This window comes from Euprymna scolopes, chromosome 4, assembly GCF_053919585.1.
Source record: "Euprymna scolopes isolate OS-2025 chromosome 4, ASM5391958v1, whole genome shotgun sequence".
Taxonomy (NCBI): domain Eukaryota; kingdom Metazoa; phylum Mollusca; class Cephalopoda; order Sepiida; family Sepiolidae; genus Euprymna; species Euprymna scolopes.
The window spans coordinates 29,161,669-29,233,757 of NC_136485.1; positions in this window are offsets into that span (position 1 = coordinate 29,161,669).

Consider the following 72,089-nt stretch of genomic DNA (forward strand, 5'->3'; position numbering starts at 1 on the left):
GCTTATTATACACAATAATTCTGCATTAATTAAAATATGGTATTCATGCATATTTAAAGACCAGGTAACGCCGGGCGACCTGCTAGTATAAAATCAAATCATTTTTCTAAAAAAAAAAAAAAAATCATACTACATGTATATAGTGTCTGGATACAAAGGAAAGAATAGAGATAGACAGAAAAATATAATAAAAGCACAGATGAAAATATATAGGGTGAAATATATTAAGATGATAGAGATACATAAATTTCAAAATGAAAATAAAAATAAAATAACAATAAAAACAAAAAAATGTAGTTCAAATTAAAAATATGGTTAGGTTCGAAAGCTTCTCCGGAAAGTCATGTGAAAATCAAATAATCTCCAGCCCAGATCAAAAAATCTAAGATGAAGTATGGGTTATAGAATCTATAAAATATTGCAGGAAAGTAATCCAGCTTTCTGAAGAGTATTTGCATATAAATTCCAAGAAAATATGAAGATAAAAACAAATAACCGAGAAGAGTAAATATTTCGAATATTGATCAGCGCAGAATACAAACTATTTAAAAATGAAGGTGATGAAATTGCGGTTGCACGTCACTCTAACATAACAGTATTTACAAAATAGAAATTATCCTAAAGGCAGTAAAATATTATAAAATTTAAGATCTCCAGGGATAACTCAAGATAAAATATTTTTCCCTTTCTTCGGACAAACCTGATTAATATTAATAGAAAGACGGGAAAAGGCGCGTTAATAATTACCAGTTATTAATTTTTATAGATGAACAAAAATATACTCGTCCAGGATGGGTATAAATGATTCAACTTGCATAATGTTTGTATCATATTTATGCTTACTTACGAAGAAGAAAATAAAGATACAAAGTTACTACGCCGTATCTCTGGAGTCCTTATTAAAATTACTGCCAATAATCACTTAATTATTTGGACTCTAAAAACAAATTTTCCTTACAATGCTCAGGATTACAGAGTCTTAAAATAGAAATTTAAGAGTCAAGGAATCTTGCTTAATAAATTATTAATGAATCAAATTAAATGCAAATCACAGATATAAAACTTTAAAAATGTGAGCTTATGCCGATATTATATTGAATTAATAAATACAATAAAATAAATTAGAAAGTAAATAAAAATGCGCATGGCATGGCATATATATATATATATATATATATATATATATACTCGGTTTTTTTTATTAAAAAGTAATGGACTAGTGAATTCAACGAGGTTGTTAGATAGTGCTCAATAAAAAGAGCTGATAATACTTGTTTATTGTTATATAAACATGCTCACATCCCGCTGCAATAAACACCCACTTGTTTCAATCAAACAACAGATATCATCAGGCAGCGACTTGACTATTCAAATGTTCATTGAATAAGATTATTAAATGAAAATTTGAATAGTCAAGTCGCTGCCTGATGATATCTGTTGTTTGATCAAAACAAGTGGCTGTTTGTAGCAGCGGGATGTGAGCATGTTTATATAACAATAAACAAGTATATATATATGTTGTTCTTGTTTTTTAATGATAAATACGGTTAAACAGTGGCTTCTTCTTGAAGCTCATTTCATTTGGAGATATATAACACATTATTTATTTTAAATATTGTTAAAACAGCAATCTACGTACATGCATGCTTCAAGCTTAGCTTGACTGTTACTAGGATTCCTAGAAACAGTCAAGCTAGGCTGACAAGAGGTAGTTACCTTGAAACATGCATGTACGTAGATTACTGTTTTAAAAATAATAAAACTAAATAATATGTATCCCCCCCACATATATATATATATATATATATATATATATATATATATATATATAATTCAAACACTTAACGGTTGAAAACCAAGCAAGTACTAAATCTCTTTTAATAAATAAGCATATTTCTTTCATAAAATCTAAATCTTTATTCCGATTCATAACAGACTATTCATCAAGAAAATGTTTTATTTTAACGTGTCATGAGAATGTTAATGCTTCGCACGTCTTCTTAAAGACGTTTTATGTGTTAAATAATATAAAGTACACTGTTTATAGTAAGCACTGTTTATATACAATACAAAATTTAAAACAAAAACTGTTTAAAGCCAAACAAGTGTTCTCCTTCAATAAAAAAGCTTATTTATTTATTAAAATTAAATTCGATATTTCGATTCAAAATAGAACCTACTCCGAAACAGTGCCTCTTCTCTCCTGATGACCTGACATTATCTGGAAACCGTAGGTTAATAGCCTACAATTTAAAACAACCCACAACAAATTTAAGATAGAATAACTGGGGAAATAGTGAATTGTAAATATAGACCGTTTTATCCCCATTCAAAATATTGCTACAAAATCTTATCAGCCAACAGTGGTTCTTTCCAGAATGTGCTGCAGCCATTGCGTCCGGAAATAACGATTTCCATTGCATTCAACTTAAATATGTACTGAGACTGAAACCGGTTTAAGGATTGTCAGTACTCACTGTAAAAAAATTAATAAAGAATGCGAGAGAGTTGTAGGCTGAGTTCGTCAAGTGCAAAGTAGCTGAGCAGCGGCTTGGTTCCCATGAACTTTGGCAAATCACAACGGGGCCATGAATAGAAGTGCGTGCTCTATCCAACCCATCATCAATGTACCTGAGGTACTCTTGTCAGCATCAGACAAAGCCAAACTCTTTGCCTAAAACATTGCAGCTAATTCTACCCTATGTGATCAGGCCCCTCTCCATATTTCCTCCTGTGTCTGAAAACACGTTATGCGAGATACAAATATATGTGCGTGGTGTTGCCAAGCTAATCAAAAACCTCGATTCCAGTAAAGTTACTGACCTGACGGCATCCTATTATAGTGTTCAAAAACCTTCAACCAGATCTAGCTCCCATAATTACAAAGCTTTTTAACGTTGTCTTAAGGAGAATTGCTTCCCATAAAAACCCTGGAAAACCTCAACAGTTTGTCCCGTATTTAAAAAAATCAGATGATCGGTCATCTATCTTTCAGCACAAACTAATCACTCTCCTGTGCATCATGAGTAAGTTACTGGAATATGTGTTAAATAGAGAAGTAGTCAACCACATCGATAAAATTAACCTCCTCGGTGACATGCAATATATTTTCTATTCTGCTAGATCGACAGCAGATGTGCTAACAGTTATATCTCATACGATGAGCGAATCTCTTGACGAAGGCTTCCTTTTTAATGCAATTGCTCTTGATATATAAAATGCTTTTGATAGGGTGTGGCATAAAGGTCTACTCACAAGAAATCCAGCTAGGGTATAACTATACATGTCTTCTCAATTATTAAAGCCTTTCTCTCTGATAGGTTCATAAGATTAGTGATTGATCGGCAGAAACCTGAAGCTGACGGTATTAATGCTGGAGCTACTCAGCCGTCTGTCTTGGGCTCAGTTCTTTTCCTGATCTTCATCAATGATCTCCCAAATCACATACTAAGATCATTTATTTGACATTTATACTGACGACACTACACTATATGGCACCACTTCAAAGGCCCTAAAAGACCAAGCTCTCTTTCTCTCTCTCTCTCTCTCTCTACACACACACACACACACACACACACACACACACACACACACACACACACACACACATATATATATATATATATATATATATATATATATATGGCTATGCTCTTTTTGTAAACAAATCGATCTTAGGTATTTCGGACGATGTCAAAAACATCGTTAAACTCACGACTCGCACAGCAGCCACCGATTAGCGTAATGGTTAGGAACCTTGATTGTCGTACAGGTTGTCGAGGTTCAATCCTGGCTAGATTCAAGGTTATGTTTAAGAAGTTTACACATTTATGCTTTGGGTCTATTGTTATACCTAGGTTCAGCTCATTGAAGAATTGTTTAATTTTTGTTTTCAAATAAACTATTTGTGGAGTTCATGTAAAACAATGCATCATCACAGTATAGTCCTCCTTTAAGTCCTGGAATTTTTTTATGTAGTTCATTTAATGTGTAAAATCCAACAAGGTCCGTTACTTGTACAGAGTCCGTCCCCCATTGTGACGTCAAAGTTGTTTTTCCTCGTCCATAATTTGTTATCATGTTTTATCAGAGTTATTCTTGCTAATGGTATTATGTCTAATTCTAATTTTGTTATCCTTGTTAGTTTTCTGGCTAGTTCTAATGTTTCGTCAAAGAGACTGGCTGAAATGGGGGGGGGAGGTAAGAGATATCTATGTCAAACATAAGGATTTGTCTATTTTTGCCTTGGGGTATCCAATTACCTCTTCGGATAATTTCCATAGGTCATGGTGAATTGTGGACTTTAAGTTAGGTAAGATTTCGTCTTATATTTTTGGTAATGTTTACCAGATCTGAAATACATGGAGAAATAAGTCGAATGCTATGATTATTATTGAATTCTGGTTTATGATCTCTAAGGGCAAAACGTGGGCACTGTGGTTTGTACCTCTCTATCTTATCCTGTATGTTCATTTTTATTTTACTTATTTGTAAGGTTTAGGAGTTTATATTGTTCAGTTCTTCATTACTTGCTACTCTGTAGATTTTATTGAGTTCATTCATAATTAGGTTGTTGTAGGTTGTTGTAGGTTGTTGTAGGTTTCAAGATCCATGTTGTATAGATTCATGTCTGCCGGAATCATTAAGTTTGTATTATTTTTAATTTTTTTAAAGTCTTATTGATTTCTTTAATCGTTGCGTTCATGTATTTGTGTTTCTTCTTGATTTTTAGTTTTTTTATCCATTTTAAATTGCCTAATTCAAAGGCCTCCAAGGCAGAAATTACTGGTGGTCATTTCCTGGATTGAATTTTATATTTTCTATCATAAGGAATTTCTGTGTTTTCATATTCAGTTGTTGTTGTGTTGATTTGTGTTTTCCCATCAGTACCGTTTTCCTCTGTACTTTTGTGGTGGAAGATCCTCCAGGAAATTATTTCAATAAAAGAATTCACAGCCTGTACCATGTTCATCATGTACGTGTTATGTTTTAGGGGATGAACGTTATTTCTTACTTAGTAAACATTATACGCGGTATAATGTAACAGCTCAATTCGAGGAGCAGGAAAATTTTCTTGTACTAAATTCGTTTTGAATGTATTACTTTTTTACATTTTATCACTATATTCTAGGGTGTTTACCTACACTGCAATCGGTAATTGTATCCGATACAATTCCCGATTCCGATAAAATATCCGTTTCCAATTCCGATTCTTTATAAAACTCTCTATATTTAACTATAGAGTTGTTATTTCCCCTTTTTACAGTAAAAAGACATGTTAAATAGGCAGATATTTTCTCGAAGGTAAAAACACACTTGCGAAGCATGATCTATAGATTTTAGATTTACTGGTCGTTTAAAATCAATAACTATTTATCATATTATTATTACTACCAGCAGTGAACTTTTTGTTTTAAACAAAAACAATTTAAAAAAAAAGATAATTTAAAGAATCGTTCTTTGCATCGGAAAACAGACATTTTTCCGATTCCAATACCGATTCTCATACACAAAAATGTTCCAATGTTTCCGACTATTATTCCGATTAATCGACTCAACCCTAATATATATATATATATATATATATATATATATATATATATATATATATATATATATATATATATATATATATATATATTTGGCTTGGGGTATCCAATTACCTCTTCGGATAATTTCCATAGGTCATGGTGAATTGTTGACTTTAAGTTAGGTAAGATTTCGTCTTATATTTTTGGTAATGTTTACCAGATCTGAAATACATGGAGAAATAAGTCGAATGCTATGATTATTATTGAATTCTGGTTTAATAAGCATTAAAAACAAAAATGAAAAGCTAGACCATAAAAAACCGAAAGAGATGTAAAAAAGAAAAATAGAAAGAACCGAGGTTTAACTCACCGTTCGGCCACCACCTAAAAAATAACATCCTGAGGGAATTCTACCAAATTATAGACAAAAAATTTCCCCATGATAGTAAATTAAGTAAGATAATTAATAAAAACACTTTAAAGTTATCCTTCTCAATATCTGATAACTTAACAAATACCATAATTGGTTCCAACAAATTTATGAAAAATAGAGACAAGGCCAGGAATTCCTTTTCCTCAAACAAACGCACCAGGATTATCATATACAAAATATCTTTTTGTTGGTAACATTGAATGTTAATCAAATCTGACGAGTTGTTGAGAAAGGAGATTTTTATGAAAACATAAATTCATAAAATTGCCACCCGATTAACGAAACTGCTGTAATGAAGAGATCCAGGATGAAATAAACAAGAGTTATAATAAAGAAAAACCGTAAGTCTATGAATTTCAATAAAGTTTTGTACTAATATATATATATATATATATATATATATATATGTATATATATATATATATATATATATTCAATCTTCACCCCAAACAAGGCAAGTGCCACCTTGAAGTAGGGGGCTAATATCGGGAACATATGTAGGGGGCGTTATGAAGGGAGATGAGTAAAAAGATGTTTGTTCACATTACACTTGAACATATCAGTACAGTTGGGAAAGCAGTGTCCCGGAAAGGATTTCTAAAGACTTGCAGTTCTGGGGAAGAAACTATTGGAGTAAAAGGCTTTCTTACACCTAGGGATCTCTAGTGTAAAGGGGTGGGACGTAGTTGCTTGTCGGGTTTGTCGGGGGTAGTCATGTCGAGGAGGTACAAGTGCTTACAGTTCGTCAGAGCAGCCACCATTAAAGTATTTATAGAACAAACAAAGGGATGACACATTGTGTGTAATATATCCGGGGTGTTTACAAGAGATATGATGCAACATCATCTAAGTTATTTCTAAGCCCGCGGATATTCGTAAATGCAAGCCTCAAGGGAGGAGGCAGGTTGCTTTTCTTTGAGATTGGTCCTGGTTTAAACGTATCTTTTGCTTGATATATATATATATATATATATATATATAGTAAGTTAGAACATATATATAGCGATTAAGCTACACTGAATATTCCGCGTTTCATCCACTCTAGGACTCTTCAGGCTTATGCACGAATTCTGTGGTTGTTTGTCGTTTTTATATGCGCATCTTCTATTGAGATTTTAGTTAGCCAATCAGCTTTCTAGTATCCATCGCGCCCTTCCTATCAGCCAATGAGCATGCACTTATCAAACAAAGGCCTATTTGACCTCTGGTTGACCTGTTCTTTTGTGTCTGCTCTATTTAGCTTGGATATTAAGTTTCTTGATCTGTTTTAAATCTAGGTTAGTGTTTTTTTTTGCACCAATCTAATATATATATATGTATATATATATATATATATATATATATATATATATATATATATATATTAGGTTGGTGCAAACATAATATCGTTTTTTATCAGATATATACGCCAAAAACGATATTACTTTTGCACCAACTTTATATATGCGTGTTGTATGTGTATGTGTAATAAAAATCGGAAGATATATATACATTTTAGAAAATAGCTAGACAACAATGTATACGATTTACCTAGACAGACGCGGGGCGATTAAAATACCAGACGTATTTGTTACTGGAAAAATATTTTCGCATCTCACTGATATTTAAATGGACTTACAATTTAATATGATTTTCTTAATCAAACATGAAATTCATTAATAAAACAGATTAAAGAATAAATATAGGTCTGCCTGATTATGAAACGATTACATCAATGAAATAAATACTGATTTTGTTTACTATTGAATAAAGGTCTGTTTTTTTTATATGTGAAGCCACTGTGAGATCGTATCATTTTATTTATTTCTTGAACATTATTCCGCATTTACTTTCTATGTTTATAAGGTTTAGACGAGGTAACTCGGGAATTTCCTCAGTTCAATAACTAATAGAATATAAGCCACTCGAACAATTGTTTTTTCCGTGTAGATTAAGGAGCCAAATGTCCTCTGCATCTATACGAAGTCTACTCTCCAAGGATTCGGTTTCGAATCTTTCGAGTGGTGTAATTTGATTGATTACTCTCTAAGAGCATGTACCGGGGAATGTCAATTAGGCTGCCAGGTAATTTTTAATGAGTCAGGATGCTCCTACTACATGCTTGACTCTCACTCACTTTTTTTGACCTTGAGTCACATTTATCTGCACTGGGAAAGAAAGTAATAACATTCCCGAACTTCATTCAGATTAATATTATTGAACTTAGGAATTATTTATGTAAAACCGAGGGAATATACACGACATTTCGAGTCTCTCTTTAATTAACGGAGGTATAGTTTTTCGTTCTGACCGGGTAGGACGATTAAGTAATAAATATATTAAATAAAAATACGCCTTCTGCGTGTCAAAAGTTATATCTGTACTGCAGGCTATACTAATAAAGAATAGCTTAAAAATTAATTAACATTCAAAAGACAAAATTAAACTCTTTTATAAACACTAAAAAATTGCCAACATTCTCTTTGCTCTCTCCAAAATTCAACTGCGAACACAGGTTTTTTTTAGTTCACTAGAAAACGGGTGCGAACACGTGAAACATCATACACACCTTGAAGTGGATAAGCCTTCATTTTCTCCTTCACTGTTACAATAAGCAAGATTTTATCGCTTATACGTTTCAAACTACAGATTTCATTGATCAGGAAAAATCATTTTGCGTTACATTACATCGTGAAGCGATAAAATCGCCACATTTCACGATCTCTATCCACAGTTTACGCGTCGATGCCGCGCCATTTCGATTCCATTTATGTTCAGTGTAAATATTTTTTTGCCTACATGAATCACGCACTTAATAATGCCGCACCTTTCATCAAGTTTAGGGCATAGAACTCTAGTGACCACGCCTATTCTTCACCTTACGCTGTACATCGCGTATTCGTTTTTTTTTAAAAAGTATATGCTTGATGGAGCAAAATTCCGAAATCTAATAGATAAAAGACTGTATGTCCGTCTGTCTCCATATTTTCAAACTCTATCTCCCTGAAACAAAAGTCGCAAATGATTGGATTTTTTACGGGCCGCTTTTATGTGTCTTTAACCGGTTAACATTGTTTTTAAGGGTCAATATTTAAAAAATCGTTAAACATTTAGTACATTCATCTTTAATTTTAATTTGTTCATATGCGTCCCACGTTGGCACAATGGCAACGTCATCGGCTTTGGGTTCTTCGGTATACATTTTGCCTCATAGCACCTAAACACTTTTTTTAATTAGTTTTGAAATCACAAATCTATAATAATAAATACGAAATCTAGACAAATTAAAATATAATATTTAAGCGTATTTTACAACCAGCAAGCCCCCTCCTGCTTGTAATATATATATTACAAGCTTAGATATACCGTATCAATTGAAGGGAGTCTTGAAAAATAGATATTTATTAAATAGATATTTTATTATAACGATCCACAAACCCTTTAATACTGGAACAAAAATATTAGAAACAATACTAGTTGGCAACAATGTCTAAATTTAAATACGGATTTTTTTTTTAAATTCCGATACATTTAAAATGTATAATTTTGTTTAATATGTTATTGTGCGTTTGTTTCGTTCTAATTTACTGACACACTTTTATATTCTTGACGTAATTTTGAAAATAATTCAACTCTCTAAATATCGGCTGCGATATAAGTACTAAAGAATATAATTTTGCAGAGATGCTAACGCCCATGATTCAAGTAAATTCACATGTTTACACACGCTGAAAAACTACTTCACTTCAAATATCATCTATGATACCACTTCTGTTACTATTACAAGTGATACTACTGATAATAAAAATGATACTACTACTATTCGTAAGAATAATAATTTAAGCATTCTTTCGAAAACATCCTTAACCTTATGATGGCAGGTGACGTTAATCCAGACTGACGACCTGGGTGTTCTAAGTTCGAATCCAGTTGATTCCAAAACAAAACCACATTTACTTATGATGACTACCTTCTCCTGATTCCTCCCGTAAATATCCGATGTCTTTATAGAAATAAATCTGAATAGGAAAATATCAGGGAAACCAATGCTAACAATGTGATCATCGGATACTAACGATACTATGATGATGAATTCGAAACATCGAAACACACTTAAATTTGAATATCGATTAATGCTCCACTTTTACTACTACTTATACAAAAAACGATAATTATAACACCCACTACCCATTTAACCAATCAAGTTATTTTAATAATTAGTTTATATTAGTACCAATTGCTAATAGACAATTGTTAATTAATATAATAAACTATTTTTACACAAAAGTCATTTATTTTACTCGTATGCTTTTATTAGATTTTGCAAACTTCGAATTCTTTACGTGGTTTAGGAACTAAATAATTCGTAAGTAACCTATAAGCAAAAAAGCATACAGACAAAGGTTAACTACTTACAAAGATTGAGTATTATTCGCATAAATGCAGATTCTTTATAGGTTTCTATAATCCTCCATTTAAGGCACAAGTAAATATGTGTATATTTCTTCGTAGGAAGACATTTTCCCGCGTACTACTCTTGCTTTCAAATAGCGGATGTTAAATGGTAGCTAGCCTTATACCTACCTAAAATATGGAGATTGGTTCATGCTTCTCAGCAGAGGATATCAGCATGCTGACCTTGACATTTGTTTTTACTTGATACAGTGTGCTCCTAATTTTCGGAGTTTGGTTCTCAGGTTAAACAAAATTTGTTTCAGTTCTACACATTTGCAGAGCACCAGGTGAATATTGGTCAATTTCCATTGCGTTTTTAACGGAAGAAAAATAATTGAATCTAAATATTGTGCCATGTTAAAACGTGTTGTATTTTCTCTGAGAAGATTATAAGACCAGGCAGTACGCATCCATTTGCGGTACCGAATGAGTAACCCTAGATCGTGTCATGCTTTAAGAGAGCGGTTAGTTTTTACTCTGTCGCCTAACTTCAGCATGCTGTCAAGTCAGATCAAGTTGTCCACAGTCTCCTAAAAAAGCGCATGCTACTGAAAGTTTTTCATTGTGTTTGCGAGTACACTTTGCAATGGAATCTTGTATATTTTCTCAGATGGACTAAATGATGCATTTTTTCCCTAAATGTAGAACCAAACTAACATTTGGATTTATATTACAATAGATAGCATAAAAAGTAATATGGCTAAGCCTAAACATGGAAAAGTAAATAATTAGTTGTTGCAACTAGAAAAGAAAAGGACAATATATTCTAGTAAAAAATATAATAAATTTATAACTTAAAATATTGCAGCATTATATCTTGTCATTTTTCTTTTCCAGTTTTAACAACTAGTCCTTTACTTTTCCATGTTTAAGCTTAACCATATTACTTTTCATGCTCGCATTTTTCTATTGCAATCCATGATCTTTCCAGGCTTCCAGTAAATTCACTTGTTCTTTCTTTAATTTCAGCCTTATTTCTTTGCCCCATAAACATACCATACACATATGTAATAACAATGTACGGCACTCTTCTGCTTTTAATAAAATCTTCCAATTATTTCCCTTTCATTCCTCTCTTCTCTCTATTTCACGTATTACTTCTCTTTTCGCGTGAGCGGTAAATTGGTAGCAACAGTCGTCGCTGAAGCGACGTGGTTGCTGTGTAAACCAATCATAAAAACGTCGCTAACCTCCTTACGTTTTTATGATTTTGAACACCTGTAAATTAATCATAACTATTGTTTTACTGAACAAAAATTGAAAAAAAATTCTTAATATAGCTGAGAAGGTAATCTATAAACTCTAACAATTATTTGAAATTTGGTCGAAAATAAGTGAGCGGTGAAGCTTTAAAGCAGTTCCAAATGACTAAAACTGCCATTAACCATATATTCAAACATGATAGTGTTTTTATGATATTACTTTAATGTTTTGTAGTTTTTATTATTTCTTTCGTATTTAACTTATGCACAATCACAGCTAGTATTGAGACAGCTTATTTTAAAATGTTATGTTAATGTTTATGTTAATGGGGGAAATTATTGATAGCCGTTTCAATTAGACGAGTGTTTTTCGTGAAAGTCATGCCAGGAGGGTCCATAGATTGGAGCTCAGATGATCACTTGCCATGAAAATAACGATAAAGACTTGCGACGTCTCTTCTGCGGGTAATGAAATAAAAGTCGCTATGATTCGTAATTGTATTTTTAGTATAACCTGCCCTTAAGAGTTAACATTCAACCTCGAGAAGACTGATATTTATAGTATTGATTACATAACACTTATGTTACACCACAGACGCTTATTGTGGAATAAAAACGGTTCTGTTAAAGGTTTCGTATAAGTTTACAAGGTTTCATAAAAGACACTTGGAGGTCGTGTGTTACTCTGCCCGAAACGTTGTACAAATTACATCAAAGATGAAAACATTAGTCAAATTAATTGAAAGTATGAATTATTATTTTGCAAACTTTTTAAACATAACGATCCGATCGATTTCAGTAAGATTAATAGCTGATAAAAAGGCAACTATTTTAAAATATATTTCGATACGCGAACAAGCTGTAGAGAGAAATCCCCCCAAAACGGTGCGTATTTTCTCATGATGACCCAATATTATTTGTAAGATGAAATGCCCCCAAAACATGATTATATAAATTTTACAAAAAAAAAGAAAACTAAGATATGCAATTAAATATCCCTCTCAAAAAAGCACCACCTTATAAAAATTACATGAGGAATACCCAAGAAAGCCGCTATTTCTCTCTTGACATTAACTTTATCCGAAAAGAAAACAGCTAATAAACAGCAGTATATACAAGCCTATAAGGTAAGCTGTTTCTCGCAAATACAGCATCTTCTGTTATTCGCTTGCTCCATAGCGAGTTTCTGCTACTGTTCCGGTAGTAATTTTTATCCACCTTTTCAGCTTACTGGATACGACGAGAGTGTCGTCAGCGATTGGAGACACATTAAAATGTTGAAAGGAAATACTGTTAAAAGGTTTCTTCGGATAAAAAAGAGGTCAAGACTTTCAGCGGGAAATCTGGTTTCTCAGTATACTGGTTGATCTTCCTTCTATATTTACAAATTCAGTAGAATTGTAGCGCCAACTTAGATGGTTAGGTCGAGTAGTTCCTTTTTTTTTAATAATAGTTGGTTGCAGCCTTTGTATAAGATTCATTCAATGTCGAATTCAAAGTTTGCATTATCGATTTGGGAATTCACTACAAAAAGCAGATAAAACAGACCGTGAAGTGTGTGTGTGTGTGTGTATGCATGTGTGTGTGAAACAACACTAATCCTATTTGAGTTTAAAGGAGGAATTTCCATGATAGTATGAAATACACAAGCGGTCCCCAGTCCCATGTATATCCCCGTTAAGGGAGATGACAACGTTTAGTTTCGGCAACACTTGCAGGGAGGTGTTGAAATCCTCCTACATACAACGTCTGGAATTCCCAAATTGATCACCCATTTTAGTAATTACCAAACTCAACGTTGCTTAACTTCGGTGATCTGACGGGAAACGGTGTGTCAACGTGATTATGTCGTGTAGAGAACTAAGAGAAACACCAGTGACAGCGAAAAGCATCTCACTAACACACAAGTGCCCTTGTTATGGACAAAAGTAAGTTTAAGTAACAAATCAACAGAAATTGCGAATATCATCTACTTGTTCTTAACCTCAGAGAAATCCACATTCAAAAGGTGATGAAGTCGAACATAAATAGAAAATAAAGGTACTATCTTATACAATGCTACTGTTAAACTGTATTTAGCCCAGGACAAATACAAAAGATGTGAGTGAAAATATGTCTGTAAGTTAGGTAGTAAAGGTTTTTTTTTTTTTTTAAATATTTAGAAACCGACTTTCATTCAAATTTTTTTTCAAATTTTAAAAGTAACCTGAAAAGAAAAGTTACATATTTTGCATGATTTCGATTCCTAATGCTTCTCATCAGAAGAACAGAGAAGATGCTAGGTAATATAATAAGGATGCGACGTCCAGCGATAGTTACATTAGGAGTTAAATAAATTTTTGAGGCTGTTTGGGGGAACTATATTTATCTGTGTGATAAAGGAGGAGTGTAGGTTGTATTGCATAATGTAAGTAGGTGTATCTGTCATCTTTCATTTATTGAGTACGATAGAGGATAAATCAATGTCATATAAAGGGGTTAAAAATCCATGCATTATATAATACAAACTATACTCCTCTTATATCACATAGATCAATGTAGTTCCTCCAAACTGTCTCAATAATTTATTTCGCTTCTAATGTAACTATCGCTAGACGTCGCACCCCTATTATATTACCTAGCGTATTCTTTACTCTTCTGAGGAAAAGCATTAGGCTTCGAAATAGCATCGTATAAAGAGTCTTCACTTACTCAACACTCCTAATTGATGTATACCCTTATTAAATAAATGAAAAGGCCTATATATATTAGTGTATTGTTTTTATATCTTTATTTTCTCTCTTTATTGACCTATATATATGTGTGTGTGTCTTTCATTGTTTATATATATATATATATATATATATATATTTAGGTAGTTATTTTTGTGTATATCCGTTACAAGCGTTGAGTGAAATTCGAAGAATACAACATGTATAAATACATTTCAAGCCAAAACTGCAACGCGAATTTTTTTATAAAATAAACATGTGTTTATTTTGAAAAATAACTACCCAGATTTTCAAAATGCGCGACTACGTGTCACCTATCCGGCTTCATAAAAACCCCGCAGTTAACAACATCACGTGGACTCTTCATCGAACTATCTTCCACTACATCATGTCGAGGGAGAAGAGGAAAAAAAAGATTGATAAAGGAGTCTTAGTCCTAAATATATTTATTTAAAAATAAACAGTCGTTTATTTCATAAAAAATTTCGCGTTGCAGTTTTGGCTTCAAATGTATTTATATATGTTGTATATATATATATATATATATATATATATATATATATATATATATATATATATATGGAGAATAAACACACTGTTTGTCCTTAAATGCATTATTGTGAAAATATGATGTGCGAAAAAAGACACAGAATGATACTTCGACAGTGCTTAATAAAAGCCTAGCAATGGGCAATTCAATTGAAATATACTTATTTCAATAAACGTACAATTATTTTTTTCTTTGATTATTAATGGAGCATGAAATTGCAATTTTCACGAGAAGTCTTAAACAGAAGCAACTTCTTTATATTATGTATGCTTTGGATACAATTACGATTTAACATTTTAATAAAGTTATTAATAAATAAAAAAAGTATATAAATCCAATACATGATTGCATGTAACATTCTAAGCCTAATATTTTACGCAACATTCACGCATAATGCAAGATGTATGAGTTGATCGCCTCGAAAAATCCTAAGGCGAATAAAAGGAGTGACAAAGGAAAAGCTACAAAACCGTTAAATTCGATTACTAAAAGAAATCTATGTTTCGAAATGTTGCACAAATATATATAGAATAATTTCAAAGTAAAATTAAATAAACGGGAAAAAGTTAAAAACAAATGCCAATAAATGTAGATTTTTAAGTTAAATCGGTTCGAATTACTTCGGATTTCTATTGTGGATATGATGTTTGTAGAATAAATCCCTGCGCCATTGTAGGGTGTTCATAATATGATCATAATTGGAAGGTAAAGCACCCCGCATCGTTCGTGGAATATGAGGGATGATTGAAAATAGTAACTGATTACTTGGGAAAATTAGAGAGTTATTAGGTTGTAATTCAGTTACGATGCATGAATAAATTGAATCCTTGACACTACAATCATTCAGTGGGCATTCTTGTTTATTTTCGCTATTGCAATTGAATCAGGCATTTGGTGGAGAGGATTAATTCATCTGCTTTAATTTTATCATAATTCAGTGCGATTATTGTTAAGGCTTAATTCGGTATTGATAATATGATATTTTAAACGAGTATTTTTTATTTAAGATAATACTATATTAATGTTAATATTTAAAAGGTTTTTTCGCAGCTTTAAAGAATTCATTCAGGATATTGGTTTAGTCGTTTTAACGTTTGAACAAGATATTTTTATTCTACATTCTGCACTTGCGTGTATTAGAGATAAATGGTTTATTCAGCGGTTACTTGTTACTGTCGAAATACATCTTCATCCGTAAATTTAAAGTTAAATATCGTTTATTGATATATATATATATATATATATATATATATATATATATATATATATATATATATATATATATATATATAAACATGTATATATATATATAAACAATTTATTAAAAAAGAAAATCTCTCTTTTGGCTTATAACATCTGTAAAAATTTCTCAAAAATACCCGTTTACGTAACTGTTATTTTTGTCCAACTCCTAAAATTCTAATTTATTCTAAGCCAACCATTTCCAGTATCATCTTATTTTTCCTAGATCATTTCAATTCTAATGTATATAGCTAATAATGACTACGCGTCCGGATAAAAATCCCACGAAAAAAAAACGACCAAAAATAATCTTCAACCGTTTCGAAAATTAGAATAAATATCGACTGAACCGTTGACTCTTCCGAAACTTAAGAACTAGTTGACCCCTTATTCAACTCAGTAGTCTGTCTTTTTTTATTTCTTACACTGCTTAAATCTTATTTCTTTCTCCTTTTCCCAATTTTATTATTATTATTACTCCTACCATTATTACTTAATTAACAACATGTTCTTACTTTTTAAATTTTACATTATTTCAATAAACCCACAAGGCAAATATTCACTCCTCCTCCATTCTGCGAAAAAATACATGTCAGGAACAAGAAAATCACGCACAATACCGATTCGAGAAAACATCAATTATATAAAAAATAAAAATGAAAAAAATCTTATAAGCATTCACAAAGTCTCATCTCACCAAAAATAATACTTCAAATAACAAAACACAGTTTCGTGGAAACCCAATTTTGTCCACGTCATCAATTCTGAGCTCAGCTACATCATCTATACCACCTCACAGAATATCAAAAATAAAAAAAATAAAAAATCACAGTCGTTTACAAAAAATACACAGAAATTTGCAATTAGTCGTTTCCAAAAAAAAAAGCGACACACTAATAAACTTCCAGAAAATCCTTCACAAAACAAAAGTTCAAATCGATGGAAACTAAAATTGTCCACGTCACTCAACTCTAGAAGTTTTTTTAAAGAAAAAATAAAAAAATCACATTTTACTTATCCAAGTAATTTTTTATTATGGCCTCTTCTGCCATTTCCTAAAAAAACATACATTTTAACATTTCATAGAACAATTTACAGCGATTTACATACAATTTCCACACCAGAAAAATACATAAGAAAAAAAAAGTACAATTAGAAAGAAAAAGAATTCTCACATTAGCAGCATGTCCATTGTTTCTTGACAAAAGACACCGAGTTTTACAGTCTAAAATTGCATCATTTTAAATGTATATGATTGTGGAACTTCTAACTCATAACAAATATTTTTGATTGATATCTCTCTGGTAATTGTGAAAGGTGATTTTACTGAACTAAGTTCTATTTCTATTTCTTTTTTTCTTTCTGCTTTACACGTTGCTGTATACTCAAAATCAACAATTTATTATCAGTATGTCGATCTATATATCTGTGTTTTTCAATTTCTCCTGTTTATTTTTCTACACCGTAACGTTAATATTTTTCTTTCTGTGTTTTCAATTTTCATGTTCAAAATCAAAGATTCGTTATTTGTATGTCGATCGAGCTATCTGTTTTTCTCTTATTTTTTCTTAATTTACAGTATAAATTAATCTATACATAATTTTAATGTGTCTATTTTTCTTCTTTTTTATCGTTGCGTCTATATTTTATTTTTTCACCGCGGTTCTTTTTTTAATGAACCCTACGTTGTTTTCTTATTAATTTCTTTATCTTTTCATCTTTTAGTCTAATGTACAATATTTTTTTCATTGTGTCTATATTTTTTTATACTGACAACCAGGTTCGATTTTTTTTCACACTGTTGTATGAGTTCACTGGCACCAAATTGAGCGTTCTGGTTCACTGGCACCAAAATAAGTGCTTGTTGCGTTATATCATAAAGGGGATCGTGTGTGATATATTTAATCAGCCTTAATGTCGTGTGTGATCGTCTAGTCAGAATTAACATCATATGATCGTCTAGTGGTCCAGTCTATTAAATAATATGTTCATATGCCTTTGTGTGTGTGTGTGTGTGTGTGTGTGTGTGTGTGTGTGGTACATGTATTTGTCAACATACCTTCTGCGTCTTTGATGTTGTGTGTGTGTGTGTATGGTACATGTATTTTTCAACATACCTTCTGCGCCTTTGATGTTGGTCTATCTGGAACATCTATTCTTGGAGGGGAGACTGGTACTTGTCTTAGACGAATATGCATTCACTCCAACACGATGAATTGGTTTTATAGTTCTTATTTCACTTTCCAGATGTCTCGCAGAATGATAGAAGGTAAATCTGGCCTGTTTCTTGGTCTCGTTCATACACACGTTGGCGCCCCCCCCAGTGAAGGAGAGGAGACAACGGTAAAGCCGTCCGTCCTCTTCTACGCCCAAACCAAATCTCCACAATTCAGCTAACCTGATCACGTGACTCACACAATCCGATCAGCTGACTTCCGGTCAACGTGTCTACGATATAATTTACACACCTCCCCCCTCTCTCTCTCTTGATACATTCTCTTATATATATATATATATATTCATCCACATACAGTACTGTTTTGCCGTTTTACCGCTCATCATTGGTAATTTGTATATCACTTTCCAAATGCTCAACCTAAAATAGAGAGCATTATAGTCATCTACCTAAAGGACACCGAATTGAAGCAGTCGTAAATAATTCTTCGAATCTGTTAGGAAATTCTACTACTCCCCTCCTCAATCCACGGTAATTTAAAATAAACCGGGCATTTCAAGGGTCCAAACTTTTTAGGGGATTTAAAATCCGTAACCTTTTTGAAAATACAGTCATCAATAAGGTCAACAGGATAACCATTTATTATCGGTGTCCTTGCGTTTGGTACATACTACGAGACCTGCTTTTCCGTCTTTTCGCAAGGATAGTTTGCCTTACATCCAAAATAGTAATATTGTATATCAGTTTGGATGCCAGTGCGATGCTGGTTATGTTGTGCGAACATCCTTGCACCTTTTGACTCGTATAAACCAGCATGTTCCATCGAAGATCAGACAAGGGAGGATGGGGGCTGGTGGTCTCCTTCCTTCTGCAGCCTTGGACTCTGCTATTGGCCAGCATTTGGTTGACAACCCGTGCTGTGCCGATAGATATAAAATAGATTGGTTCGAGGTGCTACATAGAGCGGACTCCAAAAACCATTTAAAGATTTTGGAGGCCGTCTCTATCGCGGTGCGTCAACTTTCTTTGTGCCGGCAAAAAGAAACATCAAACGCATTGTTTCTCTTCGGGGAACTTTGAATTTTTCTTCTCCCGCTTTTTTTTTCTCCCTCGTTGTGCCAATATTTTAATCGTTTTTTAAACGTAAATACATTTAATTAGTGTCCCCATACGTTTGGCACATTTAATAAGTTCCCCATTAGAACTCTTTATTTTCGACACAATATTATTTAGGTTGCTATCGATTTTCTCCTGACGAGATAATAGCCGAAAGAGCTCTCGAGAAACTTCCGCCTATTTCTTTTTTTAAAACTATATATAAATTCTGTACCTCTAAACATTTATATATATATATATATATATATATATATATATATATATATATATATATATATATATATATATATATAGTAACCACATACGGTTTCGGTGTATACGTTGTTTATATAATCAGTTCTTTTCCATATACGGATTTATATTTTCTTTCTGGAAACATTTCTTACTCCATTACTCACGTAGTATCAAACATTAACCTGAGCCATTCTTGTATCTATTCATGTCGATTTCGTGACATTCATAAAAATGAGACAATAATGACGGTCAAAATCTATGTGTACTGAATCACCGGATGAGGTCAGGCATTTTTTTTTATTGATGCTAGCTTCTTTGTTAGCAGTCTTTTCAATTGTAAGGCTTGTAAACAATTCTATGTTTCAAATATTTATAAAATATTTAGTATAATATCCCCATACACACATTATATATATATATATATATATATATATATATATATATATAAATATATATATATATATATATATATATATATACGTATATATAGTACGATCAATTGAAATCTTAATCGTAATTGAAGAAAATCGGAAATGTTGGTTGCATCTGAATCGATATCAGTAATATTGTGTCTTTTATCTGATGCCGAATATGATATTTTATCGTTTGTTTTGTATGTTCCAGTTTTTATTTTAATCTTTCATTGTTGGCAGTAATGATTACATTATAAATATTTGTTGGTTTTAAAAAACCATTGCAACTAAAAACTTATAGAACTAACTCCTTACAAGTTATTTTTATGTTTACCAACAAATATATAGCATGGTAATCCAAAAATAAAATAAAAGACAACAACAGCCGTGTAGCTAAATCTTAAGAGGTTTTTCAAGAATCGGAAATGAAATCAGTAAACTATCGGATTTCGCAATTTAAAAAAATGGAATCGGTAATTGCATCGAATTTGTGAAAATAATTGGAATCACCCCATCTTTAATATATATATATATATATATATATATATATGTGTGTGTGTGTGTGTGTGTGTGTGTGTGTGTGTGTGTGTGTGTGTGTGTACATATATGTTTCTGTCGGGGTTGCTCCCCTAGCCTTATCCATTTCCATCGCTCTCACAAGGCAGTGAGGCCATTTGACCCATGGCTGGGATAGAGATTGGTAATGTGTCAGGGCATGTCCACACGTCGGTGGGCCGTAGCACAGTCCCTCTGGGACTCCCTACTGTTCCGAGATCCTCTACTGATTCAGCCTGGAGTCGCATGACAACCAGTTACCGTGTGTGACTACGAGGAGGCACAGCAGAGGTCTTGATGATGGAGAGGCTGTGTACTGACAGGAGAAGACTTACGCACTCGGCTTCTCGTTTCGCGCAAGGCTAGCCAGTGGTGGTTGCTGAGAGCGAGATGGTGCGTAAGCCAAGACGCTAACTTATAGCTAACACACTTGCGCATCACATCACCCTGTGTGCATTGTATATATATATACACACACACACAGCCACCGCGGGATATCCCTTCTTTCCATCGCCGGGAAAATCCTGGCCCGCGCCCTTCTCAAACGCCTGCTTGTGCACCTTGAAGATGGTCGTCTTCCCGAGAGGCAGTGTGGCTTTCGAGCGGGCCGCGGGACGACTGATATGATCTTTGCTGCACGCCAACTGCAGGAGAAGTGTGTCGAGCAGCACCGGGGCTTCTACACCACGTTCGTCGACCTGACCAAGGCCTTCGACACTGTTTGCCGAAATAGCCTCTGGCGGATCATGAAAAAATTTGGTTGTCCAGACAGGTTCATCGCCATTGTCAGGCAGTTCCATGAGGGCATGACCGCTCGTGTCCTGGATGACGGCGACCCCTCAGGGCCCTTTCCTGTGACCAACGGGGTCAAGCAGGGCTGTATCTTAGCCCCGACGCTCTTCAGCATGATTTTCTCTGCCATGCTCCAGGACGCTTTCAAAGACAGTCACTCTAGCATTGTCATCAAGTACAGATGTGACGGGGAATTGTTTAACATCAGGCGAATGCAGGCAGTCACGAAAGTGAGGGAAACCATCATCAGATACCTTCTCTTTGCCGATGACTGTGCCCTTAATGCCCCAAATGAGATAGAGATGAAACGTCAAATGGACGGATTTTCCACCAGTTGTGACAAAGAAGACATCAGTACAAAGAAGACAGAAGTTATGTACCAACCCGCCCCAGGAGATGCATACCATGAACCCGACATCACTGTCAAAGGGCAGAAGATCCATGCTGTGGAGCAATTCACCTACCTTGGCAGCACCCTCTCCTGCACCGCCAACATTGACATTGAGGTTAACCATAGGATCTCCACAGCGAGCAGTGCATTTGGAAGACTTAGAGACAATGTGTGGAAGAGGAGAGGCATTACACTCGCAACCAAACTGAAAGTATACCGAGCGGTCGTCCTGACAACCCTACTCTACGCGTGCGAAACTTGGACGCCATAAGTCTTGAAGCGCGCGGGGCTCCATACCATCACCACCATAATCCGCAAAACCCAGCTCCGGTGGGCAGGCCATGTCTATCGCATGCACGACAGCCGAATCCCCAAACAACTTTTCTATGGGGAACTCAGCCAGGGAAAGCGGAATGCAGGGGGCCAAAAGAAACGATATAAAGACTGTCTGAGAACGTCCCTAAAAGACTTTGACATCAGCCCCCAGTCTTGGGAGAGTCGCGCTGCTAAACGTTCGGCCTAGCGTTGCGTCATTAGCCTAGGAGCCGACAGGGCAGAGAATCAACGCATGACACACGACCAGCAGAAGCGCAAGAGGAGGAAGGAGAGAGCTGCCGGTTCACAGCCTGCCGATACCGCCTTCACGTCTCCAGAGTGTGGAAGAGTCTGCCGAGCACAGATTGGCCTCATCAGCCATCTCAGGACCCACAAACTCCTGACGCCGAACTGATTGATACCTTGGTCATCGTCGACTTCGACGGACGAGCAAGAAGAAGAACATATATGTTTATATATGTATATACATACGTATATATATATATATATATATATATATATATATATATATAAATAAATTTGAGTATCTAACACTTTTATCTCGTCTAAAATTCAAATCGAATTTGTTTCACATGTCTGCGTAGTTTATGTACACAATATCAAGTCAGTTGACCCAGAATTAACGAAGTAATTTGGCAGAGACATTTTCGCATACACTAAGACAATGTTATTTATATATTATTTTCCCATAAACATATATATTTTACGCATATAATATTTTCCCCAAACATCAAAAAGAGCGCATACGGCGCCTTGTATTCACAAATGTGTACCCTCTCATACTGGGTAGACTCATTGTTTTTTAACGTCAGTTACTTATTGAAAACCGGTATATTAACATCATTGTGCCTTATACTAATAATACTCATACGTAAAACTACCGCTTATAAAATGTTAAAAAAACTTGTTTTTAAATAACGATAAATGTGCATTATATAAAGATGATTTTACAATGTCAATATCACACGTAAACTTCTGCTTCATTAACCTCGAATGTAACCATATTCCATGTATTATTTTCCATTGTGATTATCGAAACACAATGTTAATGATTAGTGAGGAAAAACAACAACGGTGACATCAAAACAAAGATTATATTATGACCTGGGCAACGTTGGATGTCCCAGGAAGAGCGTTGACTAACCGACATTTGAACTGATGGCAATGTTATGTAAATATCAAAGTGTTTCGATAACGGAAGAATTCTTTGAAATAAGATTGGAATTGAATGTAGAAATAATTAAGCGAGAAATATGTAAAATGATAAAACATTTAGAAGAATGTTTAATAATATCGGATTGGAACGTTTGTTGTTAATAAACAAGGATATGTGACAAAAATCAGGCAAGGATTTTGGTCACGTATATACAGGGCGTAACATGCTTAGAGACACCTGAGAAAGTTAGTTGAGTCTGTAACGGCGGCTGGAAAGACAGTCGACAGACAAGATGGCACCAAGCAGGGGCAAGATCGCTAATTAAGATATAGACAGATATGTGTCAGTGTTCAACCTTTCCAAGATGGGAACAACATTTGGAATAAAGGTTGCCAAAATAAACTCGATACCTGTTGTACGTGGTAGAATTCTCGTTGCAGTTTCCACCCGACAAGATCAAAGATGGCCGTGTTCCCTAATTGACTGAATGTTGTAACCCCATGGATCGGTATTCGTCTCTTTTGTGAAGCTGTGCCTTCCTTTATCTATATTTTGTATAGATATTTTATTCTGTTCTTTATTTGTCTTTACATGCTAACAGACAGCAGATAAGTTGTTTTGGACATTTAGAAAACTAGGCGATCACATGTAAATACATGTAAGAACAGACGACATCCAATAAGGCACTCGTTACATATATGTGTGTATATATACGGAATATATACACACCTCCCCGACAATGCAATATATAACCGTTTGGTGCCGTTTCAAACCCCCTCTATATTACATATACCCGTTTTGATACCCGCTATCTTACACAAACAAGGCTAGGATCAACGAAATTTTTAAAAAATACAAAAAACGACAAAAAAGACGGGGAAATTAACACGCCACGAAATGGAAGAGAATAATTAGGTTCCTTATCTGAAGTAAACTTGAGAACTGGATGAATACTGTTATTGGGGTTCTTATTAAGTTTGTAAAATTTTGTTTGACAAAAAAACTACAACTCACTTGTTAATTATTTTCGCATAAAACATTACAAGAATAAAACAGAAATTTTTACGGTGGATCGTTGTTTCTTTTTATTTTCGTTATATTTGTATTTTTCTAGTGATTTTATTACATTTAAGTGTTTTTTAGTATTTTCCATTGTTGCACTTTTTCCGAATTTAATTTAGTAACAGCCAAATTAGACGTATGTAAATTCATCTTTTAACCATATAAAAGACTGTATTTTGACAGACAAAAAGATCCCCTTTTGTCGAACCTTAAAGGTTCTAGTAACAGTTCAGGAGAGAGAAAGAATAGAATTAAACGATAAGAAAAGATTAAGAAAGAAGCAAAACTTACTTTGAAGGTAAGGATAGTTATGTTAGAAGCAAGGATAAGTTATACGGGACTTTTATAAAGAGAAGAATTGTCATTCCTGCTGGAGCATAAATATAAAAAATATGTCTCGTTAGATTTTCTTATTTTATCAAATAAATCTGCGTCTTTTTCAGCTATCTATATATGTCGGCTTTTACTTGGGGGAAAATATTACCTGACCTGATGTAGTTTCGACAGCTTAGTCCAACGAAAACTTTTCTATTAGAGAAGTCTCTTCTTGCTGCACCATTGAAGATTATACACTTTCCTTTTCACTTTGAATATTTCCTGAGTAACAAGAAAATTGTTGTTTGCAACGTCACTTTTTTTTACTCGTCTGAGGTTAACTTTTGCACTTATTTCTCTTCCTCTGGACAAGACTTTTGACTTGATTTTTAAGACTTTTCTGTCTGAACTTTGCCGGCATCTTTCTCTTCATTTTCGTCACCTAGACGAGCATGTAACTGACGAAATAGGACGTTGAACTAGAGCTTCCTGATGTCTTACCACGATGGATTACTACACCCAGGTCCGACATTTTTAAACAACGACTATTCACTCCCAAAGACCTAGGCATTAACTGCGTTTTTTCACTTCCACGCTTTCGCTTAAATCGGCGAGAAAAAAAATCACTCGACCAATCGTCAACAAAGAAACAGTCACAACCTTTCAGTAGCAGTCTACAACTACTTGCATAGAGTTGTGGGTTAAAGATAGAAGAAAAGAGAGAAAGAAGGTAGATGGAAGCATCCAATTCTGACAACTTTAATAATCGGCTATGATCGACGAGATACCGGAGGTTGACGTCATGCCGAACGACCAGTTAGTTACGTCTAGTTCAAATTCTACACAAGTAGCCAAATTTTAAAAAAAATTACCAACACGTTTTGAAGTGTTTCTACGTAGTTTTAATATGTTTTGAACTTATGAACTCCACGCATCCCATGTTTTTCCCCTTCTTTTCCGCAACCAATCTTGAAAATTGTTACCGATAACATGTCTCATGACCAAGAAGTGGGTGCTAATTTTACCTTAAATCTATATGAGAAAGTGATCTCTCACTCTAAAATGTTAAATATGTATTACGTTGAAAGAAATTCCTTCTTTTATATTATTTTTAAAGGCCGGTGAAATGTATAAGCCCAAAAAGTAGATTTGTTTTGTTAGGGGGTTAACTACGCTTGGTTAGGGCTTATAAAATAGCTAATATTAAAAGAACATGTCAATTGATCAATAGTTTTTTCTTTTGTTTATTTTACAGTAGAAAAACATTTGTTTCGTTTTTATTCTTTGAAAAGGATTTGAACTTGCAATGATAATGAAACCGAAATAATCATTCTAAGTCTAATCAAAAGTATTCGTGAACAATATTTATGAAAAAATTATCTATATATTGTTTAAAATTAAAAATAAAATTATATTGTGTAACATTATAAATACTTCCTGTTTATACTGTTTCAACGACTGGATTTTAGTAATTTCTTCGCCTTTAAACTGTCAATTAAAGAATATATATAAAAATATATTAAATCGTAAATATTTGTTTTTTTTAAACCATTCTAATTTGTAATGAAAAATGCAAATAAAATTTGTAAAATGCCGATGAATAAACGTAAAAACAAAAGGAGTTTACAGTTTTCTTTTTATTTGCATATTTTAAACGCGAAAATTGAGAAATAGCTGCCATGGCTTTGTTTTTATGTTATTAGGCATGCGCAGAACTTTTCAAAATGGAAGATGTACGCCCGTTAATGCGGTTTACATGCCCAAGCAAGACGATTTGAGTTTTATAATATAATGGATATATATGGATAGTGCCATCAACTATATATACATATATATATATATATATATATATATATATATATATATATATATATATATATATATCCACAGCCAAAGAACGTCGCGACTCTCAACAAACTGGAAGTCCAAGACACCATTTTTGCCCTCATTTAGGTTTATCAATCAGACATATCCAAACTCGGAATTCGAAACCTGAGCCGTTTAAGTTTAGTAATTCTCATCCATATCATTATCTTCTTGATTAGTTACCTTCCAGGTCACGAGGACTTGGTGACGAAAGACTGAAATTCACAAAAAGGAATATACACAGCTTGACGACGAGAAACTTGAATTCACAAAGATGATACTGACAGCAACTTGGTAACCAGAACTAAAATTTCAGAAAGTACCACCACCCACAAAATTCGTTTCGAATAAAAAAGAAAAACGATAGTTTACATTAGTAATTACTAGGGCTATTACAACAGAATATTGTTTTCATTGTTTTAACTCTCGAGTATATATCCGACACAGTTAGACACAGTTAATCAACCGAGAACCACATTACTCTATATAAAAGCATATAATATATCAATAGATACACACTCGAGAGTCACAACAATGAATAGAATATGCTGCTATGTCCTAACCCTACTAATTACGCACTAAAATTACCAAACAAGGATATAGCATTCTCAATAAATTTTCAAGTGGGAATACAAAAATGCAATAAACCTTCGAGTGGGAATACAAAAAATACTCTTAACCCCATCAAAACCATTTGCATAATGTCACTCGAATTACATTAGAAACATATTACCCGTAGAGGAAGAGGAAGCGCTGATCAACGTAATTTTAAAAACGCTTTAACTAATCATGAAAACGTTTTAATTAATGATAAAAGAAGAAAAACGGTTTATCGGCACGGACGAAAAATATTTTCAAAACTGTACTTGAAGATTTCGAATCGTCGGCTTCGTTCACTATACACAAAGAATTTATAAATTAATTTGAGTTAATATGATAGTTATATATATATATATATATATATATATATATATATATATATATATATATAGTCTAGGAAGTTTTTAACTTTTGAAACTATATAAAAACACTTACTGAATTTTTATATTTTTAATATTTTATATTTTTCGATATTATATATATTTTATATTTTTTATATATTATATATTTTTATATTTGTTAATCATTCGTTGAAAAACTATGTTATCAATCAGTCCTTTAATTATCTCAAATCAATGCACCAACCCGCTCTATAGAATTCACATGAGCCCTAATATGAATTTAAGGTATCATCAGTTGCTTACCATAACATTGTTTTGGGCATTTAAAAAAACAGTATATTAAATCATGGTTCCCCAGCAGTGTTGATCAAACACCCCCCTTAATCACAAGAATAAAAAATGTTCCTTACCTGTGAGTTTTGTCCCTGTCTCAAAATGGAGAAATTTTTTAATTTACCAGGGTTGTATTTATAAGATTAGGATAAATCTGTTTTACTACTTATCACTCCCTACTACTATTAGTACTTTATATATTTGCATTCTTATTTATTTATTTAAAATATATAAAATTTATATATATATATATTTATATATATATATACACTTTTTTAAAAATATAATACACATTTTATACATTACTAATACAGTTTTGGATGTCTTTTATTAATATATTCTGGTTAATTTTATGCGATTCAATATTTTATTCATCGTTTTATGCAATAACAATTTAGGTACAATGCGAATTATTTTATCTGACACTGTTGCTGCGGACTGCCAGTCACCAATTCTTTTGACTCACTGGAAACTTATAATGTATGTCGCTCTTGAAAAAGTTAACAAATACGGAAGTAGAAAATAGTAATAAAGCAACACTACTTACCATACAGTTTGTGTTTTGTGCCTATTGCAGAGCATAACTTACAGAATTTGAAATAATACTGCTTGATATCTTATCATAATACATGGTACAGGCTTTTCATTGTAACTTATAAAGTGTGTATGTGTGTTGACGTAATGCTGTTTTAATTTGACGTGCAAAGACACCTATCTTTACGATTGATTGAACGAAATCAATGATGCGTTCCATCACGATCACGCAGATGCTGTCAGTTTTATTCTCAGTGGTAAATTACGGATTCTAAGAATGATCGGAATTTTTCTCACCAGAAATGTGTGTGAAAATCGTCCTATGAACAATGTATTTAGAATGTTCTGCTGTGCATTCTGATTTTTCATTTGGAATCTTTAATCAAAATTTACATTTCTTGTCAATAACTTGTTTATAGAATTAATTTTTTGCTTTCACAACTTACTAATTCTTTTCATTTTATTATTATATTGTCCTCCGTCTTCTTTACGAGTATGGTTATAATATTTCGCTTGCTCTTTACTTAGTTAGTCCGTACTTTACCATTTAAAAAGGGCCAAGTACAATTTCTGCCTACAAATGCCAAAATCCAGGGAATTAGGCTTTTAAAAGACAAACTTAACAACTATGGACAATAATATGATACTGATGCCCTTTTTTAAAAATCTTATTAGAATAACAGATGAAAATTGTTGAAATAATTTGAGAAGGGAACTCGTTGTAATTCCGATATACAGCGGTTCTTCACTGAATACAAAAGTCAGCGCAACATTACGTGAAAAAGGGGGAACATTCAAAGGAAACCGAGCAAAACAAAGAAAATTGTCAGTGAAGATGTGCTGGGCTTAAGAAGTAAATTGAAAATTGTCTATTTTACAATGTGATTTTATTGTTCGTATTGAACTGTACAGCACATTCAAACTTCCCGAGTATTTTTAAAATTTATCTTATTTTAGTCAATTCTCTATGCAACACTATTTTCATAGAAATGTCAAGAAACTCAGAATTTTTGTTATTTGTTTTTTTTTTTTTTTTCGTCCGAAAATAATTTTGGAGCTATTCAGAAAAATATCAGCTTTATCAAAATATTTGTTGATTCAATATTCTGCGGTAGATCTTGCAGAACGGAAACCATATTGCGTGTCACTAAGAAGGTTATTTTTGCTGACGTTGACTATTTCTCTATTTAATATGGATTCCAGCAACTTACTCATAACACACAGGAAACTTATTGGTCTGTACTGAGAGGGAGATGACTTATCACCTGAGTTTTTAAATACAGGGCATACTGATGAGGTTTTTCAGGGTGTTGGAAAGCACTTCTCCTTAAGGAACACTTAAACAGTTTCGTAAGTATGGGAGCAAGTTCTGGTTGAAGCTTTTTTAACACAATAATTGGGATGCCGTCAGGGCCAGTTGCTTTACTGGAATCAAGGTTCTTGATTAGCTTTGCGACCCCATGCCCAAATATTCGTATGCTGCATAGCGTGTTCTCTGTTATAGCAGGAAATATGGGAAGTTGGTGGCCTTCGTCGCATAGGGTAGAATTAGCTGCAAAGTTCTTGGCAAATAGTTTGGCCTTGTCTGAAGCTGACGAAATGATCTCTGATCCGTTGATAATAGTTGCAATAGAACGCACACTTCTGTTCAGGATCCTATTTGTTATATGCCAAAACTGGTGGGAACCAAACCGCTGATCAGCTACTTTGGATTTAACGGACTGGGCATATAGCTCTCTTGCATTTTTTATTACGCTTTTACAGTGATTGCTGGCGTTCCTGAAAGCAGCTTTAGTCTCAGTGCATCTATTACGTTGGTAGTTATGGAAAAAGTGATTTCTGTGCGTGATGGCAGCAGCGCATTCTGGGGAGAACCATGGCTGCCTGGTAGTTTTTTTTTGGAATTTTTAGATGGTATGAATCGCTCTATGCTTAAAGTTAACCATTCGGTCAGGTCGGATACTATAGAGGACACATCCTTTTAAAACATGGAATGCAGAGGTAGCTCAGATATTAATGTACGGAAGCTATTCCAGTCAGCACTGGAGTATACAGTACGGTGGAGGGGTACGTCTGGGGACTTATTACATTTCATTTTTATCTTAACTGATACAACGGAGTGGTCGGAGGATCCTAGAGGAGAAAGAAAGGAACATGAACATGAATAGAGGCGCCACATTACTCATTCCATTGAATTTCCACGAGTTTAGCTAGTATTTATTATTTTTGTTCAAATCATTTAAAATGGTTTTAATCATCCCCTTAAATAAAATAAAATTTTGTTGTCATGAGAAAACTCGTTTTGTTTATTTAATGCGAGTACACATGCGCCCATTCAAGCCTTATTTGAGAGATTGCTGCATAAAAGAGAGTAAAATGTGAATCTTGTCTTTAGTTCCAGTAGCCGCGTATCTCTCACTTCCTTTATGTTTCAATGACAAAACCACTAACAAGGCACAAACCATACAATGGGCGATGTTTCTGAAAAAGAGGGAGCAAATACTGTTTTCTGGGTCAAAATCTTTTTAACTTAACAATTATCGTTAGCAAGTTTTTCGATGTGAAGTAATATGTTCTTAGCTTATTACATCAAGTGGCTTCATGGTTCGCTGGAAACGATTATCATGAAATAAGTTTGTTTTTAAATTGTAAGAATCGTTACTTATGTCGTCTTCTAATATTTATTTAAAATAAATATATTCTATTTCTCAGTACGAAAAACGTAGTGTCTGGATTTACATTCCGCATCAACATCCGTCTTTGAATCATATTCATTTTTCGTAATTTTAATAAGAGGTTAAATGTTGAAGAAAACCCAAAGTTTCTTGACGGAAATATCTTTAATAACCGAGAAGTGTTATAGAAATATTAGGTTTTAAATATATATTTTAATATTTATTTTCAGAAAAATTAATTTAAAACCAAGCAAGTGTTTAAAAAAAAAACTAATAGATTATATGTTCCAGAATGGCCTAAATCAATTCACTAAACAGCACGGTTTGCACCACTTTAATGAAAATTAATATCATCAAATAATGATAATAAACCTTATATCTAGAATTATTGTTCAACATTTTTATCAAAATCCATAAAATGTCCTGAAATTTTTTTACGTCATTGTTTGCTTATCACTAGGAATCTAATTAATTAAAAAAAAATAACATATGTAAATTCGAAAATTACCAAGTGTGCCTGTATTTAATATTTTTTAATTACATTTTCACCCCAGACAAGACACAGTCAAGCTTTCATATAAGGGGCTACGATTAGGGGTATAATTGCAGGGATACTATGTAGGGAGTTGAGCAGCAAGATGTCTGTTTACATTACGCATAAACTTCTGAATGTCAGTAGAGTCAGGGAAGCATTAAATCCGGAAATGGATTTCCAACGCCTAGCAGATCTGGAGAAGAAAAAACTATTAGAGTAGAAGGCTTTTTGGCATCTGGGGATCTCTACTATATAGAAGTGCAATTTTTCTGCTTGTCGGGTTTTCGGGGGTATTTACATCGATAGGGCGCAAAAGCTTGTAGTTTGAGTGAACATCTAACATTAAAATACTTGTAAAACAGGCTGAGGTATGCATAATTTCGTCGATGAGAGAGAGGCTCAAGCCTAGCTGACAGTTTGAGTCCTATTAGGTAGGCGACTCCCTTTTGAACCCTGCCTAGAAGTGAGTGACTAGTAGCAGATGCACTAGCGAAATCGTGACAACAATACGCCATACGTGGACGAACTGTGACCTTCAAGATACTCTCAGGTGTAAGTAACTTCCTAACACGGTAGAGAGAGTCAACCTTCCAAGCAGAAGCCGCGGCAATGTCCTCGATGTATCTATTCCAACTCATATTTCCTGTGAACGTTAAGCCGAGTAGTTTGAACAAAGTACTTTCATCCAATGTATTATTAGCCATAGCTATTATACATGGAAATATTGTGAATTTGATAAATTCTTAATATGTATTGTTCAAATATTGCAAACACCGTAGCTTTTAACGAGTGGATTCCATTTTTGTCATCGTAAATTTATATAGTCCATATTCCTTTTTAGTTACGCAAACTAACTGAAAAGATAATTTAGATACTATAGGAATGAATCATGTACATAGAAATATATAAATATATACACATACATGGCTTTATATAAAAAGATATTGCTGTTACATAGGGGGTATATATGGGGACATGTATAACGGGGATGATAACGGACATAACGACGATGAGTGTGACGATTTTGATGAGAAGACATTTATAACAGATTAGGATGAGTCTTGTTAACACCTATAGAGGGGAGATACATTACTGATGATGGAGGAGCCACCTTGTAAGGGGGTTATATAAGCGTATATTACAAGATGATGATAAAATACATTTACCTTTCACGTTGGTGGAAACACGACACGAAGACAACAGTTACAAAATATTAGATGATATTTTTATTATTACACCGGTGAATGATGATGTCAGGAATTCAACTTGTATGGCTATATGGTCTACTCCCCCTCCCCTCACTTCTAAGAGGCTCTCCTCTCGATCTTTCCTGATTCTTTCTCTGACTCTGACTCTGACTCTCAACTCCCTAACTTCAACTCCACAGATCCAATATATCGAGAAATTTAGTTTGTTTCTGACGCTAGAATGTACTGTCGACCAACGTGACTATATCACATTTTCTACACATGTCAGTCCGACACACTTTTGGCAACAAAGAATTCTCAATTCTAATTGTTTAATGTCTTACCTATATGCAGACAATATTTTTTTGTATATTCGCATTGTCCATTCATTTAACTGACATATTTAATATCCAGATGTCTTAAAGAATGAACAATCGACTCTTTTTCCAACATAATTAATATTTAGCTATTTTAATAGAATTAACAATGGACTTAAATCTTGACTTATTTTCACGTGGTTTTACATATGTTGGTCCAAACACACTTTTGGCAAACAAAAGAATCCTCAATTTTTTCTAACCTATTTTAAACAATATATTTTAAATCGCGTTGTGCATTCATTTAATCGACATGTTTAATATCTAGATTTCTAAAGAATGGAAAATAAACTCTTTTTCCGATATAAACAATATTTAACTATTTCTAATAGAATTAACTATAGCCTGAATTTATAACATTCCATTTTTCCATTATCTTTAACATTTGCATACAGGGTTCGATTCTAGCCTTATCCTAATATCATTTTCACTTATCTAGTATGTCTTCTTACTTACATGAGAAGGGCACAACCATTTCACGTAATATTAAAACTTACTAAAATATGTTACACTTACTAAAAATTTATAAATGTAAAACCAACCGTTTACTTATAGTTGAAGCAAAAATAAATGATTTGATTTCATGAATTACAATTTATTAACGTTGATGTGGGAGATATTTGAAAAATTTCGAGTAAAATGTCTTTTAAGATTTTAAATAAGACCATGCCACATGGTACATCAGAAAATGTAATTTAAAATCATATATATAAACCTATGTGTCTGTCTGTCTCCACATTTTCAAACTCTATCACTCCGAAAATAAATGTCACATAGCAGCACTAGGGGTCTCGAATTATTGAACTTTTATGGACTATTCTTTTATGGTATTTTAGCCGGTTAAAATAGTTTTTAAGGTGTCAAAATGGGTAAAAATTGAAAAGATCGTTATACATTTTGTACAATGATCTTAGTTTATTTTTAATTTTAAATCAGTTCATATGCGTGTTACAGAGGTACAGTGGTAACGTTACCAGCTTTGATTGCTGCATTTTTGCTTTCGGTTTCGATTCTAGCTAATGACATTCAAATATTCGTGTTTTCTTACTTGTATACGAACTATGGATAAAGTAAAATATACTAATTTAATCTCTAATCTAATATATAGAAGGATATATGTCTGTTTGTCTGTCTGTCTCTATGTTTTCAAACTCTATCTCTTTGAAACTAAAAGTTGCAAAACAGCGTTAGGGGACTAAAATAATTGATTTTTTTACACACCGCTCTTTTATGTGTTTTAGCTGGTTAAATTAATTTGTAGAAGTCAAAAATGGGCCAAAGTTAAAAAAAAAAACGTGATAAATTTTGTACATTCATCTTAGTATATTTTTAATTTTTAATTTTTAACCAGTTTACATCTATGTCACGTTTGTACAGTAGTAACGTATTCGGGTTTTTATGTTAAATTTTCGGTTTCGATTCCAGCTGATCTCACCCAAATATTTTTTTCACTCTTGAAATCACGACTCTATAAAACTATATACGAAATCTGGACAAATTAAAAGATCATATTAAAGTGTATTTTACGCCCAGGCAAAGCACCCCCCGCTAGTGATCACTAATTGAATAATAAATGATCTGAATTCGTGAATTACAATCTATTAATGTTGATGCGGGAGATATTTGAAAAAAATACTCAAGTAAATTGGCTTATTATCTTTTAAAGGAGAATTTACTACATAGGAAATAAGAAAACGTTTTTTAAAAGGACCATTGATAGAATAGTTAACACGAAAAATCTTGTAATATATTTCGTTTAAACACTCTCTGTTTCACTCATGTTAGTTCTTTCTCTCGTTTAGATTTTTTAATGGAAGTTTTATTACAGTTCGATATTGTAAAAATAATAAAACAAGTAATTCAAATTAATTGATTTTGTAATGGCGTGATCCTTTTCCCAACGAGCGGCTTGATAGTCATTGACTATTCCCAAATTACTTTTATGTAAAACATCTTCTTACACTAAGATCTAAAACGTAAAGTCGACGTAAATAATAATCCACATTCTGACCAGGAGTGATGATCACCTACTTAGAGTAGACCAAAGTTTTAATGTCAAAACATACAGTTTTTTTAATTTCATTTAAACATGTTGGTAATATTTACATTTTGTTTTTAAATCCTCGAAACAGTGTTCTATGGCAAACAACTAATGATCCATGGAAACTTAATACTATTGCGAAGTCGAAACAGCAAGTTGATTCAGCAACTGCAGAAGGTTAAATGACTAACTGAAAAATTAACTTAATATAAAATATATTAATACATTTGAGTATTTGTTTATAAGAATACTTCCAGTGATGACGTATTTCGTTTATATAATAGAACTCAATACAAAATAATACATTAGAAAAGATTTTTGTGTATTTTGTATGCATTTTTATTCGTAAAGACTGTATAAATATTCAGACATTCAAATAAGCTAGTGAATTGGTTATGGTTAAGTTATTAGTGACAATGTGTATGATAAAAGGGAATAGCTACAGCGGGAAATGAAACATATCTGCAAATGTGTTGCCAAATATTATGATATATAAAAATGTACATATGAACATAATTGAACCAAGTTTTCAAATAATAATCATTGTAAGAAAACACATTAGCTGGATCCCTTTTTATAGTATTCTTCTCAGAGATTAATTCACTTTTTATCTCTTCAACACAGGAATGCAATGTTGTAGAGATGAACGTACAGCACATAGAAACTTCGAGCACTGTTCTTGGAACCCATTAGATACAACACACTTTTAAACTTGTCATTCGATAATGAGAAAAAGATAAGCATTACACGAACAAATATATTCTAGGGCAATGATTTTAATCACGGAAAGAAGGGTTGATGCACACGCTTTTGTTAGCAGCTACCGTGCATGTATATTTATTAAACATTTTAATAATACTGGACACAATGACAATATTATTAATTGTTGAAGATAAAATAAAAATGTGAAGATTTATTGCAGTGTCGGGTACACGGATGAAAATTTCTCGATCTCGCACAGAGAACGTTCTCAAGGCGGTGTATATTAATTTTCTTTAGTCGTCACTGTGTAAGCAGAAAGAATATAGTCATCATTTGGAGCTAATGGGTGTTCAATGAGATTGTTTCTTTTTCTCCTTTTTCTTATATTTTTTTTATCTTTGTCTGCCATCGCTAATGATTCATCGTCTTTTGACTACGTTTTTGAATGATGGTGCCCCGCCCCCGTTGCCAACGTTTATTTTGAAAAGTGTCGACCGAAACATGTCTTAATAAAGTTTTATGTCCTCCCCACCCTTTATTTACCCATTTTGTCTGATTTATGTGTGTGTGTGTGTGTGTGTTTTCGAAACATTGGATTAGAGTTAAGTAGAAAAATATTTTAAGTGTATTTAATTTCTATTCGTTATCGCGCCTTTTCTTTATTAATGTATATGAATCTATAATGACATGCCTCAACAATTAATAATAATTGCACTGCGTACAGGATTATTCAAATGCTTATTAAAATTATGTACCCATAAAAAACTTTATATTTTTAAAAATATTTGTTTATATAAAATCATGTCGAAAATAAAAATGGTTACAGAAGGCACAACCAATAATCTATCGTCCCTTAAAGTCTCCAATTAAATAGGCCTCTTACTATTAACTAAGCTTTAGCCTCTGTCACATCGTCGAAATATTAGAACCATTTGCCTGTTTTACAATTACTTAAATAGATTTTCCTTTGATGGCCTCACAGCACGTGTTTTTCTCGATTTACGTACCTCCGACTTACTCGTTAAGCCGAAAATTGGTTGATGCCACATGATGCCAAAAAGTATTTTTACTCCATTATCTTCTTCCTTCGAACTGCTCGATTTTTCTTGTCTGTTTCCAGCTTCCATGACAATACTAATATCCAGAAGAATAAATCTAATGCGACGATACCTTTTGCTACTCAATTATCTACTAATAAAATGATCTCAAATAGTCGCCTCCTACGTCCAAGTGGTAACATGTCCCCGTTTTGGATGAGTAAAGGTGAAATAAGCTGAGATTACAGTTACAAACTCTAAATTCTATTAAGTATATTTCTTTCGTCCATAATGCAAACAGCACCTCCCCCCATTTAAAAGAGAGTCATCAGATATTAAGCCACAAAGCAACGACTGCTTCCCAGACACTCTTTCATAATCTAGGAAATGAGAGAGAGAGAGAGAGAGAAAGAGAGAGAGAGAGAGAGAGCTATCTTTGAACAGTATTTACCGGCACTAACTTCAACGCTGTTTAAGATTCTGGATCAATATCGACGGCAGACCACACTACTATATTCATAACACCATATCTGCATATTACCTAAATATTTAACAAAATGTGGAACGATATAGTCAAGAAAGTGGAAGCCATCTAAATCAATATCAGATGCGCGGGTCATATCGTTATAATGGGTAAGTATATTTTTTCTAAATATAATGATTAAAGCACAATCCATGATAATGATATGACACTGCATATAATATACAAAGATGAATACACATATAATGATAAACTTTAGTTCATTTATAATTAAAATATAATTATGTATGCTCGGTCTTTCCTATATGCAACAATATATATATATATATATATATATATATATATATATATATATACATATATATACATGTATATATATACATGTATATATATGTATATTCAAACACGTTTTTGTTATAATACTTTTAATTTCTGTATAATTTTAAAGGTATTTTTTTTTTGCTTTTTGCTATATCTAACTATTTAAATTGCCATCATTTTAAAACAATAATGCATTCTTTTCAGAACATGTAATACAAAACGGAGAAAAAGCAAATTCGCTCAATTTTTTCATTTCAGTTCAAGATAGGTCAGAAAAGCTGCTGAAACAACCCGCGATATCATCGAAGCGTTTGGCCCAGTAATCACTACTGAAAGCGCACTACAATAGTGGTTTAAGAAATTTCCTGGCGATGACGATAGTCTGGAGGATGATGAGCGTAATGGTCAGTCATCGGATGTTGACAACGATCAATTAGTCAAAACCAATGCACAGATGACTGTTCGAGAAATTTGTTTTGAATTAGATGTAACGTATACGACGATTTCCAACCACTTGAGAGAGATTGGAAAGACAAAAAAATTTAAATGGGTGCCTCACGAATTGAACGACGATCAAAAGAAACGTCGTTATGAAGTGTCAGTTTTCCTCCTTTTCTGCAACAAGAACGACTTGTTTCTGGACTACGTTGTGTCTTCGTATGAAAAGTGGGTTCTTTACGATATCAGCTCAGCTCAGTAGTTAGACGACAATTAATCAACCAAGCCAGAGTTGCGCCAAAAGAAGGTCATGATGATTGTTTGGTAGTTTGCGACCGTTATCATCCATGACAGTTTTTTTTTAATGCAGGAGAAACTATTATGGCGGGAAAGTACTGTCAACAAATGGATGAAATGCATCAACACTTTGATAACATCACCCAGCATTAGTCAAGAGAAAAGGCCCAATTCTCCACAATGCCCGACGGCACGTTGCTAAACCGACCCTGCCGGAGTTGAACGAACTGGGCTATGAAACTCTGCCTCATCCCTCATGCTATCCAGACCACTCACGTATCGACTACCACTTTTTCAAGCATCTCGACAACTTCCTGCGTGAGAAATAGTTAAAAAATCTAAGTGATATCAGAAACGTTTTCAGCGATTTCATCACCATACTAACGTAAAGTTTTAATGTTACAGGCATAACTAAACTTATTTTGTGTTGGAAAACTGTCTTGATTTTGATGGTGCTTATTTCTATCAAGAATTTTCTGTTGGAACTAAAATATATTCATTTGAATTTAAAAGCTAAAACCCCCCAAGAACTTTCTTGTCAACGATATATATATATATATATATATATATATATATATATATATATATATATATATATATATATTTGTGTATGTGTGTGTGTGTGTCGATATATATGACGGGTAGTATGTGCTGGTGTATAAAATAATTCTTAATTTTCTAAATTTTGATTATATCAGATTGCTGGTGGTAAAAGACTGTCCATAGGCTGCTGAAATCCGAATAATTTTTCGTTTTATTTACTTCCTTTGCTTTCAGAAGTTGGCCAGCATATATAAATATACGTGAAAATTATTATATAATTAAATACCAGAAATAATATTGCTAATTAAAATGTAATTCTTTGAAATAATCAAATGTCTATGTTCTTATCTTATAAAAATTATTTATGGCTCTAGAAATTTGTGTTATGAAAACTAAATTGGATGAGACAGTTTAATTAGTAAAAATATATAGAGAAAAATATTTAAATCTGCTCATGCACTTGATCTCATCTTATAGTGGAAAAGTGTAGCATAAATGATGGTATCGTGGTGTCATATTCACTAAATTCTCAAAATGTTGAGAGCATAACACCACCACACTATTTTATAGGCAGGAACATATATTGTCAGTCTGTAACATTATCTTATACACATTATCTTATATATATATATATATATATATATATATATATATATATATATATACATGTGTGTGTGTGTCTTTAATTTTTTTATAAAAAATCCAATATTTATTTTAATTAAATATTTTTAAAAATAATTTTGCGTGCATAACATTTTTTCTACGAATACGCGTTTCCGGATAACACCCGTCATTAGCATGGCTACACCCTCTGGAAAGGAATTCAACTCACAACTACACAATATGCTACAACGTCTTGCCAGATTCGAGGCACAGATTTTAATTCTTTTTAATATAAGATCTGTTGGTATTATTTTCTTTCGCGATATATATATATATATATATATATATGTATGTATGTATGTATGTATGTATGTGTGTGTATGTGAGCAAAACGATTTGAAAATATTACTGTAAAATAGGTTCATTCGGCTGTCGATATTCTCAGATATGCGAGAGAAAATATACTATAACGGCTATAAAAGGTGGCAAGTAAAAAGAAATTAACAAAATACCAAAAAATACAAACCTTTTTTTATACAAGCTGTGTTCATTTTCTCGGTTATAACAACTGCGAAATATTGAGCAACTTATTTTTTATAAAAATATATTTAATGTTTTAACACCTTTTACAAATCGTATACTGACAAATAAACATGCATATATATATATATATATATATATATATATATATATATATCAGAAAAAGTATGTTATATACCGTGGGTAATAAAAGTATTTGGTACATTGTTTTTTTTTTTCGTATTTCTCAAAAAATATTAAGTTAATTTGAACGAAATTTTCACTCAATCTTTGAACAGATATTATCTATCTAAAAAGTAAAAAGGAAATTAATATATATTTGAAAAATCAAATTACTTATATGCAGAAGTATTTAATATATTTACTAATATTTAGTTGTACATCCTCTGTTCTGCCTTACAGCCTCCAAACGCTTTCCACAACTGCCTACTAGTTTCTTACAAGCACTTGCTGGTTGTTTTAGCCATTTTTCTTTGCAAAATTTTTTAATTCCTTGATCTTCTTGGGATTTCTAGCATGCACTATTTACTCCAAAGTTTCCCACAGATTTCCGATGGGATTTAGGTCAGATGACTGATTACGCCACTGTAGAACACTAATCCTATTATCCTTAAATCATTTCATAGTTACTTTAGCCTTATGCGTGGGTCATTGTCGTGCTGGAAGATAAAATCATGACTCAAGCTTAAATCTGCGGCGCTCTTGAACAGATGCGTTGACAAAATCTTTGTGTATTTTGCTGCGTTCATTTTCCTTCTATGTTTACAATTTCTCCAACTTCATTTGCAGAAAAGCAGTCCCAAATCATTACACTTCCACCTTCAAATTTTACAATGGGAATCGTATTAGATACTTTAAATTATGTGCCCATTTTCCTCCATACACTGGTGCGCAGGTTTGTTCCGAAAAGCTTATTTTTAGTTTCATCTGATGAAATAACTTTGCAAGGATTTCCTGAATCATATCATTAGTCAATTCCTATGTTTTAACCATTAAAAATAGTAATAAAGGAGGCAACTTACGCAGTATCTAGAAGCTGTTATCAAATGACCTATAAGGAGCCAAAATCATGGGATACCTTCTGATTGGTTGAAATATTGTAGCAAGATTAAATGGCTGCATAAATATGAAATTTCTGATTGGTTAAAATATTGTAGCAGGATTAAATACAGTGTGTTAAATACTTTTACATATGAGTAATTTGATTTTTAAAAATAAATATATACCAAGTATATATTTATTCCCATTATATTTTAAGATAAATAATACATGTTCAAAGATTGAGTGTAAATTTCATTCGAATCAACTTTATACTTTTTGAGAAATATGAAAAAAAAAATGTACCAAATATTTTTGCTAGCTGTGCTGTATATCTTTATATATATTTTTTTACATAGGCATCACCACATTATCAAGGCCAAGAGGCCACTCAAGGATAAGGGTTAAAGAGTGTACAGTAGAAATTGGACAATATAGTAATCATTAGTAATGAAAATTTGGTAAATTTGATAACTTATATGAAACGGCTCATCAAGAACTTATTTACGTTAGACTTGAACACAACCATATTGTAGTCAGCCGGAAAGCAGGAAAACAGAAGACAATTCCACAGGCGTGCAGTTCTAAGCTTTGTTCATGGAATCTACGTTTAGGTTTAGGCACAGATAAAGAGTGGGGGGAATTATTGATAGTGTTTTTTGCTAGACGAGTGTTTCTTGTGAAAGTTTGGCGAGGGGGGACAATAGATTGAAGCTCAGTCGAACACTTTCCATGAAAATAACGATACATCAGAGACAAACTCGCAACATCTCTTCTGTTAGATAGAGGTTGCAAGGAAGAGAAAAGGACATCTCCTACGAGGCTACGAAGTCTATTTTGAACTCTATCAAGGCAGGCCAAGTCCTTTCCAGTAGCTCCTGTCCAGATGTGGCAACAGTATTCCATCCTTGGACGTACCTGGCTCTTATATAGATAGAGAATAGCATCAGCAGTGAGATATCTACCGAATCGATAGTAAGATCCTACCATTTTTCCAGCGACCTTGGCAACAGATTTGATGTACGTGTTCCATTTAAGATCAGGAGTAATGGTCAAGCCAAGAAGCTTGTCAAAACTTGAGGCCTCCTGAATACGAGAGCCATTCATTTCAATTGATGCCAGATATGGATCAGAATGTTGATGATGTAAACAGAGAAGCTTGGTTTTAGATGAATTAAAAGTAACCAGCCACTCCTTACCCCATTTTACTACGTGCTCAAGATCAGAGGAGAGAGAATTGGAGAGAACTTGGTCGTTTACTGTCTTAGATGTGCTACCATAAATGGTAGTGTCGTCAGCATAAATGTCTACAAATGATGTAAGGATGTGATTTGGAAGATCATTAATGTAGATCAGGAAAAGAGTCGGGCCCAGGATGGACCCCTGAGGGACACCGGCATTAATACTGTGAGCTTCTGATTTTTGCCCCTCAACTACTACACTTATGAACCTATCAGAAAGAAATGATTTAATAATTGAGAAGACATTTCCAGCAATACCATAGCTAGAGATCTTATGAAGTAAACCTTTATGCCATACCCTATCAAAGCCTAAGATATGTCAAGAGCAATTGCTCTAGAAAGGTTGCCTCCGTCAAGAAATTTGCTAATCCTATGAGATATAACTGTAATCACATCTGCTGTAGATCTAGCAGAACGGAAACCATGTTGAGTGTCACTAAGAAGGTTATTTTTGTTGAGATGGTTGATTATTTCTGTATTTAACACAGATTGCAGCAACTTACTCATGACGCACAGGAGACTTATTGGCCTGTACTGAGAGGGGGATGAGCGATCACATGACTTCTTAAATACAGGGCATACTGATGAAATTTTCCAGGGAGATGGGAAACTATTCTCTTAAGACAACGTTTAAACAGTTTTGTAAGTATGGGCGCTTGTTCAGGTTGAAGTTTTTTGAGTACTATAAGTGCAATACCGTCAGGGCCAGTTGCTTTACTGGAATCAAGGTTTTTGATTAGCTTGGCAACATCACGTACAGATATACGTATATCACATAGCGTGTTTTCTGATACAGGAGGAAATAATGTGTGGTTGACGGCCTTGATCGCAAAGGGTAGACTTAGCTGCAAAGTTCTTGACAAAGAGTTTAGCTTTGTCTGATGCTGACGAGATTACCTAAAAAAAAACAACAAAAAACAATATATATATATATATATATATATATATGATGTTTTTATATATGTGGCTTCATAGATGTTGATCCACTGAGTATCTTGTGTTTATTAAAAGTACTCAATGAACAAACATTTTTGATGTTTTATATCATTCGTAATATATATATACATTTATATATATATATATATATATATATATATATATATATATATATATCAAAAATCTTAAAATGCACTTAAATATTATATTTTAAAGCATTCATATTACGAATTTATTATTATGGAGTCACTTTTCTATTGGTTATTATAATGTGTCGAATATATAATAGTCATTTAAAAAGTTAATAAAAATGACTGAGATGCGATCAGCTAAAATGGAAACAAAACATTTAGTTTTCATTCGCTATTGGATGCCACGATAAAAGTGAATAGACAAGTATTTCCTCATTTTAACTAAGGGTAAATGAATGCCAGAACTTTTAGTATTCACATAAATGTATATTTGTACATAACTAGAGGCACACTTTATATTGTTATGCTATACAAGTTCTATTTTTTAAAACATTTCTACCACTAAGAAGAAAGTTTTATTTGCAAAAAAAAAAGAATATATATATATATATATATATATATATATATATATATATTTCGAATCGAATTTGTTTCGGAATTATAAATCCCCTACATATTTAGTTTCACGAATGTAAGCCCAAAAACTGCAGTGCATTGATCCCCACCAACTGGGTCAGTCTCTAATTTCTTTTCCAAGTTTTTAATTGTTACGTCTGTCATTCATGTAATCTGCCTCCACGGTATGTCATTCATGTAATCTGCCTCCACGGTATTTCATATCGTGTATTAAATATATAATTGTTTCATTTATACACAGTAAAATCAGAAGTAGAAAATATACATTATGTATTCATTTTATTTCAACTGTGCTCAATGTATGAGTATTACTAAATAATCAGTTATGAAAATATATTTACGGCAATTACGTTACACCCGTTTAATCACTATATTGTATCATCACGCTAGAAGGTATATTATCCTACGGGAATGAAAAATGAAAAATCTGTGTAGCTTAATTACCATAAAAATATTTTAATGAATTACTATATAAATGTGTGCTTATATATATATATATATATATATATATATATATATATATATATATATATATATATAATGTGTCGGTCGGACTTTCACTTTTGTTGGGTTTGTATGCTTGCAGTAATTGTAACTGACATTCTTTCTTTTAATCAACAATCTCTCGTGAATGAATAACGAATTAAGAGGATATATATATATATATATATGAATTTTTAATTTACAAAATATTGTGTTGTAATTTGTCTTATGAACGCGTATTATACGTGTTTCTATTATAAAAGTATATATATACATGTATGCATATATATTTATTTATATACTTAAGTGTGTGTACTCTTTCTACATTCTAATTCAGTAACTACAGTTTATGTTTTACAAATAATTGCGAAAGCAAATACAGAACTTGCAATTTACTTAACAATTTAAAAAGAACCGAGAAAACCCTTATCTTAAATCGTTTCCAAGCAGTGACCAATTCATTTAGAAATAAAGAACACCTTATTGATTATTCCGCTGTTCTTTATCTGTCGGTCAAGCGTCGTGTTTATGTCCTGCAGATTAAATGAACGTTGGGTGATCGTAATCGATTATATGCGCAACTACAGTACTCTATTATGCTTATTAGGCGCAGCTGCAAACTTCGCGAAAGGACAGGTTTTCTCGATTATTGGATTCCGGATCCAACGGGCGACACTCAAGTTTAGAGAACTTATTAGTTTTATTATAATCGACATTCCCCCCTACCCATTTTTGTTATTTTACAATATTAAATGAAATTAATTATTTACAATGTATTATTTTAGTTTAGTATTTATTGTAATTGATATATAATTTAATATAAACGAATAATATCGCATGTAACAAACCCTTTTTTATTTAAAATACTAGCAGACAGTCCGGCTTTGCTGGTAATAAAATACGAATGAATATTATATTTTAATTCATACAGAAACTGAAACTGAAACATATGTATGCGGATACTATGTTCTTTTCTAAACAGTTCACTTCTTGTGAGTAAAAAGAGAAGAAAATACTCAAACTGAGATCGAAACTAAAACTTAAAGATAGTGTGTTAAGTACGATAACCATTATGCCCACCTGATACAATCCTTAATAAGTATTTTCAAACCTACTTATTTCTAACATAATTAATATGTCATGTGAACCATTCATACATGTGCGTTCGTAAAACAGTTAGCAAAGAAATAAAACCCTACAACCCTCACATACCGATTTTTTCAATTTTAGGCCCTTAGCAACTCTTTTCCCGGGTGCAGCCATATTAAAAAAGTTTACAGCATGTCTGATTATCCTATATAAAATATTTCAAAACTATAGATAAAAAATCCGTTGAGTATATAGGTTGAAAAGTGTCCTCACACACCCACATTCTCACGTTTATAGGTATATAAATTAACCTTGCCTATCCGCCTTGTGCGAGTGTATTTGTACTTTTTGTTGTATTTTAGTGCATTTTCCTTTTATCGATCACCAAATAATTACTTTTTAAAATAATTAAGATACTATATAACTGTAATTCTTACTGTATAATTACATTAAAAAAGGATAAAATTCATATATGTTCATTAATTTCTCTACGAGAATTATTCGAACCGTACTAAAACCTCTTGTTAAATAACATTTTATTTGTTTGGTGATGCATTGACTCATATACATTTATCTTGCAATAGTCACTAATTATTAAACGTGCAATGTCGCTCTCTGTGTTAACTGCTTGACTGCATAAAATAATGTGTAAATTTTATTTTGAATGTATAGTTCCTTGCTTTAATGTATCACACGTATCCAGTGTTCTATTTGTAGGAGAGTCAATATTATCATTTCTAATGAAATAAATACATTTTTTTCCTTTCAGCCATTAACTTCATTTACTCAACTTGATAGTAAAAATGTTAGATACCCTAAGCTTTAAATAATTAAAGATGGCGTGTGACCATATTCGAAGGCGACACGAAGGTTCCTTTTTATTAGGCACTACGCTGAGGTGTTGAGTTAGGTGCCAAACCATTTCCAGAATATATCTACTTACTTTTGTTTCTTCAACTTAGCAAGTCGGCATTGAGTGAACTTTGACCTCCCAACTCATTAAAGAGAAATCTAAATATTGCACCAAAAGAACCCTTTACCGTTTTACTTTGTATAAATACTTTTAGATTGCGTTTCAACTCTTTCCTTTATAAATAACTAGTAGGATACCCGACGTTGCCCGGGATTAAATCAGGATCAACAAATGTTCCAAACTTCCAATAGTTTTATCGTTATCAAAATCGGTTGAATTGCCTATGTTTCAATTTTATCGATTGATTGCTTGCTCTAGTCGGAGACCCCTCAAGATGAACCGAAAGTGAGTCTTAATTACAGTCCAAAAAACCTACGATAAGATCTTATAAATTACTTGTATATAGTGGCTTGTAGTAAGTTTAAAATACAAGGATATTCATAAACTAATTGTTCTTTAAACAGAAACATCCATTTCGAACAAGCCGCTTTCTTAGAAAAAATCTAACATTGATTTTATACGTCAGGCTTTTTTGCTTGTGCGATGATCAAACTTAAAAAAATACACTCGTGATGTTTAGCTGTATAAGCTATACACTTTGGTAAAACTCTGTCTCTTTTTTTATCGGACTTTTTTGGGTTATCAATTTTTATACTTATCTGTGTCATTCCGATACAAAACCTATCCTAGTTCATTGCCAAACACATAAAATGAACGTGTGTGAAATCTCAAAAAATCAGCTTAGCCGTTTTTGAGTTCATAGAAATCGAACTTACACAAAGACAGTCACAGCAAAAGTGTTATATATATATATATATATATATGGTTTGTTTGGGTGTTTTTGTTTTACGACGTATCAACCCTTTTCAGGTTGAATCCAGTGATTTTGAAGAAAACTTTTTAATAGAATATATTTGTTTTTCTCAAGTCGGTCTCAATTAAAAACCCATAGTTGGGACCCTAACAAGTACTACCACCCCGGGTCAGAGTGGACCTGGGAGCAATATCAAATAAAGGGTGGCTTCATACTTCCCAAGGCCCGCATGCGTGGGCCTTACCATCGGAGATTGTTTAAGGTCATATCCAGGACCGTTTTTTTATATCAGTAAAGATAAGAATCTAAGCGGGCAAATAAAAAGAAAGATTATTGTATTTTTTTCAATAGCTGAGGTTTTAAAATTTAAATTTGTATTGCATCAGCAATTATCATATACGTATCTTAGAATCACATTAAGCATGCGTAAAAAGGATGTAAGAGAAATACGTATTGCCCAAATATACTTCAATTAATATTAAATTAAAATAATAAATAGTAAATAATTCAATGAGTAATTATCGATTATAATGAAGCATAATAATAATAATAATAATAATAATAATAATAATAATAATAATAATAATAATAATAATCATAATCATAATCATAATCATAATCCACAACAAATCGTTTCAAGAATTAGTACACTTGGACAATTGGACGCTATGAAAAAGAGGCAGACGGAACAGAGTTCTACAGGCGTGCAGTTCTAAGAAAGAAGCCTTGTTCATGGAATCCGCGTTTTGATTTAGGCACAGATATAGAGTGGGGGAAAATTTTTACAGTGGATTCAGCTAGACGGGTGCTTTTCGTGAAAGATTGGCGAGGGGGGACCAGAGATTGGAGTTCCGTCGAGCACCTGCCATGGAAATAACGATAAAACAAGGATAGGCTCGCAACGTCTCTTCTGTAGGAGAGAGGTTGCAGGGTAGAGAAAAGGGCATCCCCCACTAAGCCACAAAGTCTATTTTGTACTCTGTCAAGGAAGGATGTCTTGGAAAAAAATATGATCAGGTTATTATTGAATACATACATATTACTTGCTGTAAAAAGAAAGTTAATTTCAAAGCCGCCTTCTTAGTGTAACCATTTTTGGCAGATTCTTGTGTGGAAAAATATATTTTTTTAATGCCAGACAATTTCCTGCTGGTTTTGTCTTTCTTTTTTTCTTTCTTAATAATATTGTCTTGTTTTTAATCTCCCTTGTAATTAAATATTTCGTATACAACCATGATAGTCACTTCAAATGCTGCCGTTTTCTTGTTTTCTTTTTATAAAAGATGACCGATCGTTTAGTTCACACGAACGAAAAGGAGAAATCTTTAAACCACAGTAGCTGCCCACTGTATTTACTCTATCTATCCTAGTCTCTCTCTCTCTCTCCTAGTCCCCCTAGTCTCTCTCTCTCTCTCTATCTCTCTATCTCTCTACCGCGAACGTATTCGATTACACTAAAAAAGCATCTCTAGAACTGGAACTTTTTAACGCCTTGAAAATTATATATATATATATATATATATATATATATATATATATATATGTATATGAATTTTTGAGATTTTGGGGGGTTTATTTGAAAGCAGATTAGGCTGCTTTATCAGCTCTTTGGTTGCTTTTTTCTCGAAGGGGTCCAACACAAAATTATCTCTTTATTGTTGGACATATTTTTAAGTTACCATAGATGTTTTACGATAAGATTTTCAAATATTTTATTTTGTAGCGATGTTAATACCGATAGTGAATTTTAAAGTATGATGAATATGTGGTAATTGCTGTTTGAAATAATGGAAACTGATATTATTTTTATTGCGTACGCTTCTGCTGTAAAAATTGAGCTTCTGTTGGTAGAGCCTATTTTAACATACTTATAAAACAGGAAGAAAGGTGCAATATTGCATCAACTAGACCGTGATTGGAGAGTGGTAAATCATGCTGAACCTATCAGATTGTAGACTTTCATCTGATCCTATCTAACACAAAGAGACCAGTGGCTAATGCACCAGTCCAAATATGGGAACAGTACTCCATGCATAGGTAAATCTTGGCTTTGCAGAAATACAGGATACCTTCAGGTGTGAGTGAATTCTAGCACTGATGAGGGAACCCATCTTTGAGTCATCCTTTGCAACGTCCAATGATGTATTTGTTCTAGTTCATGTTGTCATGGTAATGGGTGTTTAAGAAATAGTCATCAGATAGATTACTTATGACTATCGATGATTTAGAAGGCTTCATTTGTAATTGTTAAAGGAAAGTAGTATAATGGTGATTATGATAAAGGTCAATTCCATCGCTACGGGAACATATAAGACGACAAATAAGTAATGTTTAATTAGTTGGAGAACACTTAATTATTTAAAGAATTCGAAAAAGTTGATGTGTCAGTAGACTACTTCAAACTATTTTTGCTTATAGGTTAAATCATTAGATTATAGAATTTTCTTGCTACGGGCACTATTTAACTCAGTCATCTGCAATACTGGATATCGATCACACACAGTGAAACATTGGTTACTGGTTTCTGGCCATCAAAAGATATATATTTAATGCCTTAAAGCAAATCTCATTCCCTTCTTTTATTAGCTTTTCCATAGAATTTAATAACATCGTTTCCTACAAATAAAGCCCTTAATTTATTAATATCTTTCCATTTTTACCGCAAATAAAAAATAACACGCCTGAATACAACGGTGGTTCAATAAGTAATACCCCTGATCTACGTCTCATAACAGGTAAACAATTAATCGTAACATTTTTTTTAGTCTTTTACTGTACAGAAATAAACCATCGTTACGTATTTGTCTAATCGTTTAATACAGTTGTGAAAATAATCATATTTGCAGAACATGCCAGGTTGGTCCACAACCATAACGTTATTGCCGAAATAAAGACTGAATATTCTGGATACCACTTTCATTTCAACACCAAAAAACTTTATGGCTAGAAAAAGATGAATGTCTAGTAATACAATGCAGTAAGGTGTAACATATAAAAAAATTGTTTGTATTTGAGACCGTGTTAAAAAAAAAACTGGGATAGATATATCCCCAGTCTTTGTTGAGATCTGCATCTAGAGGAAGTGAAAATGAGGTCTACTGTTTGCTCTATCTTGTGGCAGCCATTGCACGGACGAGGATTTGCTGTTGCACCGAATATATATATATATATATATATATATATATATATATATATATACATTTATTTATATATATACACATATATTTACATATATATATATATATATATATATATATATATATATATATATATATATATACTAGCGGGGCTCCCCGGCGTTGCTCGGGACCGTATACACAATAAAAACATTGAATTTGCTTTTGTAATATATTTATTATTCTTATGAGAGAGGAATTTTGTATTTTTATGTATCATTTGCTATTTCGAGCAAAAGAATATTTTACCTACATAAGACGGGTATTACACATATGAAATAATTGTATCTTACCTAGGGTAGGTAATTTACAGCATGTATATGCAAGGACAGGTAATATGCAACACATTTATCTCATCAAATCCCAAGCGATGCCAGGTATTTTGCTAATATATATTCTCACCTAATTCATTCAATCCCGGGTAACGCTGGGTGTTTTGCTAGTATATATCTCAATCAATCTCATGAAATCCTGGGCGACGCAAGGTATTCTGTTAGTATATATTTCAATCAATCTAATTCAATCCAAGGCAACGCCAAGTATTCTGCTAGTATATATTTGCATCCATCTCATTCCATCCCAGGTGACCATGTATTCTGCTTGCATACATTTGCATGTATCTCATATAATCCAGGGTGACTTCTGGTAATCTGTAAGTATATATGTTGACGTATCTCGTTGACTCCCATAATTCTTGGATTGTTACACATTTCGACAATTTAACCCACATTATCGCTCACCTGTCTAAAATAATAACGTTAAGACATTGTCTTGGCTAGTTTTTCATTACAAACACATCATCCAAATAACTCACATCTAATCATTTTTCATAATTTTTTGATATGTTACTAATTTACACAACCATGTCAGATGATTAAACTTACATTATCGCCTCCACTCTTACTAAAATAAAAACATTGATACATAGGCTATGGTATGTTACTAATTTCTGCTATAATTTTTCATCAGTAAATCCACATTATCGCCCCCTTCTCTCACTATAATAAGAACTTTTAGACATTGTATGGCTGGTTATTTCATTACAAACCTACCAACAAAGTAACTCACATTATATCATTTTTCATAGTTCTTGGATATGTTACTAATTTCGACGATTATTTTAAATGAAGTAACCCAAATAATCACCACCTCCTGCTAAAATAATAACTTTCATAAATTGTCTGGTATATCTACTTCATTATGAATATACCAATCAAATAACTCACATTTCATCATTTTTCATAATTTTTGGATATGTTGCTAATTTCAACCGTCATTTTTTCTGAGTTCAATCACATAATCCCTCTCCACTTACTAACATAATACCTTTAAGACATTTGTAAGCTGTTTATTTCATTACAAACACATCAATAAAATACCTCACATTTCATCATTTTTCATAATTCTTGGATATGTTATGAATTTCGACAATAAAATTCAATGAGTGCGCACATCTAATTGCCCAATTCTTATTAAAATCATACATTTACTACATTGACTGGGCTGTTAATTTCATTATAAACACACCAATCAAATAACTAAAACTTCATTTTTCATAATTCTTGGATATATTACTAATTTTGACAATAATTTTTCAAGGGTTAATCCATATTATCGCCACCTCCTATTACTAAAATAATGACTTTCAGACATTGTATGGCTGTTTTGTTTTCATTACAAACACACCTATCAAGTTACTCATATTTTACCATTTTTCATAATTCTTGGATGTTACTAATTTCGAGAATTATTTTTAATAAAGTAACCCAAATAATCGCCCCCTCATTAACCGACATGATCCCGTTCCTCTTACAAAAATAACAACTTTGATTCATCTTCTAGCCTGTCTATTTCATTACGAACACACCAATCAAATAACTCACATTTTATCATTTTTCATAATTCTATGATATCTTACTAATTTCGACAATCATTGTTTAAGATTTAACCCGCATAATTGACCTCCTTTTACTAAAATAAACACTTTCAGACAATATCTGGACTGTTTATTTCATTATAAACACACCAATCAAATAACTTACATTAAATAACTTTTCATAATTCTTGGATATGATACTAATTTCGACAATCGTTTTTCATGATTAAACCAACATAGTCCCCTTTCCTCTAGCTAAAATAAAAACTTTAAGACATTGTCTCTGGTTATTTCATGATAAACATACCAATCAAATAACTCATATTTTATCATTTTTCATAATTCTTAGATATGTTACAAATTTTGACAATCGTTTTATTTTATTTAATCCACATAATCCACTCACCTCTTGCTAAACAATAACTTTGATACATTATCCTGATGGTTATTTCATTATAAACACATTAATCAAATAACTCACATTTTATAATTTTTCATAATTCTTGGATATGTTACTAATTTCAACAACCATTTTTAATTATGTACCCCACATAATCGACCCACTCTTACTAAAATATTAACTTTAAGACTATATCTGGGCTATTCATTTCATTATAAACACATAAATCCATTAACTTACATTTAATCACTTTTCATAATTTTTGGATATGTTACTAATTTCGACAATCGTTTTTTATAATTTAACCCACATAATATCATTTCCTTTTGCTAAAATAATTACTTTGTGAGATTATCTGACTGGTTATTTCATTACAAACACATTAATCAAATACCTCACATTTTATCATATTTCATAATTCTTGGATATGTTACTTATTGTGACAATCATTTTTCATGATTTAACCTACATAATCCCTTTTCCTCTTACTAAAATAATAACTTAGATATATTATCTGGCTAGTTATTTTATTACAAACACACCAATCAAATAACTCACATTTCATCATTTTTCATAATTCCTGGATATGTTACTAATTTCAACAGTCATTTTTCATGATTAACCCCACATAATTTACCCCGTCCTTCTAAAGAAATAACTCTGAGGCTTTTTCTCGGCTGTTTATTTCATTATAAAACAGAAATAATATAACTTACATTTCATAACTTTTCATAATTCTTTGATATGTTACTTATTTCGACAATCATGTTTCATGAGTTACCCAACATTATCGCCCATCTCTTACTAAAATAATGCATTTGAGAAATTGTCTGGGCTGTCTATTTAATTACAAACATACTAATAAAATTACTCACATGTCATCATTTTTCATAATTCTGTGATATTTTACTAATTTCGATAATCATTTTTCTTGATTTAACACCAATTATAGCCCCGTTCTTACTAAAATTATAACTTTAATACATCATCTTGGCTTTCTATTTTATTAAGAACACACCAAACAAATAACTCAAATTTACTCATTTTTAATAATTCTTTGATATGTTACTATTTTTTACGATCATTTTTTATCATATAACCAACATAATTAACCCACTCTTACAAAAATAATAACTTTCAGACTATACATGGGCTGTTTGTTTCATTATAAACACATATAGCTTACATTTAATCACTTTTCATATTTCTTGGATATGTTGCTAATTTCGACAATCATTTTTTCATGATTTAACCCACATAATCCCCTTCCTCTTACTAAAATAATAACTTTGAGACATTGTCTGGCTGTTTTGTTTTTTTTCATTACGAAAATACTAACTTTTAGACAATATCTGGGCTGTTTATTTCATTACAAACACACCACTCAAATAACTCACAGTTCATCATTTTTCATAATTCTTGGATATGTTACTTATTTGGACAATAATTTTTTTCACTGGCATAGTATTACAATGATTGCATATTAATCTAATGGTATTCGACAATAAAGCTATATTCAAGGGAGGTCACTTGCATATTATAACAATGATTGTATATTATTTTAATGGTATTCGACAATGAAGCTACATCCAAGGGAGGTCACTTGCATAATCTAATGGTAGTCGACAATGAAGTTACATTCAGGGGAGCTCACTCGCATATTATAACAATGATTATATATTTATGCAATAATATTCGACAATGAAGCTACATTCAAGGGAGGCCACTTGCATATTATAGTAATGATTGCATATTATTCTAATGGTATTCGACAACGAAACTACATCCAAGGGAGATCACTTGCATATTACAACAATGATTGTATATTATTCTAATGGTATTTGACAATGAAGCTACACCCAAGGGACGTCACTTATATAATATAACAATGATTGTATATTAATCTAATGGTATTCCACAATGAAGCTACACCCAAGGGAGGTCACTTATATACTATAACAACAATTGTATATTAATCTAATGGAATTCAACAATGAAGGTAAACCCAAGGGAGGTCACTCGCATATTATGAAAATAATAGTATATTTTTCTAATCGTTTTTCATAATTTAACCCACATAATCCCTTTTCCTCTTGCTACAATAAAAACTTTGAGACATTGATACTGGTTATTTCATGATAAACACACCAATCAAATAACTCACATTCTATTATTTTTCATAATTCTTGGATATGTTACTAATTTCGACAATCATATTCGATGATTTAACACGCATAATCGTCCCTCTCTTACTAAAATAACAACCATGCGACGTTGTTTAGGGTGTCTATTTCATTACAAATATGCACATCAAATAACTAACATTTCATAATTTTTCATAATTCTTGGATATGTTACTAATTTCGACAATCATGTTTCATGAGTTAACCCATATAATCATCTTCCTCTTACTAAATTAATACATTTGAGACATTGTCTGTGCTGGTACATCCATTACAAACACACCAATCACATAACTCACATTTCATACTTTTTCACTTTTCTTGGATATGTTACTAATTTCTACAATCATTTTTAATGATGTAATCCACATAATCGACCCCCTCTTAATAACATATTTACTTTAAGACTATATCTGGGCTGTTCATTTCATTATAAAACCCAAATCCAATAACTTACATTTTATAACTTTTCATAATTCTTGGATATGTTACTAATTTCGACAATCGTTTTTCATAATTTAGCCCACATAATATCGTTTCCTCTGCTAAAATAATTATTTGTGACTTTGTCTGTCGTGTTATTTCATTATAAACACCCCAACAAATAACTCGCATTTCATCATTTTTCATAATTCTTGGATATGTTACTAATCTGGACAATAATTTTTCATCATTTTACGACATAATCACACCATCTTCCTATATGGGGTATTCTGTTAGCACAAATATCAACCCATCTGATCCGATCCCAGGAATTCTCCTGAGAAACATCCCACCCATCTAATCCAATCCCAGGCAACGTCGGGTATTTTGCTAGTACATATATCCACCTTTCTTATACAATCCCCGCCAACGCTGGGTATTATGCTAGTACAAATATCCAGCTATGAAGATATCTTAGAGCGTTCACTGGCATAATATTACATTGATTGCATACTAATCCAATGGTATTCGACAATGAGGCTACATCCAAGGGAGGCCACTTACATATTATAACAATGATTGTATATTAATCTAATTGTATTCGACAATGAAACTACAGCTACGTGAGGCTACTTGCGTAATCTAATGGTAGTCGAGAATGAAGTTACACCAAACGGGAGGTCACTCGCATTTTGTAACAATGATTGAATATTAATCTAATGGTATTAGACAACGAAGCTACACCCAAGGGAGGTCACTCTAATATTATAACAATGATTGTATATTATTCTAATGGTATTCGACAATGAAGCTACATCCAAGGGATGTAACTTGCATACTATAACAATGACTGTATACTATTCTAATGGAATCTGACAGTGAAGCTACATCCAAGGGAGGTCGCTAGCATATTATAACAATTATTGTATATTAATCTGATGGTATTCGACAATGAAGCTACACTCTATGGAAGTAACTTGCATATTACACCAATGATTTTATATTATTCTAATGGTATTCGATAATGACTATATATCAAAGGGAGATCACTTGGATATTGTAACAACGATTGTAGATTAATGTAATGAAATTTGACAATGAATCTACACCCAAGGGAGGTCACTTTCATATTATAATGATTGTATTATTCTAATAGAATTGACAATGAAGCTATATCCAAGGGAGGTAACTTACATATCATAACAATTATTTTATATTATTCTAATGGTATTCGACAATGAAGCTACATCCAAAGGAGGTCACTTACATATTATGATGATGATTGTATATTAATCTAATAGTATTTCTTAACGAAGCTACATCCAAGGGAGGTCACTTACATATTATGACAATGATTGTATATTATTCTAATTGAATTCAACATTGAATCTACACCCAAGGGAGGTCACTTACATATTATGACAATGATTGTATATTAATTTAATGGACTTCGACAGTAAGGCTACACCCAAGGTAGTTCACTCGCATATTATAACAATGCTTGTATATTAATGTAATGAAATTCGACAACGAAGCTACACTCAAGGGAGGTCACTTGCATATTGTACCAATGATTGTATATTAATCTAATGGTATTCGACAATGAAGCTACACTGAAGGGAGGTCACTTGCATGTTATAACAATGATTGTCTATTAATATAATGGAATTCGACAATGAAACTACATCCAAGGGAGGTCACTTGCATATTATAACAATAATTCTATATTAATCTAATGGAATCTGATAAGGAAGCCAGTACCTTCTAAATTTTTAAAATCAAGTACCTTCTAAATTTTTAAAATCGGACCTATAATGCACAATCACCTTCAGAATTTTCACATCGGACATATACTGCACAAGCACCGTCTAATTTTTTGAAATTGGACCTATACTGCACAAGCACCTTCTAAATTTTTCAAAATGGACATATACTGCACAAACACATTCAAAAATTGGCAAATGGGTCCTCTACTGCACAAGCACATTCAAAATTGTCAAATAGGACCTATACTGCACAAGCACCTCCAAATTGTCAAGTCGGCCTATAATCCACAAGCACCTTAAACATTGTCAAATGGGTCCTCTACTGCACAAGCACATTAAAAATTGTCAAATGGGACCTATACTGCACAAGCTCCTTCAAAATTGTCAAATCGGCCTATAATCTACAAGCACCTTAAAAATTGTCAAATCGGACCTATAATGCACGAGCACCATCAACATTTTTCAAATCGGACTTATACTGCACAAGCACCTTTAAAATTGTCGAATCGGACCTATACTTCACCTATATCATACAATCCCAGGCGACACTTGGTATTCTGCTAGTACACATCATCTGGGCTATGCCGGGTATTTTGCTAGTACAGATATCCACCTATGTAATCCATCCCGGGCGACGCTGGGCATTTGACTAGTACATATATCAACCAATTTTTTCCAATCCCAGGCATCGCCGAGTGTTCTTCCAATCCCAGGCCATGCCGGGTAATCAGCTAGTATGTATGTCGTGCTAGTGCTATGTCATACTAATACGGGTGACGCTGGGTATTTTGCTCGTACATATGCACCAATTCTGTCCAATACGAATCTTTTTTTTTACTTGGTCTTTTGGCTAAGACCAAAGTGTAGTATCTGTTCTTAGAAATAAAGCGGTTTCATCTTTCGCCCCCTCCTCCCACTAACTCATAATATGCTTCTCACCTTCCTCCAAAATATATAATACGCATTTTTTTTTTACTTGGTCTTTTGGCTAAGATCAAAGTGTATTATCTGTTCTTAGAATTAAAGCGGTTTCATCCTTCTCTCCCCCACCCCCACTAAGAAAATAAGGAGAGAACCAAACGTCAATTGAAAATAAGGAGTGCCTTCTAAATAATAATGTTTTTAGTTCAGCTGTGATTTTTGGAATATGACATCTAAATATAAATTATGCATCTTTTTTTAATAGGAGATAATGCTCGGCAAAAAATTAAGCTGTATAAGACGGTTACTTGGTCTTTTGGCTAAGATCAAAGTGTAGTATCTTTCTTAGAATTCAAGCTAATATACGAAAAACGTATAATACACATCTTTTTTATACTTGGTCTTTTGGCTAAGATCAAAGTGTAGTATCTGTACCTAGAATTCAAGCGGTTTCATCATTTTCGTAGAAACAAAGGTTACTCGAAAATAAGGAGGGTACAGGCATGGGACGTGATCAAATACAATCACTCTTATATGTCTATTTACATTTTAAAACACAGTAAAACGATACATTTTAAAGATATTACGATAGATCGCATGTAAGGAGAGTTAAGATTAGTTAAAATATAAAACTTTTCCTATTCCCAGGAATTAATTTGCCTTGTTTTACAATATATATATATATATATATATATATATATATATATATATATATATATATATATATATATATATATATATATATATATATATTTATTATTTTTAAAACAGTAATCTACGTACACGCGTGTTTCAAGGTTTTTACCTCTCATCAGCGTAGTTTAACTGTTTCTAGGGATCGAACCTCAGACCATGTTTACCATAGTCCAGTGCCTTAACCATTAGGCCATAATCCCTAGATTAATTATACTGTTATTTTTATCGCTTATAAATTTAGATTTTGTTATTGTTGTTATTTTTTTAAGCGATACATACGGTTAATATTGGCGCCGCCTCGGAGCTCATTTTTTTTATTTACTTAGAAAGTCGCCCTTTTTAATTTGGACGTGATGAGAGGTAAAAACCTTGAAACACGCGTGTACGTAGATTACTGTTTTAAAAATAATAAATACATAAAAATGTTATATACGTCCAAATGCAGTGAATGCATGGGCAGTCAGTGTTTTGAGGTACAGTGCTGAAATTTTAGAATGGTCTGACAAGGATTTGCATGCCATGGATATCAAAACAAGAAAAGTTTTAGCAATGTTTGGCATATTTCACATTCGAAGTAGCGTAGCAAAGCTGTATTAAAAGAGGAAAGATGGTGGAAGAGGATTAAAAAATGGAAAAGATTATGTTAGAAGCGAGGAGATCTTGTTGAAGGAGCATGTGGTTAGAAGTGAGGAGTGGCTGTTTAAGGGTGTGGCCAATAAAGTGGAGGTATGTGAAACCAAGGCTGATGATGTGAAACGTATGGATCGAGAAAGGGCAGAGGAACTGGTCAGGAATAAAATGAATGGAACGTTCTTCTATAATATCGCAGAAGTGGCTGATGAAAGATCATTGCAATGGCTTAGGGTTGGCTATTTGGCTAAGAATACTGACGGAACTTATATAGGCTGACTATGTCCAATCTCCTAAACTATATTTATGTCTGATACCCAGGTAGAGATGTTTACAATATTTCCCTCCCCTGCACTATTGCAATTTTCTAATTCGACTTTTCTGTCGGAAGGGGGGGGGGCAAGTAATATTTTTCAATCATTTCTTAATCCATGTATCCGTTATGGTTCGCTTACTTTGCATTTGAAACCGACTGTTCCGATGCTGTTCTCTTCTTTTGCTCTGCAAGGGTTCTCTACTTCTTACTTAACGCACACACGTTTATATTTCGTACATAAAGAGTAGAGATCCAAAAGTAATGCCTGACATTTTATTCCGCCTTAGAAAATAAGATGAGGTTGCAAATTACATTAGTCGTATGATTAAACTTATGCATTCATGACCTGGGATTTTCATGTCTCCTTTGCAGTTTTTTACGGTGTAATACTCTAAAACATCACCCACGTCGTGAACGCGCTTCAGAAGCAGAAATGTGTCAGTGAAATTCTGGCAAAAGTACATTGTGAATGGTGGTTTACCATGTAGAATAATAAACAAAAAGTTACTAGTTTTAATGGTACTACTCCTGTCTACGTAGCTCCTCAATTTTTTTTAGATTAAAATAGGATGCTTTATTTATAGTACGACTCTCGTATATCTCTATAATTATGTAAATGCAACTTTGCCTCTGTGTGTGTGACTTCGTTCCTTATAGACTCAGAAACTGCTGAACATATTTTCTTTAAAAATTATTATTAAAATTATTGTTACACGTTTAATCGGTTAGGGAGATTATAAAGTCTTAGCAAATCATTTCTTCTTAAAAAACAGATTTATTATAATCTGGAAATATAGCTTAGTGGTAGAGCATTCGACTCCAGATCGAATGATATCCTGCTCAAGGCCTGTGTGAAGATTAGGCTTTTTTTGTATATTCTTTTATAGGCTCCATATATGTCAAAATCGATGTCTGCCACAAACAAAATGGTTATTCTGTTATTTTGAACTTAAATCTGCAAAATAGGAATTAAAAATAGAATCTATTTAGAATGTAACAAAAAATATTAAATCAATAGAATTAAAAGGTTTCATAATTATTAAAATATATTAATTATTCTAGACCCACTGATAAAAAAAACAAACACATTCATACGCCAAATGCAGCATCTAATTGATGAATGTTCTCATTAACTATGAGGACAATACCAAAAGAACACTATGCGTCAGAATTAAAAAGGTGTAATCTCATTTATAAAACCTACAATGTCTATATGTTTGCGTGTCTGTCTCAAAGAGGATATTCCCGAGATCGAAGATCGCAGAACAGCTATGAGCGGCTCGAATGATGGCATTTTTGTTTGCCGTTTTTTATAGATCTTTACCCCGTCAGAATAGTCGCTTATGGAACAAACTTTTTTATACGGATTTAAATAGCTCCTAAATGTTCGAAATGAAAAATAATCACATCTTGGAAAGCGTAAGTCTACAACTGCTCTTCTATGCATGCGCATATATATAAATATATATATATATATATATATATATATATATATATATATGTATATATATATTTGTTCATAAATGTTAGTTTATTTCAGCTTCTGATGATGGTAATGTCTCTTGCTGGAACGCTACAACTTTTGCTTTCAGTTTCAAGTCTTGCCGATAGCAGCAGCCAGGTCATAATTGTTTCCGTTTTATACTTTTGGACTCACAACTATACATTGGGTACAATATTATATTAAATAATCGACAGGGAATTAGTTCTATGATACTATATACAAAATCTTGATAATTAAAGATATCGTATTCAAATGTAATTAACGACCAGACAACGCCGGGTGTCGATCGAGTTTCGAAATGGTGCCACCCCGATTTGTTTGTGTTTTTTATTCTGAAATGATCGAAGCAGTTTACGATTTGAAAGTCATATTTCTGAAGTATTTTTCATCCATTAAAAATCATTTTTTTCTATTTTCCAATTATGAGAAAATCAGTCTGTCAATATATTTTCAGTATTTTCTATTTTAATCACATTAATTATAGTAACCCTAAAAAAATAAAAAAACACAAAATGCTTATTACCTTAACCATGTTTTAGTAAATAAAAATTAATAATAAATGAAATAAAAGTGGATATACGGCATACTCACTCATTGTAATCATCGATAAATACCGGAACTACCGGAAATAGACTGCTTCACGTCCCCGGATGAAAAACTTTTTTTTCAGTATGGGTCTTAAATACGATAAATAAGATTGTAGGCAAACTCTTTATCTTATATAAATATGTTTATGTAGTTCAATGTTATGTACCTTATTTGTTTTCTCATTAATAAAACATCACTTAATGATATGTTAATTCCTATTTATATCACATAAATCGAAGTAACACTATAACTGCTTATTACCTAAACTATGTTTTTGTAAAAAGAAAAAAAACAAACTAATTCTCATTTATAAAATTCACTGTCTGTCTGTCTTGCGAGCTCTATCTAATTCAAGACGGAATGACAATATTATATAAAATAAACGATAGAAAATTGACTCTATAATAATATATACGAAATCTTGATTGATTAAAATATCCTAGTTAAGCGTATTTTACAATCGGGCAACGGTTGGATCCCCACGTTTTTATAATCATATACATGTTTTTGTGATGATTAAATGCCATTTACGTTGAAAACGGAAAAATAAAATAGTTTTACGAGTTAATAATAAAAAAATATTTTCATGGCCGTATGAATTTCGCTTCCAGTTCCCCAGATATAAGTCTATTGCACTATTATACATTGCGAAAAATATTAATGATCAACTTTATGACTCCAAATAACTCTAAAACACTTTATAGTGAGATAATTTCTAATATGCATATATATATTAACCGATCCTACTTCCTAAGTGATTTATATCTTACAGAAAATCGGTCGAAATCGAAGGATACTTAAATAATTACAAAATATTTTTTATATGTGTGAAAACTTCTTTTAGAGAGTAAACTTTCTTTCTAAAACATTTATGTGTATGTATAAAAGTTATTTTGCAAGTAAGGATATATTGATATATTATTATGCGTATTCTGTAGTTATATATGGGAACAACTGTGTTTTTCCTGTAGTCGGCTGGATTTATATTTGACGTCTGGCTGTCAGTATAATATATGTTAGTAAATACCTCAGATATTGCCAATAAACCACGATTTCGACTGTGGAATCCAATCAATAATGACCCTGTTGATTCTAGTTTCACTCCCGTTCTGCTAAACGATAATAAATACAGTTTTATTGGCATGAGATAATAACACGGCTGATGGTATGTTTTTATTGCGTTGAAGATAGAAATCCGTCCACAGAAACCAACGTAGACATATATATTACCTTTTTTTACATGGGGGTCACCGTTTATCAAGGCCCGAAGGCCACTCAGGGATAAGAGCTATTGTGTGTACAGTAAACAATGAGATAGTATTGTAGTAATCATTAGTATTGGGGGTTTTGATAGAGTGTCTTACTTAAGGGGGCGGTTTGTCAGGAGTTTGTTTATGTTGGACTTGAAGACGTCCAAGTTGTAGACAGGTGGGAAACAGGCAAGCGGCAGAGAGTTCCAGTGGCGCGCAGTTTTAAGAAAGAAGCTTTGCCCATGGCATCTACGTTTTGATTTAGGCACAGATAAAGAGTGGGGAAAATTTTTGACAGTAGTTTCAGCCAGACGGGTGTTTCTCGTGAAAGATTGGCGAGGGGGGACGAGGGATTGGAGCTCAGACGAGCACATGCAATGGAAATAACGATAAAATAAAGACAGGCTCGCAACGTATCTTCTATGGAAGAGAGGTTGCAGGGAAGAGAAAAGGGCCTCCCCCACTAAAACACGAAGTCTATTTTGTACTCTGTCAAGGCAGGATAGGCTGTTTTTAGCAGCTCCTGCCCAGATATGGCAGAAGTATTTCATCCTTGGACGTACTTGGCTTTTATACAGAGAGAGAATTGCATCAGTAGTGAGATATCTTCTGGAGCGGTAGAAGGATCCCACCATTTTCCCAGCTTCCATGCCAACAGATTTGATGTATGTGCTCCATTTCAGATCAGAAGTAAAGGTAACATCCAGAAGCTTGTCAAAACATGGAGCATCCCCAAGACGAGAGCCGTCCATTTCAATTCATGCCAGATGGGGATCAGAGCGTTGATGATGTAAAGAGAGAAGCTTGGTTTTGGATGGATGAAAAGTGACCTGCCACCTCTTCCCCCATTGTACCACGTGCTCAAGATCAGAGGAGAGAGAATCAGAGAGAGCTTTGTAATTTACGGCCTTTGATGTGTTGCCATAGATGATTGGGTCATCAGCATAGTGTCAACGAAGGATTTAAGTATGTGTTTTGGGAGATCATTGATGTAGATCAGGAAGAGAGTTGGGCCCAGGATGGACCCCTGGGGGACTCCAGCATTAATACTGTGAGCCTCTGATTTCTGCCCATCGACCACTACTCTTATGAACCTATCGGAGAGAAATGATTTAATGATTGAGAAAAGATTTCCAGTAATACCGTAGCTGGAAATCTTGTGAAGTAGGCCCTTATGCCATACTTTATCGAAGGCCTTCGATATGCTCTCGAAAGGAAAACTTTGTCGAGAGATTACCTAATCCTATGTGATATAACCGTTAGCACAGTTGCTGTAGATCTTGAAGAGCGGAAACCACATTGCATGTCACTAAGAAGGTTGTTTCTGTTGAGGTGGTTGCCTACTTCTTTATTTAATACGGATTCCAACAACTTACTCATGACACACAGGAGACTTATTGGTCTGTAATGAGAGGGAGATGACGTTTCATCTGAATTCTTAAATACAGGGCATACTGATGATGTTTTGCAGGGTGTTGGAAAGCACTTCTCCTTAAGACAACGCTTAAACAGTTTTGTAAGTATGAGGGCAAGTTCTGGTTGGTGCTTTTTCAGCACTATTACTGGAATGCTGTCAGGGCCAGTTGGTTTACTGGAATCAAGGTTCTTGATTAGCGACCTCACCGCACAGATAATTTGTATGTTGCATAGCGTGTTGGCTGTTATAGGAGGAAATACAGGGAGTTGATGGTCATTGTCGCATAGGGTTGAATTAGCTGCAAAGTTCTTGGCAAATAGTCTGGGTTGTCTGATGCTGACGAGATGACCTCAGGTCCATTGATGATAGTTGGGATAGAACGCACGTTTCTGTTCAAGATCCTGTTTGCTATTTGCCAGAACTGGTGTGAACCAAGCCGTTGGATTTAACAGACTGAGCATATAGCTCTCTTGCATGTTTTATTACTCTTTTACAGTGGTTGCTGGCAGTCCTGAAAGCACCTTTAGTCTCAGTACATCTATTAGGTTGGTAGCTATGGAAAAAGTGATTCCTGTTATAATTATTTTTTTATCTCGACGAGACGCTAGGGAAGGCAAATCCTGGGTAACAAAATAAATTTGCAAATTCCATCGAGTTGCAATGTGCACATTGGGATAGTGTAAGCATCAATTTATCCAACAAACTATTCATACAATCAAAGTGATTATAACAGCATAATTAAAGCTAGACTGGAATTCCGTAAGCGTTTTCTGCAGTTATATAATAGTTGTACTTGTCTGCTGAGGATTACTACGATAAGTTGCACAACAGAAAATTAAAAGAATGTACTTTGTTCGGATTCAGTAGTGATATTAATAAAAATGCATTTGTATATCTAAACATGGCAAAGAATAACTGATTTCTTTTTGAGTTTAAAAGTAGAAAAATGTGTAAGAACAAAAATGACAAAAAAAAAAGGAAAGTAAAAATAAATTACTCATTTGTAAATTACACCAATATGGAATAATCTGGCGAATATTTGTCTAAATCATACATATGACACACCTTCCGTACATTATTGAAAGCCTTGCATTAACCTTGAACAAGGCACAGTAGCGGGCATACTCAGCGCAGTCGGCATTATATCAAACATTATTATAGAAGCTACTTTACTTAAACATGCAGATTAACAATATTTCTGTCATGCGATTAAATGAAGGACGTGTAGCATTATTATTATTAAGAAATTATTAGAAAGTTAATTGAGTTTCCATTTGCACAAGTAAAATCCAAGGAAACTTGTGCAAATGGAAATTCAATTAACTTCCTTGAAGTTATACATTTGGATTTTACCGTCACTGAATTATGTATCTTCCACCAAACTATCTATTCATGTGTAATCACCTTTTTCTTCACCATATTCCGTCTGATTCACTTTTTTTTTGTTTTCAAGTAAGATCCTTGACTTACTTGTTGTTTCATCAAATACTTTTGCATGCAAAATCCAATCCCGCATTTTGCTAATTCCTACCCTCTGATGAGAAGGAATGTATTTCTTCGAAATTCCGTGGATTAAGGACTATCCACTTATCAAGTTTTTCCTTTTCAGATTAAATATGTTTTTAACTCATTTCAAAGTGTTTGTAACATGTTTTATTAACTGTTTGCTCGTATATATATATATATATATATATATATATATATATATATATATATATATATATATATATATTTCTTAGAACTGCACGCCTGTGAAATTGTCTTCCGTTTTCCTGCTTTCCGGCTGACTACAATATGGTTGTGTTCAAGTCTAAAGTAAATAAGTTCTTGATGAGCCGTTCCATATAAGTTATCAAATTTAACAAATTTTCATTACTAATGATTACTATATTGTCCAATTTCTACTGTATACTCTTTAACCCTTATCCTTGAGTGGCTTCTTGGCCTTGATAATGTGGTGATGCCTATGTAAATATATATATATATATATATATATATATATGACTAGAGAAGCGAACCAAGCTAAAATAGAATGTAATGAGAGATAATAAATCATAAATCATGAGAAAATATGTGCGCATTCAATGTTTGCGAATTATTATCATTTTAGTCTTTTCAGATATTAGGACAAGTTCTTTTTTCGGAAATATTCCTCTTGATATTCTTAAGCATTCTTCCGAATATTAATTGCTTGAAGAACTTGTCAGCTAATGCCTTGTCATATATAAACAACACATTCTGGGTGATTGCATATATCTGTATAACCTTTACATTCCAAGTTGGAGATAAGAAAATTCGGTCCGATGTTGTAGGATGATATTGTACTTGTATTCCATTGAGTTTTGGCAATCGTTTATCAGTCCATTAATTCTAACCGCCTCCTTTATATGTTCTACACATGAGTAGGAATCAATTTAGTGAAAATAATCTCCCAGGTAGAAGGTTATCATAGAAGGACGGCTAGTGCCCGAGCTTATTTCTTATCAGCATAATTGTCATTCTAGGACTATAAGATAAAAAAGAAAAGCTAATCATTTTCTGGCCGAGACTTCTAACCATATGTACAGCACTGCATGCACACAACTAAGTATTAGACCAGATGCAGTACTAAAGAATAATAGTCCATATGTTGTCTGTTGACTTTTAGGGTTTACAAATAAGATTAAATGATAATTTACCAAAACAAATTTTATACTGGCAGTATCATATTTTCCTAAGTTAAAAATATATACCTTTTCGATTTGACCAAAACTGTGATCGGTTGTCTTTAGTTACTAAGCTAACTTCTACACTCGAGGGTTTATTTTTACATTTCAACAGTGTTCTATGATACTAAGTGCTTTTAAAGTCCACTTTCACCTGTATGTTTACTAGATTAAAAAATTTGCCAAGCAGTTTTAGCACTAAAACATAAAGTTTGTTTGAGTTGGATATCCCTTTCGTTTCTATGGGAAGTTTCCTTCATTTGTTTATTCTTTCCGTTTCCTTTCCCCCTGTTAAAATGCAATTATTATTATTATTATTATTATTATTATTATTATTATTATTATTATTGTTATTGTTATTGTTGTTGTTGTTATTATTATTATTATTATTATTATTGTTGTTATTGTTATTGTTGTTATTACTATTATTATTATTGTTGTTGTTGTTGTTGTTCTTCTTCTTCTTCTTCTTCTTATTATTATTATTATTATTAGTATTATTATTATTATTATTATTATTATTATTATTATCATCATCACCATTTTTATCATCATCAGCATCATCAGCATTATTATTATTAATATTATTATCATTATTATTATTATCATCATCATCACCATCATCATCACCATCTTTATTACCATCAGCATCATCATCAGCATCATCATTATCATCATTATTATTAATATTATTATCATTATTACTATTATCATCATCACCATCATCATCATCATCATCATCTTTGTCATCACCATCTTTATCATCACCATCTTTATCATCACCATCTTTATCATCATCAGCATCATCAGCATTATTATTATTATTATTATTATTATTATTTTCCCTACGTTTACAATCAATATAAACATAAACCCTCGCATACGCCTTAATTTTACAATTTACAGCCATTTATGTGATTTTATATTTTGATTCTGTTTGATTAGCCAACCGTCGGGATTTTCTGCCTCATTTGTTGCTTTCCTTTATTCAATTTGAAGGCGTCAATTTCCGATCAATATTGTACGATAAAACAATTATATACTGGACGCAGCAATTCCTAAATCCAATATTTACATATTCTAGACACTTGTTATTAGATACAGCTGCCGATACGATGCTTAGAACATCTTTCTATTTTTGGAAAGCCGAGTTGAGCAAATGCCCTCTTCTTTTACATTTACTACTTCAAATCATTAAATAACCGTTGGAATTTTTATCGAGTCTATTTAGAAATCAGTTTTATATAACGTTCTAAATTAATTCGAGAGTCGTCCATTTGGAGCAAGATAAAAGGTCGGTGTGTAAAGAAATTTGGGAATAGCATGAACAATTTCTATGAAATGATAAGAATTAGGCGAAGAAACACTTTTTTTTAATTAATTTATTTTTATTTCGGACTATTAGTCTCATCTTTATTAGTTGTTGTTTTTCATCTTTTATTGGTTTGTTTATTCACAACGTTTCGGCCAACTATTCCTCTGGCCTTCGTCAGGTGGTAACCGCGACATACAGGAACATCGAATCTCCTAACTGCATTCTAAGCCATCACTGCCATCCGTAGTTGTTGGTACAACGATAATAATTACTCGTGAATTTATAAGATCAAAGAATCCAACCTTGATCGCCCTTCGGGGCTCGTGGCGCAGTTGATAAAGACGTTGAATCTCTACAGTTCAAGATGAACATTGTTTGAAGATAGCGGTTTCAATCCTATCCAAAGCGTGCCAGAGGTTTACTTGACCAAAATGTGGTGAGACGACAACAACTACGGATGGCAGTGATGGCTGAGAATGCAGTTAGGAGATTCGAAGTTCCTATCCGTCGCGGTTACCACCTGACGAAGGCCAGAGGAATAGTTGGCCGAAACTTTGTGAATAAACAAACCAATAAAAGATGAAAAACAACAACTAATAAAGATGAGAGTAATAGTCCGAAATAAAAATAAATTAATAAAATTAATATATATAATGCTCATCTCAAAAATGAATTCCAATTAAGGAATACTATATATAAACACTTTCTTTGCTAAAATTTATAACATTTTTAAGTGTCGCTGCTATGACGTTCCAGATGCAGGAAGCGAGTAAACTGATGTAGCGTATGGGAAGAGAGATTCGATCTCTTTTGTTTGAAACATCGAAAACGACAGTGGGACTTTTTGATAGATGCTTTATCCTATAGAAATAGAGATGCTGTGTTGTTTCATGTGACTGCAAAATTGATAAACAGGCAGAGTGATTAATTAGTTAAATGAAGTTATTATTTTTCCTTATCAATAACGTCTATCAATAGTAAGAAAACAATGCCAAGGATAAGAATAGTGGTAACTGTGATTGTCACATCACCATAAAGACACAACTAATTAATGGTGACGCAGGTGAGTATCAAGTAAAATGAATCATAATAATAAAAGTACATATATTATGTTAAATAAGAAGGTTTCACACTAAAACTATCTTATTTTTAGTAGCCTGATGACATCATAAGAACAGGCACCATATCTACAATAGACATGGTATGTGCTATCCGGAATTATACTATTTATTCCGGAATAAATGGATTGTTCTCGTTCTGCTTTTGTGGATATTGACCTATTAGTTAATTCGTTATTCATTCACGTGAGATTGTTGATTAAAAGAAAGAATATCAGTTACTACAATTACTGCAAGCATATAAATCCAATAAAATTGAAAGTCCGACGACACATTATATATATATATATATATATATATATATGTATATATATATATGTTATTCTAATATATATGTATGCGTATGCATCTACCTATGTATATGTACATCTATATAGCCATCAATGTCTTTCTAATTTTTTATAGTTGTGATACAACGAAACAGTACCGTATGTGAATGACTAATAAGCCCCCTCTCCTCTTTGGATTGAGCTCTTTGTAAATATATTTTCACCCGACGCGTATTTAAGCGATTAAGCGAAACCCACTGTTCATTTGTAAACAAACTGACAGTTTGAGCACTGTGCGACGGGCAAATGCTAATTTAATAGACATTTGAGGATAAATATTTACGGGTAATGATTCTTGGTCCGATGGTTAGAGCTAGCGACTGTCAACACGATGGTTGTAGGTCTGATCCGCGGCTGAGAAAAGGTGTATGTCTAGCCTCACTGATGAGTTGTGATACAAGGAAACAGTACTATATGTAGATGACTATATATATATATATAGTTATAAAATATATATGGCGATTAAGCTACACTGAATATTCCGCGTTTCATCCACTCTAGGACTCTTCAGGCTTATGCGCGAATTTTGTGGTTGTCTGTCGCTTTTATATATGCACCTTCTATATATATATATATATATATATATATATATATATATATATATATATATATATATATATAGATATATATGAGAGAGAGAAGGGGAGAGAATAGAAAAAGATAGATGGATAGAAAGATAGATAATATCGATTAGATTTTCACTGAATTGATTTCCTGCAGACTACAATAGCTTTCAATCTAACGTTAACAAATACTTATCCTAAATTTTCCTAGCAATCAATTTCTATTTCATTTCGTCAATCACTTCAACCATCTCATAATATTTATCATCATTCAACTAAGCATCTATCAATCGCATGACATTTTTTCTCGAGTTGCCTTTGGTCTTAATAAGTGACAACTTTGGTAACAGAAATGTCGAAAATATTGTAAACAGTTCTATATTTTTGTATATCATCTGTATGATAGTATGATCGGACATTTAACATTGCGACACATGTATTTACGATGGTGTGAAATGTGTGTCAGCTAGCTTGTCAACTGTAACCAGGATATCAAGTGCACTTTTATGGCCTGTTGTGTTTGGTTTCATAAACAAAGTACCGGATAGAGATCTGTAAGGAAAGAGGGATGAGAAACATAAATGACACTCTCTGAAATCGTAGTTATGGTATTCTCTTAGCGGACTGAGCTGAGGTTCATGGAACGAGATGATGATTTTTCTTTTTTTCAGTATCTCTTACTGTTCATCAATTCATACAATGTATTTCTGTTTACAATTTCATCGGATAACCAACATGGCCGACAGGAAAGAAGAAGTTGAGAAAACCATACAAATATCCAAAAATTTACCTGTCATATAGGAGATGACTTATAAACAACTAAAGAATGAAAATGCCAATGTTCTTGCAACTACTTGTACAGCTTATCTCGGAACTGACTTTTCACTATCGGAAATGTAAGTCCCAATACGTAGCGACGGCCGTCTATAATAAACAGAAAGACAAAAGGGGAGGGATAAGTGGTTCGTTAAAAAATAATTAGTTATTTAGAGAAGTCATATTTAAGATTTAGGTAGAGTCCTCAAAATGAGAAATTCTATCACAAATAACGCAAATAACCGCAGAAGCAAGAAATATAAATTGCAGTACAAATACAATATGAATAATCAGTTGTCCCATATTCTTCTATTAAACTGACGTCCAGCATTCAAAATAGAACATTAGCTTAGGCACATCGATTAGAGTGTCAGCAAAAATATGACACACTTAAAGATACTTAAGACACTTTGTTGACTATATAAATAAATGACATTGATATATATATATATATGTGTGTGTGTGTGTGTGTAATTATTTCCACAGCCAGATTACGTAGCAGCTCATCACAGTCAACAAACTAGAAGTCCAAGACTCAAGTTTTGCCCTCATTCTGGGCTCATCAATTAGACACATCATAACTTGAGATTTGAAACCCGAGCGTCTTACATGCAAGGCGAGCACTCTACCAACTGAGCCAACACACCACACCCACAAGAAAGCCTATTAACCAGATCAAGCAAACCACAGCGAAATCCGACAGTTGATTGAACCTACCTCCTACCGAATAATGGACGTGGTCATCGCAACCAGCATGCATACAAGAGGCTCGGGTTTCAAGTCCCGGGTTCGGATGTCTAACTGATGAGCCCAAAATGAGGGCGAAACTAAAGTATTAAATTTCTGGTTTGTTAGGTGTCATAGCTCCTGTGAGC